Source organism: Myxocyprinus asiaticus, chromosome 9 (genome assembly GCF_019703515.2).
Source record: "Myxocyprinus asiaticus isolate MX2 ecotype Aquarium Trade chromosome 9, UBuf_Myxa_2, whole genome shotgun sequence".
NCBI lineage: Eukaryota > Metazoa > Chordata > Actinopteri > Cypriniformes > Catostomidae > Myxocyprinus > Myxocyprinus asiaticus.
The window spans coordinates 40,543,681-40,607,591 of NC_059352.1; the positions used below are offsets into that span (position 1 = coordinate 40,543,681).

General features: G+C 39.4%; 2 protein-coding genes across 33 annotated transcripts in view; one reads left to right on the forward strand and one right to left on the reverse strand.

Annotated features, from left to right (window-relative positions):
• Window positions 1-21,609, reverse strand: part of LOC127445815 (bromodomain adjacent to zinc finger domain protein 2B-like) — a 122,225-nt gene extending 100,616 nt beyond the window's left edge. For 30 of the 31 annotated variants that reach the window (XM_051706177.1, XM_051706174.1, XM_051706200.1 and 27 more), the window contains exons 1-2: window positions 21,462-21,609; window positions 4,548-4,591 (exon numbers count right to left, since the gene is read on the reverse strand). The gene's annotated coding sequence lies outside the window, so the exon portion shown is untranslated. Of the gene's footprint in view, window positions 1-4,547; window positions 4,592-21,052; window positions 21,184-21,461 lie in introns of those variants that run through there. The other variant, XM_051706173.1, reaches the window with a different exon arrangement.
• Window positions 21,610-33,157: 11,548 nt separating this feature from the next.
• LOC127445832 (E3 ubiquitin-protein ligase MARCHF7-like) lies at window positions 33,158-60,118 on the forward strand. 2 transcript variants are annotated; one of them, XM_051706237.1, is made up of 11 exons: window positions 33,158-33,273; window positions 37,656-37,849; window positions 50,642-50,803; window positions 52,051-52,216; window positions 53,514-53,702; window positions 53,902-54,997; window positions 55,962-56,131; window positions 56,423-56,526; window positions 56,901-57,002; window positions 57,197-57,245; window positions 59,348-60,118. In XM_051706237.1, exons 2-11 carry the CDS (start codon window positions 37,670-37,672, stop codon window positions 59,440-59,442), a joined length of 2,313 nt encoding a protein of 770 aa, XP_051562197.1. In that variant the 5' UTR covers window positions 33,158-33,273; window positions 37,656-37,669; the 3' UTR covers window positions 59,443-60,118. The 2 variants fall into 2 exon arrangements, with proteins under 2 accessions (XP_051562197.1, XP_051562198.1); XM_051706238.1 differs by having other exon boundaries at window positions 33,172-33,229.
• The last annotated feature ends 3,793 nt before the right edge of the window (window positions 60,119-63,911 follow it).

Here is a 63,911-nt window from a genome sequence, read left to right on the forward strand (position 1 = left end):
AGGGACAAAGAGAGAAAACAAAAAAGGCCCAATGACAGACACCTGTGGCACCCCATTTCAAACTCTCTTTCTCACTCTGTGTATGTGTCCAGCATTTTGTACTCATTTTGAGGTAATGAATCTTACCAGGGATCTTGAAGGACCCAACAGAGTTCAGGTAGGGGTCCATTATACCTTTCACACACATACACACACATGCACACAAACATCCACATGCACAAAATCCAGCAGGCCAGCATTATTTGTATCAAACACCCGGTATGTTTTGCCTCTGATGCACAAGCCCAGACACACAAAACACACACTCCCTCTGCACAGCACTAGCAATGAAAACAGACCCCTCTACCATGATTCCTGCTCAAGATCTCTACAGCAGGAAGTATGAGCTATGAGCCATCCCCAGGGACGCAAGAGAGAGAAAATGAGAGAGGCCAGGAGCTGCCAGGCCAAGATATGTGCTCAGATACACTCTCTTCCCTCTTTTTTGCCTTTTGCCACCCTCTTTTGTCTTACTCTGTTTTGTTTTCATTTCTTCCTTTACTGGAAAAAAATGCCAGACTAGTCGGTTACACTGAACACACTCATATCCACTCTGTTCAGAGAAATGCTGTTTCCTCTGCTTTATTATTCTCTCTCTCTCTCTGTGGGAGGCTGGGAGGAAAGTTTGCTTTGAAGAAAGAGGGTTTAACATGTGCGCTAATAAATAGCAGTTTGCTCCTGGGCAAAAGCAAAAGAGCTCCATTCTCTCTCTTCCATATATTCACCAGCATTTTCACTGACTACAATCTATAACCTCCAGTTAAGAAAGCAAAATGAAAGAGGAATGTGTCTTTTCTCCTTATGTCCTGACAGACATGATGTACTTTCCAATTTCGGCTCTCCAAAGAGACTGGTGGATATTCTCCCCAGCCATAAACTTTTGAAATTCCCTTTGGGTGTCCAGGCAGTATTTTGTTCTGTTCCTTCCTTTTTTTTTTCATGAGACAGGAAAGTTCATCCCTTTAAGCAATACTCTTGCAATGCTTTGGCATGCTTTTGTTTAGTTTCTAACATCATTTAACACTATATTTTTACTTTGCATGGCTGGTGCAATGCCATTTAATTAACCTTAATATTCTGAAGATTAAAAAAAATAAAAAATATTTCATGCCTTAAGTCAAAATTGACCCTATTTCCTTTCTTTTTTTTTTTCTTTTTTCACCCAATTTGGAATGCCCAATTCCCAATGCGCTTTTTAAGTCCTCGTGGTCGCGTAGTGATTCACCTCAATCTGGGTGGCGGAGGACGAATCCCAGCTGCCACCACGTCTGAGACCGCCAACCCGCGCATCTCATCACGTAGCTTGTTGAGCGCGTTGCCACGGAGACATAGCACGTGTGGAGGCTTCACGCCACCCGACGCGGCATCCATGCTCAACTCACCACGTGCCCCACCGAGAACGAACTACATTATAGTGACCACGAGGAGGTTAGCCCATGTGACTCTACCCTCCCTAGCAACCGGGCCAATTTGGTTGCTTAGGAGACCTGGCTGGAGTCACTCAGCACACCCTGGGATTCGAACTAGCGAACTCCAGGGGTAGTAGCCAGCGTCTTTTACCACTGGGCTACCCAGGCCCCCATTTCCTTTCTTAACAAATACACATCTTATTTTACACAAATCATCAGTGCATGATATTCCAAAGAAAAAAACATTTTTGTCTTCATTATCTTTTATAAAAATAGCACAAATTGCTCCACCTCCGAGTTTGATACAACTTTCCCTTCCAGCTAACATAACCTAGGCCACTCAGGTTATTAGATCATGTTAACCAATAGCCAAATACTTTGAGGGAAATACTCCACAACTGTCCATAATCAAGCATTCTGATCTGGCTCCATTCTGGTATGTAATCCCCACTTTTCACAATCCAATAAATTCCTAGATTTTTCTTGTTTACTATCCTGTTTCAATTTGAAATGGGTCACATTACAGAAGTAAAATAGGTTGTGCATGCCATTTCACATCAATTAAAACTACAAGAACATGCATTATGCCGCCTTTAATGCATGGTTGCCTTATAAGTTAGATATAGAGGAATGTTAGTGTGATATATCCAGAAATCCTTGCCATGTCTCGCCTTCACTATACGAGCAGAGCCGTTGAGCACTGCTGACCCTTCATGCCTTCCTACAATTCCCAGAAATCAATGCTCGGATGGAGCTTCCATTACCATTATTGATGGCTGAGACAATGGCGGTGACTGCTGCCAATGTGAGAGGCTGCAATGATGTGTAGCTCGTTGCTGTCTTTGTCTGACTATTTTCTGTCCGTCTTTCTCTCTGTCTTTGTCCATGTCTGTGTTTCCTTATCCTACTCTCTCTGTCTTTCCATCCATATAGTTTTTCTCAGTCCCACTTTATACTAGGTGTCTTTAACTACTATGTAGTTATCTTAAAATTTATTACAATATAAATAGTCACCACAATACACATACATCACTACGCCAGCACTAGGACTGGGAATTGGGCATTCCAAATTAGGGAGAAAAGGGGGAGAATAACCTTTGTAGCAGCAAATGTGAATCTTGTGATAGTTTAAGCACATTGTATCAAATGCTTTTAATTTTAAGTACATACTAGTATACAAATAGTAATATAAAGTGTGATCTCTCTCTCTCTCTCTCTCTCTCTCTCTCTCATATATATCTTTTCCTTTGTCATGTGAATGGAGCACTTTCATGATAGAAGTCCTCTATGAGCCAACAAACACACACACACACACACACACACACACACACACACACACACACACACACACACACACACACACCTGTCTCTGAGTAAGCACTTGGTCTACACATAGCTGCATGTTCACCTGAGGCAGCTGCAGTCTGTTTTTCACTCTTTAAATACTCCAGAACACAAACTCTACATTGTCATTTGTTAGTGGAATAGACAGAGAGAATGAGAGGGAGAAGGAGACTGCGTGAAAGGAAAGAAATGTCCTTGTATTTCTGTCACCCTCTGGAACCACCAGGGAGCTGGGGAATGAAGAAGCGCAGCCAAGCAGAGAGCCCTGAGAGGCTGCCGCCTGCCTAGCATCTCTGCTAACACTGCAACCAGCATCAGCGCTACCAATTAGCATGAACCCACACTAGCTACGTTTACATGCACCCTCACATTGCGATTACAATGCGATTAAGACAATACTGCTATTAAACTGTTGATCATGTAAACAGAATATTGCAATTATGATATAGTGATTATGCAAATAATCAGAGTAATGATAATTGAAGATATATGGAGTACTCTTTTTTTAATTGTTTTATACTGGCATGTAAATGCTTTAATTTCTTCCAATCTGACCAAAGTGCGCCTGTGCCAGTGCTGCAGACGGATGTTACACTCAAGCATAGGTTCAAAAACATTGCGAAAACAGAAGAAGCTGCACTTACTTCTCGGCTTCATGTGAAATGGCAGTTGCTTGAACTGTTCCAGCAGTGGTGCTCCCCAACTGCAGAATCTACAGCCCCACAGCAAATGAAAACTTATTTTCCTAAGTTGTGAATGTCCGTTTGCATTCATAATAAAAAAATTTTTTAAAAAAAGACTGTATTCCGCAAATAAATGGCAAGTACGTATTTTATCGAGTTTGTACGAGTTTATCCTCGCGGGCGGAACACAACAACATCCAGCATGCATATTCTGATTCACAAACAAGAGACTCTTATGAACCGATTCTCTTTAGTGAATCAAAACAGACAGAGCAACCAGTGTAATCCAATAAACAAATGACTCTTATGAACTGATTCATTTTAGTGAATCAAATGAGACTGCGCATCCAGTGTAGTCGAAAATGACTCAACCGGTTCTTTTAATAAATTGTTAAAAAAGACTCACAAACTGACTAATTTTCCTTATGCCAAGTTGTATTTAAAGATACATACATGCAACAAGATGTTTTTTGTAATATTATTTTATAAAAGAGCATTAAAACATTACATTTCTCAGCAATAATCAGAGTATAGGCAAGTAGCATGTAAACGGAATTGAAGAGGTTTGCCCAAATCATGTAAACATCTTAATCTAATTATTCCATATACTTGGATTATTGCAATAATCAGAGTATTGGTGTACATGTAAACATAGCCACTGAGAGAAACCGGCTGATTTCTTTGTTCCAAAGCACAAACTCTCTCCACCACAACAGTTCGTTCAAAGGACTTGGCTGTGAAAATGAATTGCCAAATTAAAGATCTTTACCAACAGAAAAAAATCATAGAACATGTTTAAGACAACAATTGCATTTGGAGAGCTTTTCTTTCAACATTTTGGGAGGGAGAGGGGTAAATAGAGAATTTCACATCCTACAAACAAAATTAAATTAGGTTTAAATCAGCTGAATCAGTGTTCACCCTTTTCGGTTTCAGCTTCCAATTACCCGAAACAAACACAGAGGTGCATAACCATGACAAATGACTTCAAAACTGGGAAACAGGTCTTGCAGCAAAGTCACAGAAAACAACAATGACAACTGGCTCTAAGCATTGTTGGACGAGTACTCACTGAGTGGAAGAGTCCTCAGCTGTGTGACATCACTGCTTGTCCACCTGTAAAAAAAAAATGAAAGGGAGGAAAGTGTTTTAATGGCACATCTGATCACAAAAATGTTTTATAACAAAGAGAGTAGAGGCAAAATTAAGGTAAACCACCCCAAATAAGACAAAAGTTTAAATTCAAGCTTCGGACCCAAAGAGGAAAGTCAACGGCAACAGGTTTTAAAACATATTTAACACTGTGGCTAGAGATCTACAGTGTGTGCACTTTGTTTACACCCAACCTTTGGCTGCCAATGTTTTTACTGAGAAAAACACACACATTCAAACGTATGTATACAAAGACACTGACAACCACTTTTCACATGCCCACACAAGTAAAGCACAAACACATGAACGTGTAAACACTCATACACGCTCCCGGTTCCGTCTTTTTTCCTGCTAAACCTGTTGGAATTACACTAAGGCTTTAAAACTCAGGGTGTGTAGGATGATTTTTCCAAACACATGCTGTCTTGCACAGAAAACCAGCTTACTCCAGTTTTCTCAGTGTATATATGTGTTTTTGTTCTGTTTGTGTGTGTGTTTAAGAATTATCAGGAACATCACAGCAGTGAGACACAAGGGTGAAACAGACACAAATCAGATAGGTTTCCAATCTTCTCAAACAGCATACACAGACACATACACACAGTTCAGAAACAAAAACCACATGCACAAAGAAAAACAAATTGCCACTACAAACGAACAGCAGACGCACTCCGAGTTATCTGTGGCCGGGTAGATAGTTCCTCTTTTTAGCTTTTTAAAACATTTCCATCTGAGCAGATTTAGAAGTCTGGAACAGTTTACCACTGTTTGCTACACAAACTGAGCCGAGCTGTGACTGAGCATCCACACGTCAATCAAAATCCAACCCATCTATCCAAGGTGGAGGCGCTCCATCGCCGCAGTGGCCAAGGACACATGCGGCGCTAGAGCTGATGTCACCGGGGGGAGCTAAAGCAGAGTCAGTCGTAATGACAGCTCAAAGAGACCAAGACTGAGATAATGACGAACACGCCAGTGGGGTTGATCATTTTCTACACGATACATACGACACCCCCATTTGTACGCACACAGGCCTAATCATTACCAAAATAACAGCACTGACACAAATGACACTGCCCCTATCCGAGGCCACACTATGTAATAAGTGGTTCTGGCGGAGCAAAGCTCGCTCTGCGAGTGCTGATCTCTCCCCAAACATCTTCATCCATCCTGAGGACCAGCTAATCAAAAACGTCTTGATGCTACATTTTTTTATTGACTTGCCTAGGGGGAGGAATTTAGATGAAATGATAACGCACCCCCTTCAGATAGACTGCAAACTGTGCACAGCTGTGAGGAGGGTTTTTTCTTTTTTTATTCTTTCTGCTCCAGGTTGATACTTCCTGTCGGAGGAGCCAGTCCTTTAGGGAGCACCTTGCCACGACTGCAGTTGTCTAGCTCAACCCTTCAGAGAAACACAGGCAAGTCCAGACAATATATCTCCCATAGAATCGTCTCACCCGTCCAGTTTCAGGAAACTGATCCCTAAATAGAAGTGATTCATCTTTTTTCATACAATATGAGCACACACAGCACAAAGAGACTTCTCTTTCCTTTTTTCTCTCTTTCTCATCTCTTTCTTACTCCCTCTCACTCTCTGTGCTCTGTATGATTCAGTGTGGCTGCAGGGCAGAGTCTTTTATCGCTGTATTATGCCCAGCTGAAAGCTGACAAAATGGAATCTGTGTGTGAGTTTTGTGACTGGGAAAAAAACAGCCTAGGACCAGATATTTCTTTCTCTCTTGTTGATTCCAAAACCTGTAATCTTATTCTTTCATCATTAGACCAATTGTGGTTTCTCCAAGAGACTGTATTGAGAAAATGAGAGACAGGGAAAAAGATAAATACAGAGAACAAAAAGCCTTAAGATGATACAGCCATCCAGAGGGAAAAAATTCTCATACCTGGAAACACTTCCTCAAAAATGGCCACCAGACAATTAGCTCCATCAGAGAGAAAGGGAGAAGGGGGGGTGGGCTAGAACTAAAACTGCCCACACTGGAGGTCATCACTTCCGCGCTAATGCAAGGACCATGCTACAAACAAACACAAGGACACACCAATCCTCTTTGAATGAATTGCTAAACACTGAACTAATTTTGCTTTACGCTTGTGGTAAAAGTTCATTTACGCAGTACAGCGCAGAGCACGGCAACTCATGACAATACGGTCAAATTAATATTCAACCCATTTCCTATCCTCGTTTTCTTTCACCTTTGAAGTCTGGTGGAAATCAAGACCAGATGGAAACAAAGGAAGAACAAGAGAGTGAGAGAAAGAGAGAGAGCAAAACACTCATGTGTCTCCACATGAAATGGAGCAGTCTTTAAACAAAGGTAGAACATGTGGGAAAGCTTCTGGGGCTATGCAATGATCACCAGACAAGTCAGAAACTGAAAAAGAGTTTTAATGCATTCCCAGATATGAAAACAAACAAACTATTGGGAAAATGATCATCAAGGCTTTACTTTAGATTAGAAGTGAAGAAATGCTGTAAAAAGACCTTACAAGTGCTCTTGAGAAACCTGACTTGAAAAGAAAAAGTTTGTTCACCAATCAGCCAAAGGAATCTCATGACTGTGCATTCCATGTTTTGAAACATTTATAAATTTACCAGTAGGCGTTTACAGTTATACTAGCCAATTTAAAACCCTGTGCATGACGATAGCCACATAGAGAAAGTGAGATCCTTTAATCTTAACGGTGTACAAACATTTCATTAAACACTTCATGGCCGCTGTGTATAAAGTGTAATATATCTTAATACTGGCATATCACCTAAACATAGATAACAGGCTTATATGTGACGATGTTTTTTGAACATGTAACCTTACTGAGGGTCCACGACTATAATGCTGTCAGTCAAAAGTAGCCGATCACGGAGTAAGCTCTATCAGAGAATTAAGTTAAGCACTGAAAAACGCAAAGCTGCAGAATACCGTGTAATCAAACAGGCCTTGAAAATTTCCTGCGTGAAGGTCAATCCCGCTGCCTATGCAGCTGTCACACCTTCCTCTCAAACAGACACACACATATGAACAAACACACTTACACAAACGAACGACATAGTCATCTATCATCCCTGAGCTCAACACACCCATTGAGAAAGCTCTTGCCATCCACCTGACATAAAGCAGCAGCCATGACAAAAAATTCTTGCCTGATTAAATGATTATAGCATGTCTCCATCAAATCTGACCAATTTTAAGAACACAATCATGATGCCATGTGGTCTGATGCTGGTGGGTGGTGTTAAAAACAGGTTGGCTGATGTCTGTACAGTGGTGGAGAAGCCCAATATATGGTTCTGTTTGTAAGATGGAATGAGGTTCCAATTACTGAGATGAGACAGGTCCAGTTTGTGAAGTTGTGAGACATGATGAATGGCGGTATTAGGTTGCACTGAGTGGTGAGCTAGTGTTGCGACTTGTGGTGTTAAGCTGTGTGGTGAGGTGGTGCGTTGAGCTGTAGTGTTGGGTTATAAGATGAGATGAGGTATTGTGCTGTGGTATTTTGATGTGTGGTATTGAGCTGTGGTGTTGGGTTGTGGGGTTGTGTGTTGAGCCCTGGTGCTGGGTCGCAATGGTGTGCTGTTCTTTGTGTTGGTTCAAGGTGGCGTGTTGAGCTATAGTGTTGGGTCATGTTGCAGTGTTGTGTTGTGTTGTGTTGCTGTGCTGTTGTGTTGGGTCGAAGTGGTGTGTTGAGTTGCTGTTTTGGGTCGTGTTGATGTATTGAGCTGTAGTGTTGGGTTGAGTTGGTTTATTAAGCTGTAATGTTGGGTCGTGGTGGTGTGTTGTGTTGTAGTGTTGGGTCGTGGTGGATTGTTGAGCTGTTTTTTGGGTCAAGTCAAGCTGGTGTTTTGAGCTATAGTGTTGGTTCGTGTTGGTTTATCAAACTGTAGTTTTGGGTCATTGTGTTGTGTTGAGTTGTAGTGTTGAGCTTTAATAATTGATCAAGGTGATGTGTTGAACTGAAGTGTTGGTTGTGGTGCCGCGTTCAGTTAGTGTTAGATGACATGTGGTGGTGTTTTGAGTTGTTAGGTCATATTGGTTTGTTGAACTGTAGGTTGGCTCTTTTTGGTGCATTGAGCTTTAGTGTTGGGTCATGGTGGTGTGTTGAGCTGTAGTTTTGGGTCTTGTTGGTTTATTGAGCTGTTGTTTTGGGTCATGCTGAGGGCTGTTGCACAAAGCTAGTTGAACAAACTCAGAGTTTCAGAGTAAGATTCAGGTTGACAAAACCAGATAGAGCCAAACTGGTTAAAATCAGATTCAGCAATCTCAAGACGCTCACTACCAAGTTAATGATTTAATATGAAGCGCATGCACATGAATGAATGACGTTTTCCACAAGCAGCCAATGCGTGAACCTTAGAGAGAGTCTGCGTAATTTACTTCTCGCTAGAAATTCAGCGTGATTTACATCTCTGCTCAAGATGAAGAGATCATTATGAAAATATGAAGAATTTGAACATACACAACAATAAACGCTGCTGCTGCCGCAAAAGAAAAAAATAACTAAATATAATGTGTAATTTAATTTATATAAGTTCACAATAGAACAAACAGGATTAATTGTAAAAGCATAAAAATCCATATATTTAACAAAAATGCAGAAGCTTTAATATTAATTAATTCATTTTAATATACTAATAATTAAAAGCCTAATATAATTTAATGAAGTGCAAGCCGTGTCACATTATATACAATTTAATTTGTTCAGGTGGATAGACTTTGTCTTAAAAGTGTGAAAATCACCTTATGAACACTTCAACAAACAGTATTTTTTCTGAGGTTTTTAAGCATCACGCACAATATACACGTAGAGAAATGCAAAGAAACTCAATAATAAATTTTTTTAATGTGCTGCTCAAGTCCCCAGATCTCTAAAATACACCATATTATAACATCTAAATATGTAAGTCTAAAATATTAAATCTTAATATATAAATCTAAATTAATTAGATATAGCGTAATTAAAAACCAACATGCATTCTTGAGTCCGAAAAACCACAATTTGCTCAAACTAAACTCAATCTTCCCTGGGTGGCAACTAAAACCGTCTTTTTTTTTCTGCCATGGGAGTCTATGACCGTTCACAGGAAAGTTATGAAATTTTGCACACAGCTAGAACTGATAACACAGCAAATTTGGAGTCTGTAACTCAAACCCTTTAGCGCCACCAACAGGTCAACGTTTCACTAATGTTTCCGCTAATAACTTTTGAACTGTAAGTCCTAGAGACAAAATTCATTTTCTGATCAAATTCTGAGCTCACACCGAGTCGAATGCATACCTTGGTTTTGATTTCCACCCGACTAGATTTTCCACCATTTTGAATTTTAAGGAAACACGTTTTTTTGCTACTCCTACAATTTTTGTCTGATTTCCACCAAAATTGTTTTAAAGTGATTGTGAGATAGAACTACACAAAAAAAGTTATCACTTTTTTTTCGATGTTTGAAATCGTTCCTGAAAAATGGCTTCTCGAAATTGACGGCAAGCACGCCAAAATGAACTTCATGCTGTATCTCTGCAACACTTTGATGGATTGTGACAAAACTTGGTATGTGTCATCGCCATCATGTCTTGAGGTCACCTGCAGCGTTTTGCCACACTGACCCCTACTGGTCAGGAGAAAAAACAGCTATTTTGGCTTATAACTCTTGAACGCTTTGGCCAAAAATTACAAAACTGGTCTCTTTAGATTCAGTGAAACATTCCGAGTCAAACAATACCCAATTTTCCCATGTCGGCCATTTTGAATTTTGTCACAAAATGCTGTATTTTATGAATGCAGTGTCTTATCGTTACTAAACTTTGTATGTGTCATCAGGACCATGCCCTGAAGGTGCCTGAGAAGTCTGCGTCCAGCGCCACCTAGTGGTGTAAAAATATATATTCTTTTAATTTGTGAGCTTAAAACTTTTAGTGCCGTTGGTCTATTTTCACAGGACTGGTCTCGTTAAGTTCGGGAGGACTTGCTGAGCGCAACAATACCATACTTTCTATGGTTCGCTTTATGGCCTGTTGCCACTTTGAAAATAGTTCCAAAATTACTTTAGTGAATTGCTTCAAAGCCGTTCATTCGATCGTAACGAAACCACCAAAATAAGAAGCGTCATTAGTACATTTCTTAAGATAAAAGTGAGAATGGCAAAATTTTGCTTGTAAATGCCAAAAACAGGCCGATGAATTTTAAAAGTGGTCTCTGCTTTTACGTAAATTGATATAACTCTTAAGTGAAATGAGATATTTTCACCAAACTTGACACACTTATATAAGCTGAGAACACACACAGAAAAAGTTACAGGGTTTGGCCATTTGGTGGCGCTATAACAGGGAACAATATGAAAGTGGCTCTAAATATAGAAACATTGGTCCGATTAATTAAAAAATGTGCATGCAGTGCCTTTGCATTCATTGTCTTTGTGGGAGTTGCCATCATTGATCATGAGGACAGTTGCATGTATTGAGAAACATGGAAGCCACTGGCCAATCATCAACAAATTTGACATTGAACACACCAAAATGGACTTGAGGCTGTATGTTTGCATTTTTGTGAGACTGGTCTTGTTAGATTGTGTGGGTCATGCAGAGAACAATGATACCATGGTTGGCCATGATTTGATTTTATGTAAACGTTTTGTTGTTGCTATTACTCCTATAACATTTGTCCAATCAACATGAAATTGAAATCTGCTGATTATTTGCAGATCATGCCTGAAAATATTAGCAAATAGTTTTTTTTTTTTTTTCATTTTCTTTTTTTTTTTTTAGAATTGTTTCACAAACAAATTTGAAAGTACCACATTTATAAAAAATACCAAAGAGGAATTAAGGCTGTTGTATTTGCTTAGTAAAATGAAAATATTTTAGGACCTTGCCCTGGGGGGTCATTGTGAATTCTGGATGCTCTGTAGTAAACAATGGCTAAATGTGCATGCTTGAAATATTTCAATCAATTAGACAAATTGTTTTCAGTTAAGTTAGTGTCATGGAAATAATCAAAACTTTTTTTTTTTCATATTTAGTTTAATCAAATTTAAACTAAATATTGCATAGATGTCTATAAATGTATTGCATATAACTCTATGGATGTAAAAACTGACTTTTCCAATTTTTTCCAAACAAAATCCTACAAAGTGCTTGAGAATACACAAAACAATGTATAGTGTGCAATGTTGCACTAAACACCCTCTGCACAACCTTGAGTAAACGCTCTTTATCAATGTACTAATAGCCAAAAGAGCAAGCACTTTTGTTCTGCCGATGATAGAGATTTTAATGTGCAACTAGTACACGCAAATAGAACAGTAGTGTATCTTGAGAAACATGGCCATAGATGTTTGGTTTTTTATCTTTAACTCCTACAGCATTCATCAGAATTCTAACTTAAAATGTGTCACAATGCTTCTTTTGCTGCTCATGCTGCCGATAATTGGCTTGACCCAGGTATTGCTGCTTGCAGCTATATTATTTAATGTGTTATTGCTTCATTTAAGTTCAAATAGTACGGAAGCAGATCATGTAAATAACTACAAACTCTGAAACTGGCATTTCTGTGCGGTCAGTGCCGCTTCTATGAGTTGCGCGAATGTCCCAATCTAAAGGGGAGAGATTGAAACTGCACCCGGCTGAGGCACACTCTGTCATGGGGACAGAGCGCACGCTTCATGAAGCTAGATTATAACGATGGCTCGCGACTTATTGAATCAAAATATATCACTGTGCTTTTCTTATCATGAAGAAAATTGGCAATGCGCAGCTTTATTAGTAAGAGAGTCTTTGTTTTTTTGTGAGTTAAAGATGTTATGAAGTGAACAGAAAGGTGAGAGAGGGTAGTCTTCACCCTATTATACATTGCAGCAAAATACGTTTTTGATTTGTTTTGGCATGTTTTCCAATATAAATATCTAAAACTCCTTTAAAACAACGTACATTTTCTTTAGCAGCTATACTGCAGAAGAAAAAATTGTTATCTGAGAATGTTGAATATACTATTAAAAATACAAATATTTTAAAATATCTAAAAATCCTTTATAAAAATAAATAAATAAATAAATGCATTCACCTGAGAAGCAGCATATAAGATATTTAGACTTGCTTTTAAAGAATAGATCTTGAATATAATATATTTTTGTCTTGTCGCAGAAGTATATCCAAGTGAAAAAATACACTTATATTTAAATATTATACACTTATACTTAAAGCAAGTCTAAATATCTTATATGTTTGAGTAACCTTCTCAAGTAAATGTATCTTGTTTTAAGGATTTTTAGACAATTTTAAATGGAAAACAAGACAAAAACATATATTGATAACAATAGGATTTTTTTGCAGTGAAATTCTTAACTTAAACTTAATAAAAAGTTTTTGTTTTCCTCCTTTACATCAGTGAATGTCATTTAGAGGTATTTTTAAAAGATGATTTTGTCCTCTTTATTGTAAACACATTTAATACAGCCTTTTAAGTTGGGGCACAAGCTGAATAATCGGTTAAGAGCTAATGATTAATCTTTGCAATAATTGCCGAATAGTACAATAATCGTTCTAATAATTGTTAAATTAATCAATTATCAAAATAATCATTAGTTGCAGCCCTACAGTCAATGGCCAGCGCATGCGCAGACGAAGCACACAGCTGAGGACTGCGTGCGCGAGTCAACAAAATCTAGGCGGCGCACGGCTGTGCTGATGACGCAATTCGTGTCACACATTCTGTGCGTGAAAGCGATCCGCGATGGGCACACACGAAGTATACTTTGGCCTTTAAGTAGTAGTGTTGAGTCATGTGCTAGTGTGTTGAACCATAGTGTTGGTTATGTTGGTGTCTTGAGCTGTCGTCTTATATTGAGATTTTGAATCCAAGGTGATGAATAGATGACTGAAAGAGGTGAAGATGAGCTCTCGACTGAATACATTGTTTTCATGAAAGATGCTGTTGCTCCTGCTGCATGCTTAAATTAGCTGGCAGTGTTTGGATTACACCAGGGACCACTAACACAGGATTTATTCTAGCCTGCAGGAGCAAAGCATATTTCCATTTCTATACCACACACACACACACACACACACACACACACACACAGAAGCACAGTCACCCCAACACACACAAAGAAACAACACTCAGATAAAACCCTAAGAGCACAAACAAGCCTTTTGGTTACTGTGGCACTCACACACAGTGTGGTCAAATAAGGATGCACTGCTCACTCTACAATTCATTTCATCCCTCACTTGTACTAGTACATGTCCATATGATCCTCTGCCATCAGAAGAAACACACTCACATGTGCTCCAACACAATCATACACACACTCATGCTCAAAAGACTCAACGAGAGACTCTTTCATGGCTTCAGCATCAGGCTTCTTTTAGTGCTTTTGCTAAGTTTACCGACTGCTCATATTACAGATGGGTTTCACAGCTTTCTACCCATCTAAAAGAGTAACGGTGATAATAGTGATACTAACTGAGATAAAGAAAGAGACCATGCAGCGTTTTTCCTCCGATTTTGAGGGTCATGTGAAATAACCACCACCGCGCACTGAACCAACCAATGACATAATCACACACACACTATCTTTGACACCCAAAACAAGCTGCAATCTGCGTTATCAATTCTCCTCTATTAACTGATTACGTTTAAACAAAGAATCACCCGTCTGTTCAAACCTTAAACAAAGCAGCCTCATCAAGCCGTTGTCAGTGTGCATGTGTGTGTGTTCAATAATTTCTAATGACTGAGAAAGACACCCCCTCACAACACACACGCACACACATTTGTTGCGGGTCGATGAGCATGAGGCCTGCTGAAGCGCCTAATCCTGCATTTGTAGACTACAGGAACACACCATGATGCACCTTCACGCGAACGCAGATTAGAACCCTTAATCCAGCCCTCTCAATCTGGAGATCTTTTTTTAAAACCTCACCACTAATCCAACAGAGGTTTGTTTACTCTTTCAAGACCCAGTTTAACCCTGCCTAGATTATATCTTACTAAAAAACACCTAAACTCAATGCGTCATGTCAGGGTTAAATAGCTTGTATTCTCTAAAACAGACAGATGGACTGAACTGTGGACTAAACTACTCTAACCAAATTTATGCAGATAAAAGCCAATTCTATTATATCTATTTGTGTTGTAAGAGATCAGATAAAAATGTAAAGTTAAGGTAAACATTAGGGCAAACAAGCTTTCACAAGTCTCTCCATCTCATCCGTCATTTTGTGTCTTTCTGTGCAAATTAAACATTTTGAAATTCTTGCTGCGCCAAGGTGCTCTTTGCCAGCACAGCTAAAATGAAAAGGCTTTGTGGTGGCAGTGACCAGATTTTAAATGCAGTGAGATCAATAAATAAGAGGGGGCTGCTTGAGCACAATCTCAGTGTGTCTTTCAGTGTGTGTGTGTGTGTGTGTGTGTGTGTGTGTGTGTGTGTGTGTGCAGGGTCAAATACTGCATGTCTTGCAGTCAGCTGCCTCAGAGCAGTAGATTCTCTCCCATCCCATAGCTCTCGCCAAATTCCACCCGGCCATTCTTTTTCTTCCTTTCACTCTCTGCCCTCTCCCACAAGAGGAGCATCATTCCTGCCATTCCTGAAATCTTGGCTATTTCTGTTCGGGATGCAAATATTGCGATAAGTGCTAGAACAAATAGGTCAAACTACTGGCATTTCAAACATGGGCTACATTATCTCAGCAGGGGGACTGGAGCCTGGCAGCGGCAGCCCACGACACAGGCAACATGACAGTCTCCTGGAGGGCAAACAACACCGGAGACACAACTGGCACAGGGGGAGAAAAAACAGCCCTCATCTCTCCAGAATATTCCTCTGCTCGGAATCACTAATGCACTCAAACCCTCATTCAAGTGTTTTGAGATATATTATAGAGAAAGAGAGAGAGAGAGAGAGAGAGAGAGAGAGAGAGAGCGAGAGAGAGGAGAAGATGGAAAGCAGAACAGCAGGAATACAGAAGGGTTTTAGAATGACGACCTTCAGGTGTCGAGCACGAGATCGGCCTCACTGATTAACAACAGAACACTGAGACAGCCTGAAACACAAGCAGAAAGATAGGAATAGTTCACCCAAAAATAAAAATTCTGACATTGTTTACTCACCCTCGGAACACATAGGAGATGTTAAATAGAATGTTAGAAACCGTTAGCCCCAGTCACCATTGAAAAAATGCAAGGAAAGTGAATGGTGACTGAGGCTATCATTCTGCTGATCTCCTTTTGTGTTCCACGGACAAAGTAAAGTCATATGGATTACTGTTGTTTTATTACCGTCCTTCTGTTCTTTTAAAATACAATTCCTTATTGTGAATTTCCAGCAAAGGCGATTTTACTTCAAGTCTTATATGAAGCATTTCTTCAGGGAAAAATCAACCCTTTCCCCTTGTCTGTGAAAAACAAGCGCTCAGACAGTCCAAAAAAAATAACCTTGAGTTTCATCAGGGATATTCTCACATTGAATGATAAACAGAGGCCCGAGGGACGCTGAACCAAAAAGCAGCTAATTGCCTGCTTCTGAAATTCAGCCCCTATGTCCTCTCTGTTTATCAGAAAACAGAGTCAGTTCGGTGTGACCTGCTTGAGCTGCTGGTAGGAAAGCCCATTCATTTAACTATCCGCAGAACTGCGAATCTACAGCTCCTCTACCTCATTACCACAGAGCAGCAGACTAAAGGTAAAGATCATGTTTGTGACACAATTATCACAACTTGCTCTTCTGCAGACACAAACAGTTGTCGCCAGAGCACTAATGTTTATGCTAAACTGCAACCCACATAACCTGCTATTATGTAAGAGCCAACTGTCATGAGGAAATTCTACAATCAAAGCTGTTTGTTAAGGACAAAATAAATCATTAGCCAAGAAAGGCAAGAAAGAGATACACTTAACCATGATACCATTTAGCATCATGCCAACTGTCGTCCTAGGAAGCAGCACAGGGGAAAATTATTTGTCAGTATTTACAAGGTGATTTGCCAAGTCGTTATGAGTGCAAGGATGCAACCTGCTCAGAAAACAAATGCACCACTGACCTTCCAGAATCTATTTGGGGCTGATTCATTTGGCAGTTACAGGCCAAACACGTGGCACACCACAGCTTGTATAATCAAGTCCACGCTTGCGTTTGAGTTCTTTAAATGACAGGTGTTATGATCAGGTGAGAACTTCTCGCTACCTTAGACGTTTATACGATGAGTAAATCAAACAACACACCAGGAAACTCTATGCTAAGCTTTCCCAAGTTCATTAATATCAATGTCACCATTTACAGTGCAATCAAAGGCGTAGATTTGGCTTGAACATTGGGGGGTTGCAGCATTTATATGTTTCTATTAATTATGGTATAAATATTATGAGGGGGTGGGGGGTTGTAATTGCTTGTTTTGATTATTGGGGAGGTTATCTCCCCTCCAGCCCCCCCAGAATATTCGCCCCTGGTAAACATGTAAACTCACCTTCATGCCATTCCAGATGTGCATGACTTTCTTCTGCTGAACACAAACTAAGATTTTTAGACTTATATCTCAGCTTTAGGTTCTTACAATACAAGTGACTGGTGATCAGACCTTTGTAGCTCCAAAAATCACACATAGGAACATAAAAGTAATCCATATGACTCCAGTGGTTAAATCAATGTCTTCAGAAGTGATATTTGGTGTGGGTGAGAAACAGATCAACATAAGTCTTTTTGTACTCTAAATCTCCACTTTCACTTTTACATCAGAAAGTCACATCAGGTGCCTGTTTTGTTTCACTTTCACATCTGAAAGTACAAGTGGAGATTTAAAGTAAAAAAGGACTTAAAGGAATATTTCAGGTTCAATAGAAGTTAAGCTCAATTGACAGCATTTGTGGCATATTAATTATTAATAATATTACATATAAATTTTGACTTGTCCCTCCTTTTCTTTAAAAAAAAAAAAGAAAAAAAAAAAGCCAAAATCTGGGTTCCATTGAGGCACTTACAATGGAAGTGATTGGGGGCCAATCTGTAAACGTTAAAACACTCACAATTTCAAAAGTAGTCACAAAAGTAAACAATATGTGTGTTAACATGATTTTAGTGTGATAAAATCGCTTACTAACCTTTTCTGTGTAAAGTTATAGCCAATTTTACAACTTGTCAACAAACCCTAAAATTACTGTAAAATGACAATTTAAACAACTTTACAGGTCAAATAATAACTTGAGTTTTAACAGAAGAATTAATCTAAATGCTTTTATAAAATTATAAGCTTCACATTTCTGCCTTTACACCCTCAAAAAATGTTCCCTATTCAGTTCCATTGAAGTGCCTCACTGTAACCCAGATTTTTGCTTTTTTAAAGAAAAGGAGGGACGAGTCCAAATAATTTTTTGTGCCACAAATGCTGTCAATGGAGATTAACTTGTATTGAACTCTGAAGTTTCCTTTAAAATTTGATCTGTTTCTCACCCACACCTATCATATTGTTTCTGAGGACATGGATTTAACCACTGGAGTCATTTGGATTACTTTTTTGTTTCCTTTATGTGATTTTTGGAGCTACAAATGTCTGTTCACCATTCCCTAGCATTGTATGGACCTACAGAGCGGAGATATTCTCCTAAAAATCTTCATGTGTTCAGCAGAAGAAAGAAAGTCATACACATCTGGGATTGTATGAGAGAATTTTCATGTTTGGTGAACTATCCCTTTAACACTTAGTACATATTTAAAATAAATCATTGGAAAGAAGTGCTACCATGAAACTGAAAAAAAAAAAAAAACTATGAAAAAAGGTGTTCATTTACCAAACAGAACCAACGTGCTAATAATTCCCTTTAAGGGTGTAAAGTAAGTTGTTAAAGTGATAGGCACCGTGTTATACCGCACAGTAGATTATAATATTGTCTAATCCAATAAAATGTAGAATGAAACCCCATAGAGCCATTTAGACTACGAGACGTGGGCAGGGTTAGACTGTGCGAGTTAACGACTCTCCAGTCATTCATATGTATCAGTGTGATTGGAACATACAAATTCAAATCATCTTTAAATGAACTGCACTGATCATTGCCCTGTTTTGGAGGAAGTGTGATTATAAACCTGACCCTGTGCACATGTGGGATTGTGGGTGCTAATCTTGTACAAGATTTGTCAGTTTCTGCATCTTGAGACCCATTTCCTACAGCCTACATTTCTCCTAATCAGCTTATTACACTGAAATCATTTGTTGTTATGAAGGATGTGCAAACAACGAAGACATGCAAATGGAGCTTAAATGAGATCCATCTAAACATCCCAAATTAAAGCTAATTCCTGGATGCGAACATCTTCTCGCAGGCCTAACCCATATCCTGCCGGGAAAACAACAAACATCCTGAGCAGAAACGTGTGGCTGGCACTCTAACCCTGAGCTAAGTTCTTTTTTTCTTCTTCACAGCTACAGACATTCAGGGGTCTGGGTGTGCTTGAGAGAGCACAGTGTGAGATCCCTTCAAACCCCAACAGCACAAACAGGCCCTGACAGATTTGCTCTCCCTAATTTGCGGTAAGAAAAACAGCACAAGTATATAAGAGATCTTCCGTGTGCTTACAGAAAGCACGCACGCACACTCGCACAAAGAAAGAAAAAAACACACCCAACAATAGTCATTTCTAATGGAAGAAGAGAGTGGGTGAGACTGTTCCGTTTCAATTCACTGATACTGCTAATGGCTTCTTAGCGGTTCCATGAAATCAAGCAGCTGTCAAAGCAATGCATCAGGAACAGGGAGAAAAGCATCGTGTCAGGATGTTTGGCTAAACATCTGCTCCCCTGCTCTCATGGCTTGAGCAGCAGCACATACCCACACAAAGAGATGGGAGGTGGAAACACTGATTTCTCCATCCGAGGCATTCTGTAAAAACAACAGCCTCCTCCATGCATAATGACTAGGGCACTGGGCTAGATGAGACAGACACAGTCTGACCATTAAACCAGCCCATGGTGGCATTTAACCAGCCTTTGGTGAGCCTCTGAAGTTTGCATCACTGGCCACTAATTGTACAAAGTTCATGACATGCGTAACAGAAACTTTCAAATATGTAACACTTATAAATTATTTTAGGTGAAAGTGGACTTTACAACCCACTACAAATTTATTTAAAACTATTTTTAGTCACTCCTTACAGTATAGGAGGTTAACTGTAAAGTAAATCAGAATTATGTAATATCCATCTCTTTCACTCACTCCAGTGTAAACTGTATATAGACATATAAACACATTAAAAAAATATATTGGCTATTTAGTATACAGAAGTACATAAAAATCATACGGTAATCAAATCACTAGTGGAAATTTGAAGTCATATGGTTGTCTAAATAAGGAAATTAATATACAGTAGGTCATATGTACAAACCTCGTGACTTTGAAGCTAATATTCACGTGGCAACATCACATAAATTTAATTTTCTCAATTTAGCAATTATCAAAATATTCATTTGATCAGAATGCTTAAGATAAAAAAAAAAATAAAGAATCGGTCCACTGATTCATAATTAGGCTACATCATATTCTTAAGTAACCCTTAGTGAAAATGATGACATTTCAAAAACTATGAGATGTATTTGTAATACATCTCGATTTGAAACGAAGAAAACACAATTAAACGGTTTAAAATCACAAAATGACATTATTGTGACATTAGCAGCTCAAAAAACGTGCTTATGTCATTCATTCCACCTGTAAACACTGCATCACTAAACATCATTATAAAAAACGAATCCTCAAGATCATACAAAATGCCCGTTTTTATTCATCCAGCGTTATTGTGAAATCAAAACAACTCAAAAAACAGTTTCACAGCCACGTCAAGTAAGATCACAAAATCGACGCTTTCTTGGAAAAACATCACATTTGACTTAAACTTCACATGACGTCACCGCTCCCACATAAGACATTTCTAAACTTTTTGCCTGTAACGACATGTGCAGGTCGAGTCCTAAGAATACACTGATCCGCCAGTTAAAATTAACCAAGATGGCGTGAGGCTTGTTGTTTAGAGGGCAGAAAAAATGGAGGATATTGTAATATACACAAAGGGATAAATTTCAACAACTCGGCCAGGCGGCAGCTGCTGCTCTTTAAGGAAGCAACAAAGATAAGAGAGACGCGAAGCTCAAACTCAACACTAGCGACCCGCTCCGACAAACCAGGCGATTTCCTAACGAATATACAAGCATGTGGGCTTTAAACAATTAACAGTTTCTATCAAAAGGAACTGTAAAGTAAATGGTTTTATCTTGTTTCTCAGTGAAGCGCTGTTAGCTTTTGCCATCATCTGAGAGACGGACATTAAACAGACCAAAGGTAGCTTCTGCTCCTCTACCTCCAAGTGACTCTCCCACATCGCCTTTTGCAAATAACCTCTCTAATAATCACAAATTACATGTTTTTACATACCCAAATCAACAGCAGGGAAGCGCTTCCTCTTTTGAAACATGTTTGGATACATTCGGGAATGTTTACAAACAGTTTACATATAAAACGTAACAGTTAAAGCGCACGCGAGAGGGCACAAAGGCAGATTCCACCCCCGCGCGCGCAACATTGTGTCCACTCGTAAAGTTTTGCGATATTCGCAGTCGCGTTTGAAAAATTACTCTCGATCGGGTTTTCCGGCCAAAACCCTTTAAATGATTTTGACAAGTTTTGCGCTTTTCTTTTTTTTTAACGTTCGAGGGACACGCGAAGCCAACCGAAAGAAACTATCGAGTTAGCTGCCCTCGCTAAGAAATCAAGCCAACCAGCGACACAACATTGATTCTCCAATGAAACAACCGATCCAGCTCTCAATAAATTACAAACTTACCCTTAGCTTTGACAGTTGGTGTAATTCCGCTTCGGTCCGGTTCGAAGTATCACTTCAGGTAACGTTGCTCTTTGTTTTCCTTTTCGATTTGGTTTTGTAAGAGGCCGGTGTAGCAGAGATGATGAAAAAGGGAATTGGGCAGTAATTGAGTCTCGGTGTGTGTGAGTGAGTGAGTGACTGCGTGTGTGTGAGTGTGTTTGTGTGTGTTAGTTACGAACAGCAGATTGGAGAGTCCTTTCAAGGTTTATTCTGCCTCTCTTCAAGGAATCAAAGTGACGTCAGCTTACAATACCGATAAAACTTTTATTCGCCGTCATTAGGTAAAAGTGTGTAAGTGTCCGGATTATGTCAATTGCACTCTTTATTTGCAGCATCGTTTACCATTTACAAAACATGTCGGTTGGAAATAAAAAATAAAAAGAGCTTGTGGGGCTGTTGTTGTTTATTTAATTTTACATTTGTGACACGAAAATGTTACACGTTATGTCATCTTTTTTATAGATCATTTTTTGATGTCATTATTGGTATTTTTGATTGACAATAGTTAAATGACATGAAACTGCATGAATATATATAATATATATATATATATATATATATATATATATATATATATATATATATATATATACATTAAAACCACCTGCCTAATATTATGTAGGTCCCCCTCGTGCCACCAAAACAGTGCCGACTCGCATCTCAGAATAGCATTCTGAGATACTATTCTTCTCACCACAATTGTACAGAGCAGTTATCTGAGTTACCATAGACTCTGTCAGTTCAAACCTGTCTGGCCATTCTCTGTTGACCTCTCTCATCAACAACGCATTTCTGTCCACACAACTGCCGCTCGCTGGATGTTTTTTGTTTTTGGCACCATTTGGAGTAAATTCTAGAGACTGTGTGTGAAAATCCCAGGAGATCAGCAGTTACAGAAATACTCAAACCAGCCCGTCTGGCACCAACATTCATCCATGCGATAATCTAATCAGCCAATCATGTGGCAGCAGTGCAGTGCATAAAATCATGCAGATATGGGTCAGGAGCTTCAGTTAATTTTCACATCAACCATCAGAATGGGGAAAAAATGTGATCTCAGTGATTTTGACCATGGCATGATTGTTGGTGCCAGATGGACTGGTTTGAGTATTTCTGTAACTGCTGATCTCCTGTGATTTTCATGAGGGGGACCTACACAATATTAGGCAGGTGGTTTTAATGTTGTGGCTGATCAGTGTGTGTGTGTGTGTGTGTGTGTGTATATATATATCTATATATATATATATATATATATATATATATTAGTTCAGATATAAAAAGTGGTGTTTAAATGTTACAAGGCATTTGTCAGTATGAGATTACAGTGCAGCTGTACATCTATACAATAGCAAAGGGAATTTGATAATATGGCATCCAGTGAAATGGAATTCTTACATTGGTTACTTGTCATTCAAAGCTCAGATTAATGCACATTTGAACACCAAAATCAATGTAAACAAATAAACAAAACAAGAAGATCTGGCTCAAGATGCTTCTAATAACGTGTCACTATCCAGACTGACGCTGAGGGAGGAACCGCGTTTTTACCCATCGTGGCAAAAAATCAGATAAATACCACAAGACAGTGATGCGTGATCAAACTTGATTGCATTTGTCTCCAGTTACCTCAATGGGTAAATTCAGGGATAATGGATTAACCCAGCTAATCTGACCCTATTTCCCCTCAAATCATCAGGGGAGTGAGACAAGGTGACAACGTTTCTATTTGATAACAGAATTTCCATAATCCTAAAGATAGTGGCATCATGTGAGCTGATGTCATTTTGCGCTGAAAAGAGAGAAAAAAAGAGGATCTGCCCTCACCACGCACGCTCAAGAGGAATAGCAAATAAAAGGCAGAATAAATGGAACTGTTACTTTTAGTATAACACTCTTATTTGATCTCTTATTTGAATCACACTTGCGGGCAAAGCAAGAGGTTGGAGAATGGCCCTTTGCAGCAGGAGCCGAGCTGGGCACCACGAGTCAGACAGCCATCTGTGCCTAATTGTGTGCTTTTTCTCCCTGCCACTGCACTCACAATCAGCAACAGGCTGAGGGGGGCCCTCTGACCTAGACTGGGCCAGGGGGTGTCATGGAGTGAGGGATGAAGGGGGTGGAAGATTATTTCATTGAGCAAGAAAACAACAACAAGGGGGGCAGGAGGGACATGCTGCCACTCCTTAGTGAGAGAGGGGGAGAGGGGCAGCAAGTGGGAGAAAAAAAATAGAGAAGGCAACTCAGAGTTTAGCTTCACGGTTCAGATTATGGGACTAGTCACTTACGTGCACTGAGGTTTCACTCTTTGTGATGAGCAGAAAGCAGTGATTTTTATTTATTTTGGTAATTTTTGATCTCACTTTATAGTAGGCATCACTAATAATAGTAACAGAGAAAAGCATTGGGTAACCAATGTGTGAATACAATTAACAGATGTGTAACATGTCTCATGCAAGTTTTGCAAGAGTCAGGCACATTTTAATAATATACACTTCTGCAGTAGTTACAAAGTATAGTGTTATTATAATGTAACTCTGCTGGTATTTTTGACTGGTGAGCTAATTCCAATTGTAATCCGAGAGATTTGTGATGCTATCATTAATTACAGCTGAGATAATTTTAATGTGCTTATAATGAAACTAAAGATGCCTTCTCAAAGCTGTTAAAAGGAGAAATAGGGATACTGACGTTTTTTATCTCCAGAGTTTGAGTTTTTGAGTTCTGAGTCTTTTTTTTTTTTTTTTTTTTAATGTATTTATTTATTTTGGTATTTTTATTTTTATATCTCTCTTTAAAGTAGGCATCACTAATAACAAGGTCTATTAAAGGGATTGTTCACCCAAAAATGAAAATTCGCATCACTTACTCTCATGCCACCCCAGATGTGTATGAATTAATTTCTTCTGCTGAACACAAAGATTTTTAGAAGAATATTTCATCTCGGTAGGTCCATTCAATGCAAGTGACTGTTGACCAAAACTATAAAGCACCAAAATGCACATAAAGGAAGCATAAAAGTAATCCATATGACTTCAGTGGATAAATCCATGTCTTTAGAAGCAATATGATGTGTGTGGGTAACAGATCAATATTTAAGTCCTTTTTTTTTTACTATAAATTCTCCTCCCTGCCCAGCAGGTGGTGATATGCACGAAAATGTGACATTTGATCTGTTTCTCACACACACCTTTCATATCGCTTCAAAAGACATGGATTAAACCACTGGAGTCGTATGGATTACTTTTGTGCTGCCTTTATGTGATTTTTGGAGCTTCAAAGGTCTGGTCACCAATCACTTGCAATGTAAGAACCAGCAGAGCTGAGATATTCTTTTAGAAATCTTCATTTGTATTCAGCAGAAGAAAGAAAGTCATACACATCTGGAGTGGCATGAGAGTGAGTAAATGATGAGAGAAGTTTAATTTTGGGGTGAACTTTCCCTTTAACATAATAGCTGCAGAGAAAACCATAAGGTAACCAATGTGTAAATAAATATTGCACTATTGCACATATAACAACTCTCTTGCAAGAGTCAGGCACATTTTAATAATGTACACTTGCACTGTAGTTACAATGTACTAGTGTTATTGTCATTTAACTACACTGGTATGTCCAACTGATGAGGTAATTGCAGTTGGGATCGGAGAGACAATTTGTAACTCTATCTGTAATTACTGCTGAGGTCATTTTTATTGTCTGGATAATGAAACTAAATATACATTTGAAAATTATTAAGAGGAGAACTGGATATACTGAGTGGGGGACCAGAACATGTAGAGGGCATGCAGACTGACTTGTTCACCAATTTATGCATTCGTTCATTGATCGTCTTTGTCTCCCCCCTCCTCACCTGTGAAGATGAAGGTGGGTGAAAAAAGATGCTTATGGAGGGACACGGAAAGGCAGGCAGACCACCGAGGATCAGTGCACTGGAGAACGGGAGGAATAGATAGGATGATTCAAATTACACATGTGTGAACTCTTGTGTCTGAACATGTGTGAATATGTGTACGTTGCATGTGCTTATGTTTATCTGTGATCATCAGACCACTCTAACCACAGTAAGGAAGCTGTAATTGTTTGTGTGTGTGTGTGTGTGTGTGTGTGTGTGTGTGTGCAGACATGATGGCAATATTTCTCCCTTTGAGTGACTATGTCTATAACCTCCTCCCCTCTTCCAACAGAGGCACACCAGGGTTTGTAATTGTGTTGGTGCTTCTTCATTAGAGTGTGTGTGTGTGTGTGTGTGTGTTTGGGGGGGGGGAGGTGTTGGGGCGTGGGTGGGTGAGGAGCTCAGGCTCTTAGGACTATGAGCTGCGTCATTAACGGAGGCAGGGCCTCTCTGCATGCAGCCAGAATGTCAGCCGTACCTCGGTCATTTGAAACATAATAAGCACAAGTACAATGAATGCAATGCAAGCCTGCTGGGGGAGGGGTAAGTGGAGGGAACACAGTCCATCTCTTCTGTTGGGTTGTTGTTGTTGTTTTTAAAGAGGCTTGATTAGAAGATATAATAACCCACAGAATAATAACTGGTAAAGATGATCTCCCTCGAGACTGATGGAAACTAAATTAATGTGGCGATTTGGATTTAATTGTTATTTTTCTATTAGTGTGCATAAAGATAGAGGAGATGTCCATCAAGAGCGGGAGCTTTGCTTGCAGCTATTGATTTTTTTCTCTCTTCTTTTCTTTTCTCACCCCTCTCTCATACTCTCTTACCCTCTCTCTCTTACACAGATTTTAATCATCTCAGAACACTATATTCCCTAATACCATTAACAACACTAACCTTCAAGTACCACAAAAGTGTTTAATTTCCAATGACACAAATTTCTCTCCAAGAGACTCAAATAGTGTCTTTACGCAATTTGCTGGCCTTAAGGTTTTGCTTCCTGGAATAATTGAATTGCGAGCCACTCACTTAGTCTTGAATAAAATCACTAGACAAAGAGCTAATCAGTGAAAAAGAGACAATAGTTTGCCCAGTTTGCCTTATTAGCCTGTTTTAAAAGAGCAAACAGCATTTTTCTCCTGATGCTCTCATTGGAAACTCTTACTGTTTTCTTCCAATTGCACCGAACAGACGATTAGAGAAGCCCCCTTCCAAACACGGATATGACAAGAAATGTATCTGTAAGGTATTCAAGCTGTTTGTTCCTCTGTCAGCGCTGCTGTTTGTATGCATAAATAAAAAATGACCTTTAAATGTTTACATAATTTATACAGCCATAAATTCTTAATATATCTAACTGCAAATGAGAGAGCGAGACGTTTTTGATTATGGTTCATAGCCGAGTTCAAATACAGGCTGTCTGGTGTGATATACACCGGTCAGCAATGAAAACCATTTTTACATTTGACTGGAGCAGGGGCTGTTTCCTCTACAGACTCAATGATTAAACATCTATATAGCATCAGGAAAGATTAAAAATGTTATTTTGACTTTTAAAATGAACATTATATTACAGTGTAGATCAGCAGGACGCTTACAAATGATAACATCATCATAAGAGTGTGTAGTCAATGATCATGATGACTGAACATAAGCTGACCTTTGACCTATGGATGTAATGTTTACAGAGAGACGTGAGAGCACATGCTAAACAAATTTTTTCCCCTTCTGCTTACTGTAGGTGCATTTAATCATCCCTAGATATGGGGAAAGTCTTAACATGGCGGCGATGAGGTAAACAGATGGGAAGTGATGGAGTGGCAAACCCAAGGGGATAACCACATGAGGTGTGACAGACCACTGACATCAGCCCCTGTTCTCTGCTCACTCTCTTGCTCAGTCTCTCTCCCCCTTATGCACTCATTTCCAGGAAGAGAACAGTAATGTAAGGGGCAAAAAAGGAATGCAGTCATGGCTTTAAAATTGAGTATCTTCTCATCGAGATGCAAGCATTGCCAACGGTTCTGAGTCAGAATGCACTTGTCAAAGGAAAAGAGCATACTTGTGCTTTTAATTCCTTCATTTAAGAGACAAAATATATAATTTTATCCCATGCAGTACATTTGGAAAAAAGTACATTTTAGATTTTATTGGCACATTATCAGAGCAGCTCTCTTAAAGGGATAGTTTACCCAAAAATGAACATTCTCTCATCATTTACTCCCTCATGCCATCCCAGATGTGTTTGACTTTCTTTTTTCTGCTGAACACGAATGAATATTTTAGCTCTGTAGGTCCTCACAATGCAACAGGTTCCAAAAGCACATGAAGGAAGCATAAAAGTAATCCATAAGACTCTAGTGGTTAAATCCATGTCTTCAGAAGCGATATGATAGGTTTGTGTGAGAAACAAATCAATATTCAAGTCCTTTTTTTTTTTTTTTTTACAAGTCCAATTCACATTATTTGTGCATATCGCCACCTACTGGGCAGGGACGGAATTTACATTAAAAAAGGACATAAATATTGATCTGTTTCTCACCCACACCTATCATATCGCTTCTGAAGATATAGATTTAACCACTAGAGTTTTCTGGATTAGAATAGCTGAAATGTGGATTTTGGAGCTTCAAAATGTTTGTACTCTTTCACTTGCATTGTGAGGACCTACAGAGCTGAGATATTCTGTTCTGTTTGTGTTCAGCAAAAGAAATAAAGTCATACACATCTGGTATGGCATGAGGATGAGTAAATGATGAGAGAATTTTCATTTTTGGGTAAATTAACCCTTTAAGTGGTGTCAGCGTTCATGATAACCTGATCACTAAACTGAGTAAACCATCCTCTCCTCACTGTCTACAACACATCAGCTCTCTTATAAAACACCAGTACAGTAGTTAAATGTTCACGTTTAACAGTTGTAATTGACATTTTCCCTCACTCCCTTCAGCAATGATATATCAAAGAGTGCATCAGCCGCCGGAGAAGAGAAAACATTAGGAGGATTAATAAAGGGAGGGGGGTGGAGGGTTGAAGAAAATAGATTGAGCGTTCTCCACGATCAGTAAAATAGGATCTGTCAAGCAACCCTCCAACATTCATCCTTTAGGGGAAAAAAAAGAGACAGATGTACATTTTCATGGGTGGAATGAAGGAAAAACTGAGGACAGGCTGCGCAACTGATCAATTCCTTGAGATTAGCTTTCAGCTGCTGTGCCTGCTTCCATTTGTAAAGATAATATTATTTAATAACCTTTTTGAATGACTATTTATATTATTGTATTGCCTACAGTGCAAAGCACTAATGGAAATATTTAACATACATTTCTCTTTTAAAAATGACGCCTTTAACTACAGTTGTGAGAATTATTGTGGAATTAAAGGGATGTGCATAAATGATTTTCCCTGGCCTTGGCATGCTGTTCTCAGTTACATTATGCTCAAGTGGAACAATGGACGGATGCTTTATCGTGTATGTACTGTATATTATGTACTGTTACTGAATGTCACATATAGATGCTATTCATGGTCTCTAGCATCAGTGCCAAGGGCATAGACAAATAAGGGTGTTAGTGAATCACTTCAAAATGTGCAAAAGAATGGTATAATTATAGATCAAAGTAAAGTAGGGGCAACTGCAAGAGGAGATTATCTCCATGAAAAATGATAGCTTGGCTTTTGTTATACTTCTACGAAGATAGACATCTGAAAATGTGAAACAGTCGCTTCATGTTTGGCTACAAAAGGGGAAGAATGAGTGTGAAAGAAAGACAAAGATTTTAAAATCTTCTAAACTCTCATGCTTTTTATGTGCTGTATTTGTTTATAAGTTAAACCTCTTTTGGATCGACCTCATTTCAAAACACTGACCCAGAACACCTTACTGCGGACTTCCCCTTCCTGTCTAGCAAAATGCTAAATTGCATAATGTCAACCGAAAGTTCACATTTGTTCTCCTTTGCCCATCTCAGGGAATCTATTTAATTTTCACGCCAACTGTCAGTCCGCATCAAATCTTGATTTATGCAAAGACAGCGTCTGCTTTAATTAGTCATTTCAGCTCATTGCTGCCTGTGCTCTAGGCAGCAAGCAGGGTCAGGCATTCGGAGGAGACTCCATGTTGTATGATCAAAACTAGGCCATCAGTAACACTGTGATAATAGCCATGTCTTGTCTGCCAGTGTGTGTTCAAGTGTGTTTATATCCCCCATGAGCCATCCATCTCCACTCAGCAGGGTGGTTTTGGGTGGAGCACGGATAATCACAGCAGTCACTATACACCTGGAGGACTGGAAAATAATAAACAACAAACAGGTAGCTTTTCCCGTCAGATCTCTGTGCTTTCCTAAGGACTTGAGAGAAAAAAGAAAAATGTAATGTTTACACAGCATTATTACATTAATCACAAGAAAATTGGTTAGAATGTACCATTTCCATGTACAATATGCACTTTCACAGTCATTTGTGGATTAGAGGTAGTGATCTTTAAAACGAAAGTAAACTAAACCATGTGTTTCAGCTTGTTTAAATTGCAGTACTTCTTGATTATCAGTCACAATCACGGAGATCAAACAAAAGTGTTCGAAACCTCATGCTAAATTCACATCAACTGCCATTTCAGATGGAAAATTCAACAAAAAGATGCTTAGAAGAGAGCTTCTTATCTGGCGATTTGTCAAAAATTGGGGAAGTGCTTGTGAGTAACAACAATCACATGAATGGATAGACAGAAAAAATTATTCTCACCAAGAATTCTATTTTAAGTTTTGTGTGCTGTTTGGCTGACTGAAGTGGCATTGTGACTTTTGTGAAAGCATGACCCACTGAGGTGCGTTCATGTGCCGTGAACCTCGGGCAGGAAAAAAAAGCAGGGGGCTTGAGACCAGGGGAAGGCGTGGGAAAGTGCTAGAGAACGAGCGAACGAAGGACGGTGGAAAAGCCGAGCAGTCTGCAGGCATTCCTTTGTGATTACACATTTGTGGAGGAGGCCAGACATTCTTTCAGCCATGTCTGAAGCTGGTGACTTCTCCCCTTGATCCTGTCGTTGTTGTTTTTTTCTTCGCTGTAAAAAAAGAAACTCAGCTGGGATTTTTTTATTTGGTACCTGGAGACTGTGTTTCCATATACGGATGTATGACTCTGAATCAGTCCCCACATGTTTAAATTTGCATTTTGTTTTAACGTCTTTAGATCCTGAAAAGTACAAAAGTCAACCATTTGCCAGCAGAGAGTAGACGATGTTTATCACCCTTCCTTTGAAATTAAGTTGAAACTTCAGTGGTGGGGCACCCATATTTAGAGCTTCCTTCCTCTTTTACAAGCATAAACTTCAGAACCCATCCTTAATCCAGTCATCCATTGGTGGGAGGCCAAACTTGACAGCAGACGGACAGGGCAAACACTAGTGGGGGTGGTGCTTGAGTTCCGTCTTTGTTCGGATGGTGACCTCTTCATTATAGGGCCTTTGTCACCATGTAAGGATTACGAATGAAAGAGAGCTCTACCACTGTTAGTCATAGTAAAAAAAATCTGGCTCCTAAAATGAAAAAATAAAATGTTCGTCCATATGAATATACATAAAGGCAATTTTGCAGTGTGACAATATTCTTAGCAAGGTAACATTTGCCATTTTTGAGTTATGCATATAAGCATGTATTGGGTGACTACTGTAAAAAATTTATTAAATAGCTATTAACTAACTTTGCCTATCTATGACTTTGATCACTGGCCCAATTAAAATAATAATTTAATATTCTAAAAAATAACATGGTCAAAACATTACCTGCTATTTAAAACGGTTCAATAAAAAAAAAATAAAAAAAAATAAAATAAAATAAATAAAAAAAACTGTGCCATTAAAAATGACCCTATCTGTCTTCCTAGACTATGAAATTGAATTTTTCTAATCTTGTGTGCATATTACACCCAAATGACAACTTATTTTCCACAGTTAATCATATGTATGAATATATTTTGTGTATTTATAGATATTGTAACATTTTTGTTTGCAGTTCTCGTTATTGTCTTATTATCACAGTTCACAGTATTTTTAATTACCACAGTGACAGGAGAAATATCATGTGGCTCTGAGCAAACACAAACGAAAGAGCAATTATTACTATAACAGATGCTTTATACCGCCCTCTACCGGTCAAGGAGACAAATACCCAAATATGAATGAAAACCACAATAAATGTCGCCTTTGATTTGCTAAATTTGTGTAGTGTAATATGTGTCAGTGACGTGACGCTCATTTCTATTAAATTATTTAAAAATACATTAGAAATGCAACTCACATAAAACAATTACTTGAATACACCTCAGCTACGACGGACATGTTTGTAATTACTGTGTTTAAAAGTTATTTTGTTATTTTTTCTGGGGCTGAAAGTAAAAAAAATGTCAAAGTGGTGTTACTGTACGGAGAAAAATGAAAGTCTCATTAAAAGCTGAAATTCTTGAAAAAAATAAATGTTGGCATAAGTAGTTTGGAATCATCTTAAATTATTAATTCCAACAAATCAAAGTCAAGTAAACAATATGCTGGAAGCCATTACATAAATAAATAAAATAAAGAAGACCCCTTAAAGATATAGTTCACCCAAAAATGAAAATTCTCTTACCATTTACTCACCCTCATGCAATCCCAGATGTGTATGACGTTCTTTCTTCTGCTAAACACAAACGAAGATTTTTATAACGTTTACACAAATGAAGATTTTTATAAGAATATTTCAGCTCTGTAGGTCCTCACAATGCAAGTGAATGGGTACCAAAATTTTGAAGCTCCAAAATGCATATAAAGACAGCATAATACATGCAAAACGACTCCAGTGGTTAAACCTATATCTTCTGAAACGGTATGATAGTTGTGGGTGAGAAACAGATCAATATTTAATTTTGATAGTAACAAAAAAAAAAAAAAAAAAAGACTTAAATATTGATCTGTTTCTCACCCACAATGATAATATTGTTTCTGAAGATATAGATTTAACCACTGGTGTGGTATGGATTACATTAATGCTGCCTTTATGTTTTTTAAGAGTTTCAAAATGTGGGTACCCATACACTTGCATTGAAAGGACCAACAGAGCTGAAATATTCTTATAAAAATCTTCATTTGTGTTCAGCAGAAGAAAGTCATACACATCTGGAATGGCATGAGGGTGAGTAAATGATGAGAGAATTTTCATTTTTGGGTGAACTATCCCTTTAAATAAAAAAATAAAAAAAATCAATAAAAAAAAAATGTTATCAGATATTTTGACATTTTTATGAAAAGGCACATTTTGTTCCGGTCAAATGGAATAACCCTAAGAAAACGTCTTGGTATTCATAGCTCAAAAACACATATTTGTATAAAAAAATTATATATATATATATATATATATATATATATATATATATATATATATATATTATTTTTTTTTTTTTTTTTTTTTTTTTTTTTTGCTATTAAGCTTTTCAAAAATGTATGAAACCAACATAGACACAAATACTACATTTCTGCGAACTTGAACAACCTTATGGCAATGACCTGGGTCAATACCCAGTATTTTCGCAGATTTCACATTTGCTTTTGTATGCCACCTACAGTTTGAAGTTTTACAACCTAACATATGCTTAATAATTTATATACTTCATGTCAATGCCAAATGGGCGGGCGTATTTCGCTATGCTGCCATTCATTGGCAGACAAGTCTGTCAGTCTCCTCCCATGATGACCGTTAAGCGTTTCCTGCGGGTGTCCGCTTACACTTTAAAACACGTGATCTCCTCTATATCAACACAAGGACGCCATTAATACTAAAGGCAGAGAGACGGAAAATCAGAGGTGAGTTCATACGGAAGTGATGCCAATCGGAGTCTTCTAACACGGTGAGACTAGCGCGCTGTTACGGACATTGTTTGTGGAAGTCGTAATATAAACTCTTACGATTGCATTCGTTAGCTCGACGGTCTTTTCGAAATGTAGCTGCTTTATTGTTGTTTTAGCCAGGAAGTGGCCTGGCTAACAAAAACAAGGCCTAGATATCTGGCAGAGTGCTGGTGTATTAATGTGAATTGCTCCGGGAATCACATACAACGCGATTAAGAGCTTCTGGTTGAACGGATCAGTGTTGCATGTCATGTTGCGTGTCATTGAGTTAAATCAGCCTTGATTTATTGGGACAAAGGCTTTCGTACATGGTAAAGAATCCGCGTTTACCTCCTCTGCGAACCATTTGTGTTTTACTGTGCTTGTAATCCGAGAACTGAACTGAGCTAATTCAAACCAAAACAGCATGTGCACTGCCACCAGCTTGATGCATGTCAGCTGTGCTAGAACGAAGATCATGGTGTTGTGCTGTCAAGTTCAGTACCAAACATGGCAGGAACATTGCGATTTATTAGAGGCCATAGTAAAAGAAAGACAGAGTTTGAAAAGTCAATGTTAGAAATCACCACTTTGGTCTAGAATCTCAACCCAAATCTGATACAGATTGTCAGTCTGCACAGAAGGTTGGCACTTAAATTAAGTGCACAGCCTTTAAAACAGGGAAGATGAAGAGAAGTATGTGCTGTAGTGTACTACATATTCAGGAACGCAAAACATGAAATTTTGTATGTAATGCACACTATTACCAAAAAAAGGAGGATGAAGAGATGTACTGTATTATACTACAGATTCAGGGAAAAAAACGTGCAATTATTGCATGCAATTACCAAACAAAACAAAAAAAGGGAAGGAAATTTCATGTAAGCATCATTGTCTAATGACTCCATTAATACTGAACAGTTTGGGGTGCTATTTGTTGGGTGTGCACTAGGGATGTGCACAAGTAATCTATTAATCGAGTACTTGTTCAGATTTAATTATTTGACTAGGAAAAACACTACTCGAATATTGCAATTTGATTTTCTTTGTTCTTGCCTGTTGTAGGCAACATTGAAACTGCTTCTTTCACTTAAATCTTGCTGTTATTTTGCTCAAAAAGACAATTCTGCAATTTAAAGCGATTGTATCGCTTCAGAAGACTTTCAGTGTATTTTTTTAAATTTATGTCCGAGTGCAAATTTTTTTTTATTTTTTTAATTTTTTTTTCCCATGAGAAAAACGTTCAAAAGTTGAAGGTTGAACTTAAATTCTAAATTAAGTAATCGATTACTTGTTTTGTGTGTTAGTCAGCAAGCAAAACTACAGCTTCACATGGGTGTTTGTCTGCGTGTTTTGCCATGCCTCTTCATGTCTACAAACACACCCTGATGTTAACATAGCCTAGTTCTTGTCATGCTTGTCAGACGTCTTTAGCTCTAAGATGGCTTTTACAGATGTGATTTCTGCAAACAATGTGAACCCAAAACAACCCAAAAAATGTAACTTGTCATTAGTTTACTCACCCTTAGGGGTGGGTGTTATGACCAAAATCTTATATCACCATACAAGTAATTTTATATCATGATAAACATCACGATGTTGCATTTATTTATTTATTTTTGGGAAAATCAATAAAAATGGGTTAATATATTAATTAACCATATTGTACTGCCTATTTTTTTTTTTTTTAATAATTCAGTCAGTGAATTAAATACTTAATTTTCTCTTTATTTGGAACTTGACAATAGTCCAGGTAAAAAAAATAAATAAACTGAATCAGTTTTATATAATTCATGCATAATGTTACATTTCAAATTTTGCCACATTTCACTCTGATATTATGTTGACCAATATTATTATTATTATTATTATTATTATTATGAACTTTCCTCAAGACACAAGATCTTCTGAAAGCAATGCAACAAAGAAAATAATGCATACGTAAAAAAAAAAAACAAATCCAGTGAAAAACACTTCAGAAAATATCCGAAGTTATGTAAACACTTCTTGCAGAAAATAAATATTAAATACATTTAAAGACTTACAAAAACAAATTATGACTGAATTAATGCGGAGCGCATCTGTTGGCTTTGATAATATTCTTTTGCATGCTTCATTTGAAAAGGTAAAACAAATGACTTGTATTACGATTATCAGTGTGCGACATATGTAACATTTTTCTGCTCTGTGTTGGGTTTTTTGAACCTACACCACAGACATCGCACCTGTTTTAATAACAAGCTCCTCTTTATTTTCTTGACTTGTTTGGGAATCGTCCCATTTTTTGGAGATGTTTTTTCAGGGTATTTCCTGGGTCAAAAATGATTCGGTAGCGTGAGTGAATGTAATTTGCTTGGGTGGCTGCCAGACATTAATGACAAAAAAAAAAAAAAACCCTATCCATGTTTCTTAAATTCTCTCAGTCTCACATGAAGCCCAGCCCACTGATGGATAAGCCCACGCTGTGCACATGGATATTTACATATCGCGATGCATACACAATAGAGCAAAATCTCTATAGACTGACACTTTGTATAATCGTAACGATATTGTCATATGCCCATGTGGTTCCAAATCCGTATTGCTTGCTTGTTTCCATGGAACACAAAAGGCAGAATATTAGTCTCAGCCACCATTCACTATCATTGGACGTTCTGTATAATAAACAAATGGTGAAGAGGCTGTCATTCTGCCCAACATGTCCATTATTTATTTAATTTTTTACAAACAAAGGAGATGTTGGGAAGAAAAAGTCATCATGGAACAACATAGTGATTAAAATGATTTTTTATTTTTTTTTTGTGAACTACCCCTTTTAAATCACACTTAAACATATATGAATGTCATTTATTTTAAGGAAAAATGGCACTAGCATGCATTTCAAGCTGAATATTTCCCAAAAGAAATTAGTTTTAAAATATGAAACATTAAAAATTCTGTTCAAAATTAAGACAATGTATTTGGGAACTTTCTAGTTGTCAAACTTAGTGGAACATTTCACGGAGTGGTTACTCTGCTGGTAAAAATTGTGTGAACTTAAATTTTTCCTTTGCCATTTTTGCTATTAATTTTAACAAACTAGTCTCAAGGTAAATTTTAGTGGATGAAGCGAGTTCTGAGAAAAGGTCTAGCATCTTTTGTTTGTAGTTATAATCACTTAGTTTGATCATTTCATGTATTGAAATTTATCCATTTTTAAATGTGGCTGAAGTACATTTATTCTGGATAATTTAAATGAGACTAGGCCTATACATTTCAGGTATAGGCTTTGGCCTGCAATGGCCCCTGTCTCACTTGCTCTTTTTCTGCATGACACCTTACTGAGGTAGTGCCCTCAGGGTAAGTTTAGCAGTGTTCTCACTTGGCAAATGTGAGCTGAAAAAAGCTCTGCATACAGCAGACAGCATAATCCTTCAATGCAGCTGCTATTTTGATACTGTACTGTAGAGCACGGTATTTATAGACCGCTTGAAGTGTGCAGAAGGAACACATGCAGGGGGGTTTACAGAAGAGGAAAAAAATGCATGGTGGCATGAAAACAACAGACTAAGTTGGTGCATCTTTGTGTTAAAGGAATAGTTCACCCAAAAATAAAAAACCTGTCATTATTTATTCACCCTCATGTTCTTCCAAACATGAATGACTTTCTTCCGTGGGCTGGCAAGCCCCATAAAGGAAAAAACACACAGTGAAAGTACTTGGTACAACTTCCTCTTAAGTCTCAAGTCCTCTTAAGCAATACAACCACTTTGTGTGATGAATAGACCAAAATTTAAGATGTTGTTCACTCTAAAATCAAATAAAATCATTGATCGTGAATGCAGAGACCAAATTAAATATGGTGGCACATCAATAACATCAAACTTAATTTTTGTATAATGATGTCATGATGTTTGGTCACGAGACTCGCAAGAACCAAAGACCATTTTATTTTATTTTTTTTTTTTTTTTTTTTTTTAAGCTTTAAAATGAGTCCCTGTCAACTGTCATTGTATGGTATCATGACATTCTATAAAGTATCTCCTTTTGTGTCATATGGAATGACATAAGGGTGTTTAAATTATGACAGAATTTTAATTTGTGGGTGCAATCACTTTTAAAGCTCTCCAAGCAGGTATGGCATTGCTGAAAAGGGATATGGTGAATGGTAATGTTTGTCTGATGTTTTTGTCCCCTCCAAACATATTTTTGCTGTTGTAACTCACTTTTAGAACTCAAAACTGTCATACTGCTGGAGGCGTCTTGTAATACTTGACAGGTTGCGGTAGTCCATTACTGAAGAAAAACTTGAAGCATTTCCTTACACGTCCTTTTTTTATATTATTGAATGTAGCTTTAACTGCTGTCATGGGTATGCAGCTATAATGCTTGCTTTCACACATTTTCTATCTCTGCCTCTCAGGGTGCAGTTCAGAGATGGATTCGAAGTCTCGTCGGTTTCCATTCGCTGTTTCCAGCTCTTCCGTGCTGTCATCACCCTCCTCGCTGTCCTCCTCTTCAGCGCTCAGTGCTAGTCGTCTCTATGGCCGAGGGAGCATCCTAGGGAGAGATCACTTTAGCAGAGAAGCTTCTGTCAAACTAGACTCAGAGTATCAGGTATTACAGTGACATTCATTTCTGCAGTGTGTGTTAAAATGCTGCTCCACAGTTTCACTTTCTCTGAATCATCAGCCCTTCCAGAGTAGAACACCTGCAGTAACAGTCGCCTACAAATCTTAAGGGATATTTAATCCAAAAATAAGATTTCCTCATGGCACGCTCATGTTGTTCCAAACCTGTATGACTTTCATGCGTGGAACACATGTTGTGCCCACATTTCATAATTGTTTGGAACTCAAGTTATGAAATTATGAAAATGTGTAATATTAACAACTGTTATTATTTTAAAGTAATCCCATATGTCATTTTCTTAACCTGCATGTGGCATAGCTATGCTGCCTTGGCGGAAGCTTTTGTTTTGGCGGTACATTGAAGGTAGTAGAAGATTTGACGATGCCCTTTTAATGCAGAAAAATGCTCTTATCCATTCTTCTGTCCACAAAAATGATGTTATGAGGTTACTTTAGATTTGGATAGTAACTTCTAGCAGCCAAGCATATTTGGAATTCCACACATTTACAGCGCTTTAGATTCACTAATTGCACATTTAACACTGAGTGCTTTGAGTATGTGTAACACTACATAGAACAGAGCTACGCACATACAGCAAGCACAGCAGCAACACGTGCGGACTTTAAATTGCTATCTTTGCATTTTAATAACCGCACTTTCATATCGGCATTTTGATTTTATTTTGATTAATCATTCAGCCCTAGATCATACCAGTGCAAAAATAGAGAAACAGGTAAACTTTCATTTTTCATGAATGGATAATTGACATTTTCTGCCCTTCAATTTTACTTTCTAAATGGTCCATTAATGAAGTAGCTGGAAAAAATGAATAATTACATTTTAAAACAGTTTTTCCATTATTTGCTTTTGGCAAGGTCTGAAAACTGAACTGTTAAGCATTACATTGACCGTCATTGCATATTTTTTTTCTTCCAAACAATGAAAGCAACGAGTGACTGAGCATCCTAACATCTTTTGTGTTCCATGAAGAAAGTCATAAGGGTTTGGAATAACATGTGGGTGAGGAAATAATGACAATTTGTTTTTGGGTGAACTACCCCTTTAAACAGCCATTCTACATACTTTTGTAGCATTTACATTTCACACTGAAGTCCTCCTCTTTTTTTTTTTTTTTTTTTTTTTTTTCTCCCTCTCCCAGTTTGGAATGCCCAATTCCCAATGCGCTTTTAAGTCCTCGTGGTCGTGTAGTGATTCGCCTCAGTCCGGGTGGCGGCGGACGAATCTCAGTTGCATCTGAGACCGCCAACCCGCACATCTTCTCATGTGGCTTGTTGAGCGCGTTGCCACGGAGACATAGCGGGCGTGGAGGCTTCACGCCATCCACTTCGGCAACCACGCTCAACTCTCCACGTGCCCCACCGAGAACGAACCACATTATAGCGACCACGAGGAGGTTACCCCATGTGAATCTACCCTCCCTAGCAACCGGGCCAATTTGGTTGCTTAGGAGACCTGGCTGGAGTCACTCAGCATGCCCTGGGATTCGAACTAGCGAACTCCAGGGGTGGTAGCCAGCGTATTTTACCACTGAGCTACCCAGGCCCCCCCTCCTTGTGTTTTAAAGGTTTCTTGCACCAATTAAAGCTCTATTGGGACTGGACACATTTGTTATTATTTACTTTTTTATTCCAAATCTTTTTTTATTGGTATTTGGCAGGACAGTTCATACTGGTTTGGCAGGTAAAAGTAGAGCAAGTGTCCATATTTGTTAGTTTGGCTCTATTTGTACCCTCCCATAGCCCACGCCCAGTATAGCACAACCGTACAATTTAGAAAGATAAGTGTAATGGTAAATAAAATAAACCCAGGTGTCCATAATTACCAATTATGGTAAGTATAAAAAGAGGATAACTTTAAAAAAAAAAGTAGTCAGTCAGTCTCTGAAGCTGGTGGTGACATCACAAAATCTGTGAGAGAACACTGTGAAGTTTGAGTACAGTTTGTTGTGTCCAACTTTTCAGTCAGTAAAGCTTCACAAGGCTTCTATAAGTATGACAGTCAGTCTTCGAGCACTGTAAGCATCTCAAGTTCTGCTGCACTTCTGGGCCTATGGGAAGGTCTTCAGGTTACACTGGCTTGGTCCATTGGGCTTTTTATAGGCCATGCTGGATTCCTGGACCTGGTCTGTCGTTAGCCTGTCAAGGTCTGTCTCGTTAGAGAAGGTAACTGAAGCTCCCAGAATTGTTTGACTCTTGGAAACACTCAAGATCATGTGTAAAAGCAAGTGAAAACTTTGCTACATTAGTCAGTGTTAGTATGAAGTGGATATTAAAGTGTCATGAAGATCACGTTCAGTAAAATATGATGTTCAGTAAGGCACATATAATGAAAGTAAAAGGGTCCAATACACACAATATTAAAATGCACATGGTTTCAAAAGTATAGTCACAAGTGTTAACATGACTCTGTTAAAATTGCTCACTAACCTTGTCTGTGAAAAGTTATTCAGTATTTCAACTTCACTGTCATGACGAAATAACACTGGTAAATTCTGCAGGCCTAAATACTGGTAACTTTTGCAGAATGTAAAGGATACCTAAAAGAGACCTACCTTGCATTCCAGCTGGAAGCTTGAGGTAGTTCATTTCCAGTGAAGTCCATCCCAAGTCTGTGGTGCAGGCAGTGGCCAGTGAAGTATACCTTGATGTATGGCTGGAATAGGTAGCAGTTCATCCTCTAAAGTCAATCATGTAGTGAAGTGATGCAGAAAGTAATCATCGAAGCTCCTCTCACTGTCTGGTTGGCACAGACTGCAGTTAGTAGTCATCACTCAGCGACAGCGGTCAGAGTGGGACAATCGGGCTGGACCGGAGCTGGATCGGACAGGCTCTAGTAACCTCGGGATATGTATGCCAAAACAAATAGAATAATGTTAGTGTAGATACTATTCACTTTAAAGCAGAGTTATAGAATATGAGAATTGTTTCTGGTTCCGGCTGACCTGACTAATGCAGCATAACTATGGGTTGAGAGAGAAATTAGTGTCTGACTGGCTGAAGAGAGTCTTTAGTCTAGACTTAAACTGAGAGTGTGTGTGTCTGAGTCCCAAACAATGCTAGGAAGGCTATTCCATAGTTTAGGAGCCAAATAGGAAAATTATCTACCTCCTTTTGTCCTTTCTAGGTACTATCAACAGGCCAGAATTTTGCAATTGAAGTAAACATGATGGATTATAGCATGATAGGTTGCTTAAGTACCAAGGGGCGAGGCCATTCAAAGTTTTGTAAGTAATAAGTAGAATTTTAAAAAGTGTGTACAAAACTTAACAGGTAGTCAATGTAGTGACGATAAAATGGGGCTGATATGATCCTTTTTCTTGGTTCTAGTAAGTCTTTGTGCTGCATTTTTAACCAACTGAAGTTTATTTATCAGAAAGAGCAGATGTCCGAACTTGGCATTGTTTTTGAGTTGGAAGAATGCTGTTCTGCAAACATTGGAAATGTGATTTTTCAAAGGATGGATTGCAATCAAACATAACCAGGTTCTTAACTGTAGAAAATTATGTAACGATACATCCATTGAGAGAAAAATTATATTCTAGCATCTTACATTTAGAGGTTTTTGGTCCAATAATTAGTACCTCTGTCAGAATTAAGCGGAAGGAAATTTCAAGCCATCCAGTCTTTATCATTGATACACTATGCTAACTTGGAAAATTTCATTAGGTCTCAAGGAAATATAAAGCTGAGTATCATTGGCATAACAGTGAAATTCTGTGGTTCCTGATAATGTCTCCCAGGGTATGGATATACAGGGAGAAAAGCAGATGACTTAATACTGAGCCCTGTGGCACTCCATACTTATAATTAATCTAAAAACTAATTGACATAAAGTGGTAGCGGTTGGATATAAACACGAAGATAGCATGCAACCGCGAATACCATCATGGTAGCGCACATTGATGGGATAACTGTAAGGTTCCCTCTGAGCTTGTCTACTCGCTACTCATGTGGCTGTGCTCAAAAGCCGTGAACCTCAATTTTATGTGCTGTACACATAGAGTAACAGAAAATGAGTCGATCAAGTGAGTACTGTATCTAGATGCTTGACTTCTAGAGAACGAGCTTAAATATGGTGAGCTTTGATTCAGAATTACTGAATCCAGCATGTTTTTTTAGAGAACATGTGATGCATTCCTAATAGGCTGTTCATACTGTATTAGTGGCCGACAGATAAGGGGTTTTCAGTGGTCTGTTCTTAAACCAGTTAAATGTTAATAAAAACTGAAATGGTTATATTTATTATAAGTGTTTATTACCAGTGTTGGGTGTAATGCATTACTAAGTAATTAATTACTGTAAATTACTTTTAATTAAAAAAGAGATTACTCTTAATTTTTCAAAAAAAAATTCTCCCCAATTTGGAATGTCCAATTCCGACTACTTAGTTGGTCCTCATGGTAGCGTGGTTGCTCACCTCAATCCGGGTGGCGGAGGACAAGTCTCAGTTGCCTCCGCTTCTGAAACAGTCAATTCGGGCATTTTATCTCATGGCTCGTTGTGTGTGACAACGCACAATTGCCACACGCCCCATTGAGAGCGAGAATCACTAATCGCGACCACGAGGTGGTTAGCCCATGTGACTCTACCCTCCCTAGCAACCGGGCCAATTTGGTTGCTTAGGAGACCTGGCTGGAGTCACTCGGCACACCCTGGATTCGAATTCGCGACTCCAGGGGTGGTAGTCAGCGTCAATACACGCTGAGCTACCCAGGCCCCAATTACTGTTACTTCTGATGTAATTGCGTTAAATACTGTATAGACTATTGAACAATTATATATAAAACAATAATGAATTTAAAATCTAAATTTAACGTTTAATGTTAAAATATGTTTTCTAATTTAACACTGCCCCCTTAAATTCTTTGGCCAGTTCATGAATAATTTATTTGATTTTATGATTTATTTGAAAGAATTAAAAGAACAGTTTCATGTCTGTCCTTGTATTTTTCATCTGGTTGAGGTTTAGGGTTTTAGAAAGTAATTAGTAACAAGTAATGCAATTTTCAGAGAGTGATTAGTACAGTAATCTAGTTACACTGTAGAAGATGTAATTGGTAGTTAGTAATTAATAACTTTAAGAGTAATTCACCCAACACTGTTTATTACAAAGTATAGGGAATAAGAAAATGCATATTCTTTGGTGTGTTGGAGCTTTAGAAATGGCTGTAAACTCTCCCCAATTTGGAATGCCCAATTCCCAATGCGCTCCAAGTCCTCCTGGTGGCGTAGTGACTCGCCTCAATCCGGGTGGCGGAGGACGAATCTCAGTTGCCTCCATGTATGAGACAGTCAATCCGTGCATCTTATCACGTGGCTTGTTGAGCACGTTACCGTGGAGACATAACGCATGTGGAGGCTTCATGCTATTCTCCGCGGCATCCACGCACAACTCGCCACGCACCCCACCGAGAGTGAGAACCACATTATAGCGACCACAAGGATGTTACCCCATGTGACTCTACCCTCCCTAGCAACTGAGCCAATTTGGTTGCTTAGGAGACCTGGCTGGAGTCACTCGGCACGCCCTGGATTCGAACTCAACTTCAGGGATGGTAGTCAGCGTCTTTACTCGCCGAGCTACCCAGGGCCCGGCTGTAAACTCTTAATAGTAATAAAAGTATGTAATTATATCAAAATGTGTTATTGATATGGGGTTGTTTATTTTGCATGCTCTTGTTTTAGTTTCTGTTCTTGTAAAACACTAAACAATTGAGATTAATTTAAGGATATTTGAATTTGAAGGTTAGTCTCAGACAGCATGAACCCACAGATCATTCACAGCAAGCATGATGCATATTGCAACAAAAATGGCAAAAACTGGCAGAAAATCCATTCTGATTGGCTGGCTGCTTTAGGCAACTCATGAGACAGGGGTGCACTTTTTTTTTTTTTTTTTTTTGTTAATAAGTCTCCGATAATTTACCAGGCTGCTACAATGAGCACCTTTTTTTTTTTTTTTTTTTTTTTTTTTGCCATTGAATCTGTTAATAAAATTAAAGAGTACTGCTTGAAGCGGATTATGTGATTTAAGTTATTATTTGAATAAGTTACCACTTTGTTGCATGTCATACCACACTAAATAATAAGTAAAAAAAAAAAAAAAACATTTGACCATTTTGAGGGCCTCTTAATGCCTAGAACTGGCCCTGACAATGGCTGGAGGTGGCCTGCTGAGAACATTTTGTACCAGGCCCAAGAATTCCTAACTGCAGCCCTGACGATATATCACGATATAGTAAAAGTTCTGTAAAATCAATAAAAATGGGTTTATATATTAAATAACCTTATTGTAATGCCTATTTTTGGAACTCCAGTTAGTGAATTAAATACTTTATAAATGAAAACTACCTCTTTATTTGCAACAAGACAATGTCAAAGTAAATAAATAAAAAACATGTTTTCAAAAATCAACCTTACCAAAATGCTAAATTTCACAGTATGCCACATTTCAGTTTGAAATGTTGACCAATATTATTATTATTATAAACTTTCCTCAAGAAACTTAATATCTTAAAGCAATGTGACAAAACAAGTAAAAAAATATCCAACGAAAAGAAACACTTCTTGAAGAAAATATATATCAAGCTTCATTTTTAAAACGGATAGCTTGTATTATGAGTGATTATATCGTCATGCGACACAGTTTGCAGATTACATTTTTCTGTTCTGTGCCGGCTTTTGTGAACCCACAGCACAGATGTCACACCTGTTGTTATAACAAGCTCTTGACCAGTTTGGTAGTCGTCCCATTTTGTGGAGATTTCTTTCTCCATTTGGGGTTTTCCTGGGTCAGTAATGATTTGAGTTGCGTGAGTGATCCTGCTCTGAGCTCTCCTGTCTCTGGAGCGCAAATATCAGAAAGCCTGCTGGACTCGCATGCACTTCGGAGCTCCAGAGACACCACGTGCCAGAGTCACATGAAACATTTGCGTGTCAGATGAGAAGAATATTTAGCGCTTTTGAAGCGGCAAACGCGAGATGAAGTTCATTAAATTTGTTTGGGTGGCCGCAGAAAAATTTTCAATGCTGGAAAAACCCTGTCCATGTTTCTTCAATACTCTGTCTCACGTGAAGCCCTGCCCACAGATAGAGAAGCCCATGCTGCACACATGGAATTTATGTATCGTGATACACACGATATAGCAAAATCTCTTATCGATTGACACTTTATATTGCACCACGATATATATCATAGCGCCCAGCCCTACTCAAGAGAATGTTTTGATCAATGGTGTCGAAGGCAGCACTAAGATCTAAAAGCACTTGAGAGATGCAGCTACAGTCTGATGAGAAGAGCAAGTCATTTGTAAGTCTAAGTGTAGTCTCTGTATTATGATGGGGCCTAAATCCTGACTGAAATTCTTGAGATACCATTTCCTTGTAAAAATGAACATGGTTGGGAGGACACTACCTTTTCTAGTATTTTAGACATTAATGGGAGATTTGAGATTGGTCTATAGTTAGCCAACTTTCCAGGATCAAGCTGTGGTTTCTTGATAAGCAGTTTGATTACTGTCAGCTTGAAAATTCTAGGTACATGTCCTAAATATATTGAGGAAAGGTTCTGAGATTACAGAAAACACCTTAGTGGGTTAAAAGCTTAGTGGGTATATGGTCTAGCATACATGTTGTTGGTTTTGATGCTTTAACAAGTTTTGTTAGCTTTGCTTGACCTATAACAGTGAAGGCATTGTTATACACTTATAACACTACTTTTGTGTCTTTTGAGGTGCTGTTGCATAATTCCAATTTTCTTTCTGATGGTCTGTTTTATGTGTAAAGAAATTCAAATAGTCTATTATTGTGCTGCAAGGGAATATCTGGTTCAGACGAAGCTTTGTTCCTTGTCAAATTAGCCACAGTACTGACATACCTAGGATTGTTGTGGTTATTTTCTATGAGTTTGCTAAAATATGCAGACATGGGGGCTTTTAGAGCCTGTCTGTAGTTAGAGACACTGTCCTTCCATGCACGGTGAAACCCCTCTAATTTTGTACTCCCATTTGCATTCTGTTTTCTGAGATGCGCTTTAACTTTCTTTAGTCGAAGGGGACAACATTGTCTGGAGTGCTAGAGAAGACTGTATTCATATTTTCTGTGACTAAATTAAAGTTCTTCTAAACTTTTTGGTATATTCAGTATTTGGGACAGATCTGGAAGATTGTGTTTTTCCACAAATTGTGGACCTAGTACCTGAACTAAAATCAGAGTGTTGGGGAACAAATAGCCATTCCGATTAAATTCAAAGTGTTGTTTTTCCACTGGGACACAAAAGCAGGAATAAATGAGCTTTGACATAAGCATGTAGTGCTGTTGTGGCAGCGACGCAGGAACTTGATGCAACATCAATCAAGCCGACTCGCTTCAAAACATAAACGATGGATGACTCCATGAAAGAATTCATTTAGATTTTTATCATCTTGTTTTGTTGTGGGAAAACTTCACGTGGCCTAGATGCGGTCGTATTTGTAAGAGATGGAAAACAGAGCAAAAGCATAGAGACTGCTCTCTCCCACCTGGAAAAAAGGAACACTTATGTGAGAATGCTGTTTGTAGACTACAGCTCAGCATTCAACACCATAGTGCCCTCCAAGCTTTATGTGAAACTCCGGGCTCTGGGCTGAAACAGCTCGCTGTGCAGTGGATCCTGGACTTCCTGTCAAGCAGACGCCAGGTGATTAGAATGGGCAGCAACATCTCATCACTCACCCTCAACACTGGAGCCCCGCAGGACTGTGTTCTCAGCCCACTCTTGTATTCCTTGTACACACATGACTGTGTGGCAACACATAGCTCCAATGCCATCATTAAGTTTGCTGATGATACGACGGTGGTAGGTCTGATCACAGACCGGGAGGAGGTGCACACTCTGACATGCACAACCTCTCCCTCAACGTCAGCAAGACCAAGGAGCTTGTGGTGGACTTCAGGAGAAAAGACAGAGAACACAGCCCCATCAGCATCAATGGAGCACCGTTGGAGTGAGTCAGCAGCTTCAAGTTCCTCGGTGTCCACATCACTGAGGAACTTGCATGGTCCTTTCACACTGAGGCCGTTGTGAAGAAGGCTCATCAGCACCTCTTCTTCCTGAGACAGCTGAGGAAGTTTGGAATGAACCACCACATCCTCACACGGTTCTACACCAGCACTGTAGAGAGCATCCTGACTGGCCGCATCACTGCCTGATACGGCAATAGCACCGCCCACAACCGCAAAGCCCTGCAAAGGGTGGTGCGAACTGCCAGACACATCATCGGAGGTGAGCTTCCCTCCCTCCAGGCAGTGTGTGAAAAAAGCTCAGAGGATCATCAGAGACTCCAGCCACCCGAGCCATGGGCTGTTCTCACTGCTACCATCAGGCAGACGGTATCGCAGCATCAGGACCCGCACCAGCCGAATCCATGATAGCTTCTTCCCCCAAGCAATCAGTCTTTTGAACTCTTGATCTCTCACGATCAATATACATCAGCACTGCACTTTATTAATCTTATCTCACACTGGACTGTCAAATTATATTCTCTCTTAACACCACACTGGCAACTGTCAACCGACAGCCTGAATGTCAATACAGTACAATACAACCTACTGTATATTTTATATACTATTTATTGTATGTGTATTCTATATTATGTGTGTATTGTACATTTGTATATTATTATTGTGTATATTAGTTTTGTAAATCTGATGTTTATTGTAAATTGGTATATGTCTCATCACTGTCATGACTGCTATGTTGCTCGGAACTGCACCCAAGATTTTCACCCACTGTTGCACTTGTGCATATGGTTGTGTGACAATAAAAGTGATTTGATTTGATTTGATGCTAACTTCATCTGTAGTAAACTTTATTTTGTTTGTTGCTTTTTCATACCAACCACTTTGCCCTTAAACCGAATGAGAACTATAATTGTTTTCAACGATGTGCAACCTGTACATATGTTAACATCTAAATGTTTTAGGGTTTCATGAACCTTTAAACAAGGTTTGCTACCATTAGCTCATCTATAAATAGCTTGCCACAGGAGATTGCTAACCTCATACAGCAGACCTCCCATAGGTTTTAAGGCCTTTGCAAACCAGAGGCAACACGATGATGTGAAACTAATCACCGGCAAATGGACCTTTTACATTAAAAGTGAAGCAAATGTTTCTGTTAACACATTTATGCCTTTATAATTGGTAGCGCTAATCAACAAGCAATTTTACCACGGTATGGTAGGTGGCGTAACGCACCTTTCAGCTGGTCTGCCCTTTTGCCCATCATGGATGAACTACTTGACAAGTTCAAAAGCTCAATGAGAAAGAAAACATTTGAGACACTTTCACAAACCATTTCAGTTCACCTGTTGGACAAGTTGTTTGGCAGTATTATCATATATACAGTTTGAGGGGTGATTTGAAATAATCGAGTGAAAAAAAACAATATTAACGGTTGAAGTGCGTAATGTCCTCCAATGACTTAAAACAAATGTTGTTAATTGGAACAATACTGATTGTATCTTATTGCCATGTATATCGGCTTGTAATACATTTGCTCAAAGATACTATAATACTGCTAACAACAGCACAGCTGTTAACGAATGGTAATGATAGCACACAAATAACGACTACAGTTTGTGGAGAAACCACCACGGTTTTGGTTTACAAAGGCTCACAGAGTGCACTGCAAGTCACAGCAATAGAATTATTAATATTTGGTGAAGAAAAACAATTTGGATCTGTAAAGATATCTATTTAAAATTTACGCAAAGACAACGATTCTGCGCTATATACATTTAAAAAAACCTTTGTCAGCGCGTGAATGTTCCCTCCAGGTGTGAATGGCATCTTAGGATTCCATTGTTTCTATTCAAAATGTTAATCGTGGTGAGAAATTGCAGCGAAAATTCGCGTTTGTCCTGCAAAGGCCTTTAGGAAGGAGTTTGCAGTTGCTTTGTGATTCACTGTTTAACTCTTATGTTCTGATGAGATTTACTTGTATACCAGTACATATAAAAATAACATTATGCCATCATTAAGTTTGCTGATGATACGACGTGGTAGGTCTGATCACTGACAATGATGAAACAGCCTACAGAGAGGAGGTGCACACTCTGACACACTGGTGTCAGGAGCACAACCTCTCCCTCAATGTCAGTAAGACAAAGGAGCTTGTGGTGGACTTCAGGAGAAGAGAAAGAGAACACAGCCCCATCACCATCAATGGAGCACCAGTGGAGAGAGTCAGCAGCTTCAAGTTCCTGGGTGTCCACATCACTGAGGAACTCACATGGTTGGTCCACACTGAGGCCGTTGTGAAGCAGGCTCATCAGCGCCTCTTCTTCCTGAGACGGCTGAGGAAGTTTGGAATGACCCGCCACATCCTCACACGGTTCTACACCAGCACTGTAGAGAGCATCCTGACTGGCTGCATCTCCGCCTGGTACGGCAATAGCACCGCCCACAACCGCAAAGCCCTGCAAAGGGTGGTGCAAACTGCCAGACACATCATCGGAGGTGAGCTTCCCTCCCTCCAGGACATATACACCAGGCGGTGTGTGAAAAAAGCTCGGAGGATCATCAGAGACTCCAGTCACCCGAGCCATGGGCTGTTCTCACTGCTACCATCAGGCAGGCGGTATCGCAGCATCAGGACCCGCACCAGCCGAATCCATGATAGCTTCTTCCCTCAAGCAATCAGACTTTTGAACTCTTGATCTCTCACGATCAAAATACATCAGCACTGCACTTTATTAATCTTATCTCACACCGGACTGTCATAAATTATTCTCTCTTAACAACACACTGGCAACTTACTATCAACCGACAGCCTGAATGTCAATACAGTACAGTACAACCTACTGTATATTTTATATATGCTTTTTATTTTATTTTATTTATTTTTTTATAATGTGTATTCTATATTGTGTGTATTGTATACTGTACATTGGTACATTGTATGTTATTTGTATATTGTGTTGTGTGTATGTGTATATTAGATTTTAAATTGTGTTGTGTAAATCTGATGTTTATTGTAAATTGGTATATGTCTCATCACTGTCATGACTGCTATGTTGCTCGGAACTGCACCCAAGAATTTCACACTCTATTGCACTTGTGTATATGGTTGTGTGACAATAAAAGTGATTTGATTTGATCATTTAGTAATTTTTAAACGAATCTGTTAAAATTGTGGTGGATAAATCTGTTTGTGATAAAAGACAGCAGGAAGTTATTGAAGCTTTATCCCTCTGTTTTATCACCAAGTCAGATGTTTAGAAATGTGACCATTATCTGGTTCATTCTAGTAGCGTTGTTTCTGTTTTTGGTCAGTTTGACTCAAACACTTTGTAGAAAAATACAAAGAAATCAGAAGAAAAGAACTGTCAGCAGTTTCTCTACACGGTGTACACAAGTCTTGAGAGTCTTGGCTTGTGAACATTCATTGCATTTATTCATGTCTCTAAGACCTTTCCTGGAAGATTTTTAATGTGTTATCAGGTTTAAATTACTGTTTATAATCAGTTATCAAAATTGGGTAAGGTCATGAAATATCATTCTGATAATCCAATGCCAAGAATGTTTGAGCCAATAAAATAGTCTTGGAAACGGAACATCAACATTAATGGTTTTGGAGAGAGAAAAAAACCCAGAATGATATTGCACAAACAGTAGTTAAATGAGTCCATGATTGTCTTGAGTCTTTACCTGTCACATGTTTGTGCTCCAGTGTCCACGTGTTGTGTTCATTTGTCAAGTTTCTTTTGTGTTCCAGAGCTCTCGTTTGCTCAGCTCACCGAGAGGTTATAGCTCATCTGAGAGCCGCCACTCAAGCTGGAAACTCAATACACCTATTTCCCTCTCCTCTTCTTCGCCCTCTTCATCTTCCTGTGATCGATCATGGACAGAATCCTCCAATGGGGACAGAGGCAGAGTTGTAAGTGTTTTCATAAATTATTTTTTAGTGATGATCCTAACTCCTTGCTTGATCAGGTTGCCAACATTAGGAACTTTCTTTTTTGCCAATAACAGGGGTCTAAAACTCATTTTAATTTTGTCATTTTGGAAAATATGCCACCTTATGCTTTTTTTGTTAGACAATGGTGTAACCATGCAGAGTACTTGAACAACACATGCTGTTCTGAAGCTCATAAAATCGAGAATCAAATTATGCTTAAGACTAATATTGGGGTAAATCCAAAGGTAGAACATGGGACTTGATATTATTCACCAGAGGCCTTTAGAGTACATCTAAACTAATCACCTTTCAGATCACATACCTGGCTAATTGACACCCACCTGAAATCAATTGTAGTGGTTTTGATTACTTAAGAGGATTCCATTACTAGTAGTGCATGGTAATGAATTCAAGAATTTACCATGGTTGGAAAGGTGCTTTCAAAAGGGATCTGGGATAAAATTGTGGAAAGGCACAGGTTAGAAGGGTACAGAAAAATTTCAAAAGCTTTAACTATCCCTTTGAGTACCATTCAGTGAATTGGAAAGCGCATGGTACTACCAAAACCTTGCCTAGATCGGGCCATCCCTCCAAACTGGATGAACATGCCAGGAGGATATTGATCAGGGAAGATATTAAGAGGCTAAAGGCAACTTTGAAGGATTTACAAGCCTTCATGACTGAGATCGATGGTCTGTGCGTGTGACCACAATCTCCCAAAATTTACACAAAGCTGGCCTATATGGCAGGGTGGCAAAAAAAGAAGCCTCTTATGAAAAAGTGCCACACTAATTCTTGTTTGCACTTTGCAAAAAAACAGTTGGAGGATTCTGACACCATGTGGCAAAAAGGTTTTATGGTCCGATGAGGCAAAAATTGAACTTTTTGGACTTTCACCACTATAGCTGTAGCTAAAAATAGAAAATTAAGAGTATATCATGCGGTGGAATAAATGGAAGTGGGTGTTTTTGTTAGCATATTTTACTTTTAAGTTTGTTTTTGATTTTGAATTTGATTTTTATTTTCCTAAAATCATTCTGCCAGCCATATTGTACTCCACCACAGACTACATTTGACCTAATGGCTGTAGCTTTGACACTCCTGGCCACTAAACACAGTCATTATGCCACTTGTAGTCTCTAAGTATCCTGGAGACTGTTGAGCCAACAAATAAAAAATGTATGACTGGACTGTGTTTTTTTTTTGCATGGCTGCATGTATTTCAGACGGACTCTGAGAGAAGATTGGGAAGCTACTGTGGACTTTTGGGCACGTCCCAAGACAGCGAGTCTAAAAGAGCAAAACTTTCCTACACAAATAGAGCAGCGTATTCCAGAACCCCATCAACCTCTACACCTGCCAGCTCTTACTCTACTTTAGGAAGGATGTCAGGTGATTGCACATTAGGAATTACAACTGTAAAATATCTTGAATAGGCAATTATCATGTCCTATGATCATGCATGATGGTAAATTTAAACACAGGCACTTTGTTTGGTAGCGTATCATATGATTGTGATTCTAAAATAATTATTCCAAGAAAAGTGATTAGAAAGTTTTAGTTTTCTTTCTTCAGTGTGATATGAAATGTGATATATAGGGGCCCCAAAAAGTATTTGGGCACTTAAAGTATACATGAAATCAAAATTGACCTTATTTACTTTAATGTTGTTTGTCCTGTGCACTTTGTATAAAACATCCCCCTCCCCCTAATGAATTCCCAATGAACAAAATCTAATTCATATAGTCATCATGAAGTAAAATGGCTTGCAAATGTGGTTTCATGTTGACTTAAAGCCAAGTGGCATTTATTTTAAAGAGACACCTGTGTGAACTTAAGGGGAGCTGACTTAAAAAAAAAAAAAAAAAAGACCATGGAACCAGCTGGTTAAAAGTAATTGCAAAATTGTCAAAGACAATCCCAGAGTCACTTGCTATTTTTTTTAAAAATATGAATGAAATTCTGATTCTCACGAAGTGTCTTAAGTGTCCAAATAATTTTTGGGCCCACTATAACTATGGTTAACATTATACATCTAATGTTAATTTTATATGGCCAAATCCAAATATATGTGGACACCCCCTTCTAATTAACTGGTTTGGCCATTCCAATAATTTTAGCGATAACAAATCTTAATGCTACACAATACTGTGAATTCGATTCTGAATTCATTGTATGTCCACTATAATTTCATTGTGTAGCATAGCATTAAGAAGCAATGCGTAAGCACTATTGTCACTAACTCTTCCCACTACCAGAGACTGTCTGACGACACAAACAAATACACACACACAAACACACACAACATGTGCAATAAGTGTCACTTGTAATTACTATCAATATTATCATGCGCACAACTGCCATAATATGTGCAATACTGCTGTGTGCTATTATCATGAATGATGTCCTTTTGCGCTGTTACACTGTCCTAATTATTGTCCGTATTTGTTTTCTGAAGCATTCAATGTTTGTTTACTTTGTTTGCCTAATGTCTTATATGTCTGCACTGTAGTTCTCAGAGGGACCAATATTTAGTTTTTTCTTCATTGCCCTGCAGTGTTAAAAATGACAATAAACCTGACTGACTTTGACTTTGGGTGCCCACATTTTGGGTGCCACTTTTGACCATATAGTGTATCTCCTTGATATATGGTTATATGGTAGATTAACAAATTGATCTTGTGTTTAGATTCATCATGGAAGTCTACCATTAGTCCTTTGTCAAGATCATCGTCTTCATCGTCATCATCCTCCTCTTCCACATCCACTCCATCAGAAAGCCTGTGGTGCCGCAGAGATTCGGAGAAGAGGGCAGATTCGGGAATTACCTCACTGGGAGAGTCGAGTTACCGACCCAGTGGGCTTACATCTTCACTGTGTATGTACATTTTTTTTTTTTTTTTTTTGGTGAACTCTTCCTTGAACCTGATTCAGCTCATTAGTAGAGTGATAAATGAACTAAAGTGGGTGAGATAAGACATCCAAAATGTGCAGTGCTGGGATACTACACTTTAGCAAAAAAAAATAAAAATAAATAATGTAGCCCATCATGGTAACTGTTTCTTTTTATGCTTCAGATCGCTCGGAGCGCGTTACCTCCACCTATGCACAGGGAGCTCGACCCAAAGAGAGCCAGTACTCATCCCACAGAGAAAGCGGTTCATCCACTCGCCGGATCCCAACTGAGTACTTCCCCCCTCTGGAACGCAGCTCCCACAGGCTGACCTCCGAGTACCCGTCTGCCCCTCTCTCTCGCGAAACACCACGCTTCACTTCTACCTCTAGCTCCACCAGAGCCGCCTCCTCTGTCTCGGACCCCTCACACCTCTCATCCTGGTGCTCCACCCCTTACACGCCACTTACTGGACGAAGCTCCAGCCCACCTCCCTCTAGCCCCGCACCTACTCCACTCCCTACTCAAAATAGTGGTGAATCAGATGGCAGGCGAACAACCAGGCGTCTTCTATCCCGACTTTTCTCCCGACGTTCCAGTCAGGAGTCAAGCTCCACTTCCAGCTCAGTGTCTGATTCAAGGTCATATGACTCTAGCCCAGATGAAGCCCCACCCTGTGAAGCTCCTTCAGTCAGCAGAGAGAATTTGGAAGCAGAGCTGAGGAGCTCAGACCCAGTTCAGGCATTTTCGTTTCTGCGCCGGCGTGGGCAGTCTCTTGCTCCTGTCCAGGAGAGTGCTGATGTGGAACCCGAACAGGAATCGCTCAGGGCTTCTGGAGGCCTGGCTTGGCTAAACTGGAACCGCTGTACTCCTCTGTTTTCTCGTCGCCGAAGAGAAGGACGGGATGAAAGTGCCCGCATGGAACCTCGCCGCTCACCCCAGTTCCCTCTTGGTGACCGAGATGGGCGCAAAACACCTGACCGGGGCTCTCGTCATGAAGATGATGACTATCATGCAGAAGAGTCATCAGTGGGTGCCACAGCAGCACCCTCTGTTGGAGCCTCAGGTCTCTCGTCATCTGTTCTGCAGGATGGAGCCCGCCCTGCAGAACGGAGCCATGGGATTGGCAGGGTGGTATCCAGCACCCTCTTACATATGCCTGAGAATGTAATAATTGGTGTGGGAGTAGGAGCAGAGGGAAGGAGTCCAATCGATGAACCGGTGAAAGAAAAGCCTGCCCCATCCAGAGACCCAGAGAGACTGCGAAAGATTCAGGAGAGGTTTGGCAACACCTACTGAAGTACTGTTGATGATCTCTAGACATAATTAAATGAATTTAAGAGTACACATACCCTGCGTCCTAAATAGAATGCAAGATAGAATTTTCAAAGTGTGCATACATGCATGCTTTTCTTGTATTGCCCGTAAACCTTTGCACAATGGAAGAGGGAAAAGTGGCAAGGAACTTGACGAATGCTGTTACAGCAGTTTTTAAATGTATGACTTTGGGTAATAATTCATTTTAAGGTAATTAATTTAGCTTGATGCAAACACAACAGTATGAGATGGGGGTCTGTGTTATCAAGGTGTAAATTTATAACATGATAGTATGTCCCAATATGGGACTACTCCTTTGCTACACAAAAGTTTGGACCTTCCCATCACCAGCAAATACATGCTTTTTAGTATGTAGTATAAGCGGGCAAATTGCAACACAGCAAAAACTACAACGTGATTTACAGTCTGTGTAAAAGCCAAAAATATGCTTTTGTTTTCCATTTAACCGTATGGACATTTGTGCACTGTCTGCACCTAGGCCTGGAATTGACTGCACTAATCAAGTTCGGATGAGCATCGCGAAGCAGTCAAAGGGTTTAAACGAACACATCCGTAAGGGCTTGTGGATAATAGAAAGCTAGAACACTCGACCTGGCACAAGACGTAACACCAGGTGGAAAAATGAAGCATACCTTAGGCTTAATGGGTTTTGTTCACTAACGATTGCGTACTTATGTTTCTGCCGGACTTACAACATATGTGCATACAAAAACATTTGCATACACGTTTCAGCATGATCTAATATTAGCCTAAATTTAGAATACATTTAAGTGTGTACTTACTGCAGAATCAGGATTTCATGAAAACATTCAGTGCGTAAAAACATTTGATGAATGAGACCAAATAGGAGCAATCTTTCACAATTTCATTTGCTGATTTTAACCACACCCCCTTCCCTATTTGTAGTTTGCTATTGGAGGATTCTGATGAGGAGGAAGGTGATCTTTGCAGAATCTGTCAGATGGGGGAGCAGTCGAGTTCCAACCCTCTTATTGAGCCTTGCAAATGCACTGGCAGCCTGCAGTACGTGCACCAGGACTGCATTAAGAAATGGCTTCACTCCAAAATCAGCTCTGGTATGGTTGTCTTTTCCTAAGGGTGTCAATAAATTTGACGTTTCTATAGTGGATATTTGTTTGTGATTTTATGCCATCTACACTCATTAGTCTGACAAGGAGGATCTAGGATTCAGTTCCTGTGAACTGCAAGCATACCATGGATCGGGAAAACATCACAGATTGTGAAAGCGGTCTATTTATTTTTAGGCTAAACAAATGTACTAATATCTGGTTAATGCTGTTATTTTTATTGCCTGCTGTAAATGTATAATGTTCTCATTCAGTTCATGTATCTGCTATGATATGCAGGCTCTAACTTGGAGGCCATCACTACCTGTGAGCTTTGTAAGGAAAAACTGCACCTGAACATTGAGAACTTTGACATTAATGAGCTCTACAGGTCTCATGAGAGGGTGAGTGGAGCAAAACTCAAACATTTGTTTTGGCTTGGCAATACCTCTCTGTTCCTATATTTCTATATATCAGTCCTATATAGTTTTTCACTGCAGTCTGCAAGATTAAACTATGCCCTTTAGTCATTGAACTCAAACAGACATTTATTAGTAGGTTTAGTAATCAAGGAATCTTTTGCAGAACCAGTTCAATTAAAAAAAAACAAAAAAAAAACAAACAAAAAAAAAACATTTAAACAGCACTTGAACCTCTGTATTCTTTTGCCAGTACAGACGGAACTTTACACTAATATACTCTGACATGTATCCTGCACCACTACTGAATTGTGTGTGTGTGTGTGTGTGTGTGTGTGTGTGTGTGTGTGATTCCTCAGTCAGAGTATGAGTTCATCAGTTGTGGGCTGTATCTGGTGGTGCTCCTGCACCTGTGTGAGCAGAGGTTCTCTGATGTACTTGGGGCAGTCAATGATGCCGGGGTAAGCAGCACTGTTTTACATCCCTTGTCCATCCACATTTTTCCTTATTTGCTATTGCTCTTCATTCATTCATGTCCAAGTACAGTACATTGGTTCTGTTGTGTGATCTGTCGCACATTATATTATGGAAGTGTACTTTGTTACAAGCTAATGTTGTGAGTTTGAAAACCAAAACATTCTCCTCTCTCGCTCAGTTTTTCAACTTGGCGAGAACTCTACACGAACACATGGACAATCTCGAAAGTATGAATTTTGATTTACTTTTATATTTATTTTGGTGCTGCATTGTAAAATCCCTAAGCCATGTCAGTTTGTCATGTGGATGCCTCTTCATTTTTATGAAGCTTTACATATCTATCAATTTCTCTAAATGCTTTGGTAAGTCTAAATTACAATAAACATTCTGTGGATGTGAAATGTCGAAATAGAATGTGTAAACCAAATTTATGAAAATGACAGTTTAAAGTCCAAGTAAACTTGCTTTAAGATTGTTTGCATGGCATTTAATAGATATGTGTTTTCCAATTACATACAGTTGTGCTCAAAAGTTTGCATACCCTGGCAGAAATTGTGAAATTTTGGCATTGATTTTGAAAATATGACTGATCATGCAAAAAAGACTGATCATGTCTTTTATTTAAGGATAGTGATCCTATGAAGCCATTTATTATCACATAGTTGTTTGGCTCCTTTTTAAATCATAATGGTAACAGAAATCACCCAAATGGCCCTGATCAAAAGTTTACATACCCTTGAATGTTTGGCCTTGTTAAAGACACTAATTGACATTTAAACCTGTGTGTGTCACCTTAAGATTAATTTCCCACACCTGTGGCTTTTTAAATTGCAATTAGTGTCTGTGTATAAATAGTCAGTGAGTTTGTTAGCTCTCACGTGGATGCACTGAGCAGGCTAGATACTGAGCCATGGGGAGCAGAAAAGAACTGTCAAAAGACCTGTGTAACAAGGTAATGGAACTTTATAAAGATGGAAAAGGATATAAAAATATATCCAAAGCCTTGAAAATGCCAGTCAGTACTGTTTAATCACTTATTAAGAAGTGGAATTCGGGGATCTCTTGATACTAAGCCAAGGTCAGGTAGACCAAGAAAGATTTCAGCCACAACTGCCAGAAGAATTGTTCAGGATACAAAGAAAAACCCACAGGTAACCTCAGGAGAAATACATGCTGCTCTGGAAAAGGACGGTGTGGTTGTTTCAAAGAGCACAATATGACGACACTTGAACAAAAATGAGCTGCATGGTCGAGTTGCCAGAAAGAAGCCAATGCCACAAAAAAAGCCTGGTTACAATATGCCCGACAACACCTTGACACGCCTCACAGCTTCTGGCACACTGTAATTTGGAGTGATGAGACCAAAATAGAGCTTTATGGTCACAACCATAAGCACTATGTTTGGAGAGGGGTCAAGAAGTATTGTGCTCCTTGAAACAACCACACCGTCTTTTTCCAGAGCAGCTGTATTTCTCCTGAGGTTACCTGTGGGTTTTTCTTTGTATCCCGAACAATTCTTCTGGCAGTTGTGACTGAAATCTTTCTTGGTCTACCTGACCTTGGCTTGGTATCAAGAGATCCCCGAATTCCACTTCTTAATAAGTGATTAAACAGTACTGACTGGCATTTTCAAGGCTTTGGATATATTTTTATATCCTTTTCCATCTTTATATAGTTCCATTATCTTGTTACACAGGTCTTTTGACTGTTCTTTTCTGCTCCCCATGGCTCAGTATCTAGCCTGCTTAGTGCATCCACATGAGCGCTAACAAACTCATTGACTATTTATACACAGACACTAATTGCAATTTAAAAAGCCACAGGTGTGGGAAATTAATCTTTAATTGCCATTTAAACCTGTGTGTGTCACCTTGTGTCTTTAACAAGGCCAAACATTCAAGGGTATGTAAACTTTTGATCAGGGCCATTTGGGTGATTTCTGTTACCATTATGATTTAAAAAGGAGCCAAACAACTATGTGATAATAAATGGCTTCATAGGATCACTATCCTTAAATAAAAGACATGATCAGTCTTTTTTGCATGATCAGTCATATTTTCAAAATCAATGCCAAAATTTCACAATTTCTGCCAGGGTATGCAAACTTGAGCACAACTGTATATACAAAAAAAGGTTAAAGATATTATACTATAAAAAAATCTATTAAAATATGCATTTTTCCATGTGAGTTTAAAGTACTATTGAAAGCACAGAAGTAGGCTACCAGTGTCTTGTGGTTGCTAAAATACTTATGTCTGTTTTATTTCTAATGTTTTTAAGGTTGTTTTTACTCATTTAAATTTTTCCTCATGTATCCGCACGTTCACAGGTTCATATGCAGAATCTGATGATGAGGCGGAGGACAGCAGGCCGTTCATCGACTTCGGTGACTTGGAGGATGATGATGAATGGGAGGAGGTTTAATCTGGTGATGGGCAGGAAGGGGTGTGGCTTAGCAGTCTCCTCCCACTTCCTGTTCTCCACCTGTGTCTTCCTATTTGATGTGACTTTAGCCAACGTCTGATAGGCAACATAACCACTGTCCCTAGCCTATAACAAGGCTTTCATAATATGCAGATAAATGTTGTCCAAAGGAGCTAGTGGGATCCCAATCTGATTTTGATTCTTTTTTTTTTTTCTTTTTTTTTTTTTTACATTTTGCATCAGAGGTTGGTGAGCAATCTTTCAGCTTTATTCAGTTACAAAAGAAAATGTCCGGTGAACTGTCGACCACCATGAGTGCTTTACATGATAAACTATGCTGAGACAGCTGGGTTGGGGAAAGATTCATACTTGCATCAGACTTGCACTGGTGCAGTGGCAAAGCTTGTCCTTTATTTATTGGGCTGCTTGAAAATGGGATGATGTTTGGTAATTTAAATGATTAAAGAAAAATAAATAAACCTTCATTTTTTTTAATGTGATTAATACATTTTGCGTTTTTGTTTGTTTTCAGAGAATTGCTTTCCAGACTTTCTATTTACAGAGGACCTTTTCAACAGTCAGTTTATATGTTGTACATTGCTTTATGATATCAGTGTAATTTGCTTGAATGGATTATAACAATAAAATGGAGGTATGGAGATACCTCAAAAAAATCTATACGCTCCTTCAGACTTTTCTTATAGCTGGTTGACTGATTCTGTTAAACGCTTTGCACAACTTTACTTGATGTACATATGCAGTGATGGGTAGGAATGGATTATATGTAATCTGTATTACATAATTGGAAGCACTTGTAATCATTAAATTACATTTTAAAATACTCGTAATTACAATAGTTACTTTGATGGATTTCATGATTACAAATTAATCGGGCAATGGGATTAAATTGTTTATAATTTCTTGATTCCCCTAATTCTATATTAGTATTTAGTCCTTTTTTACCATGAATCTCCACTTTAAAAATGTGAAAGTATATATTAAATATTGATCTGTTTCTCGCCCATACTTGTATTGTTTCTGAAGATATGGATTTAACCACTGGAGTTTTATGTATAACTTTTGTGTGGCCTTTAGCCTATGTGATTTTTGGAGCTTGAAAGGCCTGTCACCATTCACTTGCATTGTATGGACCTACAGAGCTGAGATATTCTTCTAAAAATCTTAATTTGGGTTCAACTGAAGAAAGCAAGTCATACACATCTGGGATGCATGAGGGTGAGTAAATGATGAGAGAATTTTGATTTTGGGGTGAACTATCCCTTTAAGAGCTTAGTACATGATTTATTGAAATGACGCTATATCGCACGTCAAAGAACGCTGTTCTCTACGATGGCGTTTTAGTGCCATGGGGAAAAAATAAATCTAAGATTTCAAGAATAAAGTCGGAATATTTTGAGAATAAAGTAAAAATGTCCAGAAACAGCACGTCATTATCACAACGATTGAATGCTGAGCCAGCAGCTTCATCGATGCAAGAAATGGATGTAGATTATTGTGGCATGGCGGGGCGTGGTCACGTGTCGGTCTGCGGGAGAGCAGTAAGGCTCGTCAACCTGGGTTGTAATTATCTCTAACATTTGTCTCATTATAATGATGGTGGAGGGAGACCTGAAAAGGCACGCCAGAGCGTCAGGAAGAGGAGAGAGTGGCCAGCGAGTCCAACCCCTGAGAGAGTTTTTCAGTTATTTATATGTACACTGGTTTTTACTGTTACCGTCAAGTGCATTGAAATTGATTATTAAAAGGACTGACCTTGAACCTGCTTCGGTGTCTCCTGACTCCTCCATTGCCCATGAACTATGATCCTTTACAGTGATGCTGAGAAACCGGCTTTGGCCATTATGGAGTCCTCACCGCTGGGCGAAGTCTTCAAGACCCTCACCAGCATCCAGCAAACACAACATCAGGCCCTCATGGAGGTACACCTGGAGCAGGAACAATGCTTCCAAGTCCTGCTCCAGGCACAAGCGGAGGACCAGCAGGTGCTCCAGAGCCTGATCGCCAGGGAGGGGGCTGGCGTTGCGACCTCCTTGGAGCCTATTCCACCGGTGGCCCTAACAAAGATGGGGCCAAACGACAATCCGGAGGCCTTCCTTTACCTATTTGAAAAAACCGTGGAGGTTTGGAGGTGGCCTCCCGATCAGTGGGCAGGCCCGCCTGTAGCCCCTCCTCTCTGGGGAGGCACAGCTAGCGGCATAAGAACTTCCTGCTGCCATCCTCCTGGATTAATCACCTGAGGAAGGCCATCCAGCAACGGGTCGGTCAGACTAACAGGTTGTCTCTCAACTCCCCCGAGGCATGGCCGAGTGGGTCCAGTGCCACCGCCCGGCATCACTGGAGCAGGCCGTCCAGCTAGCCGAGGACTACATGGAGGCGTTTCCAGGAGGCGCCGAAGCAGTGTCTACTCTCTCTCTCTCCACCCCCTGTGTGTTATGTTCCCATCCCCCTCAATCCCGCCCAGTCCTGGCTCCTCGGAGTTGGGGAGCAGCTCGCCCAAGCCCCACCCCCGGGCCAGAGGACCCTTCCCCTTGTCTGTCCCTCCCACTCCCCCTGTCTCTCTCCACTATCCCCCCCAGGTTGGCGAGACCGCCCCCATGAGTGGAAGACCCGGGCCGGTCTGCTGGAGCTGCGGGGAAGCCGGACACAGTCAGGATCAGTGTCCAGTGATGGAGTTGGGGACACTGGTCTGGATCCCCGATGCTCCACATGCTGCCCCTGATTGGGCAGGGGCGTATCGGATACCAGTAAAAGGGGATACACATCAAGCTTGGGTGGATACAGGTTGTTCTCAAACCTTGATCCACCAATGCTTGATGCAAGGCGGGGCATTGGATATAATAAATGGATGAGGGTGAGGTGTGTGCATGGTGACATTCACAAGTATCCAGTGGTTACCATTGAGATATGATTCAGGGATGAGTCTCACTCATCCACTAATTCTGGGAACCAATTGGCCTGGCTTTAAAAATCTGTTGAGGGTAATGTGTGTGAATGGGTCCTGCAAAGTAGTGTCGTGGGGTGTGACGTGCGATACTATGGCTGGTGAGGCGGTGCCAGAGCCGTCAATGTTGGCTCCGTGTCAGGATGATGCAGATGAGGGAATTCCCGTTCTCAGAGGCTTCCCTGAGGGGCATTTCCCTCCTGGAGCAGTCGTATGATGAGTCCCTCAAGCACGCCTTCGACCAAGTGAAAGTAATTGATGGTCAATAGCTCCAGCCTGGGGTTGCATTCACATACCCGTACTTTTCTATCATCAAAGAGCGGTTGTATCGAGTGACACAGGACACTCAAACCAAAGAGAATACAACTCAGCTGATAGTGCCAAAGAGCCATCGGGAAACACTCTTCCAGGCGGCTCACTATAACACAATGGTTGGTCACTTAGGTCATGAAAAGACTTGGAACCGTATAATGGCCCGTTTCTTTTGGCCAGGTATTCGGAGGGACGTTCGCAAATAGTGTGCACCGTGCTGTGAATGTCAGTTGGTGAATCCACCGGCCACCCCAAAAGCGCCATTGCGCCCTCTGCCATTGATCAAGGTCCCCTTCGAGAGAATTGGAATGGACCTTGTCGGGCCATTAGAGCGTACTGCACGCAGCCATCGCTTTGTATTAGTTCTGGTGGACTATGCAACACGATATCCGGAAGCAGTGCTTCTACGCAACATCTCAGCATGTAGTGTTGCGAAGGCACTCTTCAAAATGATCTCCCGAGTGGAGATTCCAAAGGTAATCCTCACTGACCAAGGCACAACACTCATGTCATGTACACTTTGCGAACTATGTGAATTATTAGGCATTAAGATTTGCACCAGCGTTTATCACTCGCAAACTGACGGGTTGGTCGAACGATTTAATAAGACCTTAAAAAACATGATTCGTAAGTTTTTACATGAAGACGTTAAGAATTGGGATAAGTGGCTCGAACCCCTGCTGTTTGCAGTACGAGAGGTCCCGCAAGCATCCACCGGGTTTTCCCTATTTGAGCTACTGTATGGGTGCCGGCCGTACGGCGTGCTTGACGTCATATGGGAAGTTTGAGAGGAAGGACCTTCGAATAGTAAAAAACAAATTCAATACGTTCTTGACCTTAGAGTAAAACTCCACACTTTGGGGCAGGTAACACAGGAGAATTTGCTCCAAGTGCAAGAACGTCAACGCCGACTTTGATGGGCACTCGACTACGGGAATTCACACGGAGATAAAGTGCTTGTATTGCTGCCCACCTTGAGCTCCAAATTACTTGCCAAGTGGCAAGGACCCTTTTGAGGTCATATGACGAGTCGGAGATCTCGATTATGAGGTTAGGTGAACGGATAGGAGAGGGGCATGTCAAATCTACCACCTCAACCTCAAACCATGGAGGGAGACGGTGTCTTTAGCCTTGGCGACGGTAGTTCTGGAGAGGGCGGAGCTCGGGCCGGAGGTATCTCCCAAATCAAGTTCAT

Excerpts from the sequence above, each read along its gene's own strand:
- LOC127445832 (XM_051706237.1), top strand. The coding sequence starts at position 37,670 with ATGGATTCGAAGTCTCGTCGGTTTCCATTCGCTGTTTCCAGCTCTTCC. Across the intron at positions 50,804-52,050 it reads ATGGGGACAGAGGCAGAGTT|ACGGACTCTGAGAGAAGATT; the intron begins GTAAGTGTTTTC and ends CATGTATTTCAG. Across the intron at positions 54,998-55,961 it reads CTGCGAAAGATTCAGGAGAG|TTTGCTATTGGAGGATTCTG; the intron begins GTTTGGCAACAC and ends CCCTATTTGTAG.